General features: G+C 37.6%; 1 protein-coding gene across 1 annotated transcript; it reads right to left on the reverse strand.

Annotated features, from left to right (window-relative positions):
- Nucleotides 1-24,596: 24,596 nt before the first annotated feature.
- Nucleotides 24,597-60,041, reverse strand: VRK1 (VRK serine/threonine kinase 1). The gene is made up of 13 exons (XM_065685441.1): nucleotides 59,765-60,041; nucleotides 53,294-53,455; nucleotides 52,290-52,345; nucleotides 47,965-48,034; nucleotides 47,479-47,566; nucleotides 45,992-46,100; nucleotides 45,757-45,849; nucleotides 44,645-44,777; nucleotides 43,224-43,344; nucleotides 42,170-42,225; nucleotides 40,799-40,977; nucleotides 36,497-36,605; nucleotides 24,597-25,890 (listed from the first exon to the last, which is right to left on the reverse strand). Exons 1-13 carry the CDS (start codon nucleotides 59,973-59,975, stop codon nucleotides 25,808-25,810), a joined length of 1,470 nt encoding a protein of 489 aa, XP_065541513.1. The 5' UTR covers nucleotides 59,976-60,041; the 3' UTR covers nucleotides 24,597-25,807.
- Nucleotides 60,042-72,089: the final 12,048 nt, after the last annotated feature.

The raw sequence follows: 72,089 nt of genomic DNA on the forward strand, positions 1-72,089 counted from the left end.
TCAGTTCAGATTACAAAATTCTCTCATCTGATTGTCACATTTTGTGCTGAAGTCAAATCCTTCCACAGCAGAGTGACATGTCAAGGGTGACAGTGACAAATTGTCACTAAGTAAGGAATAACACATGACAGGGCGTTTGGCCATAATGAGATATATGCATGCCTCGAGAGCGTTTGCAGGCATGAGGCTGAAGGGCGACTGCTTCCAGCACTCATAATGTTGCTAGGTCTCATTAATACTTTACATGCACTGGAATAGATTTCTAGTGATTAAAAAAAAAAAGAAAAAAACAAAAAGATTTACGAATGAGTAAACCATGGCAGCAAGTTTTATTTTTATTCATAGTTACCTAGAAGTTTGCATGGGTTAGCAGGCTGGGGGAAAAGAAACGAGAAAGCGTCTTTTATCCCTCTTTTAAATTTTCTATTCTACTGTCCATCACGGCAATGTACATGTTCCATCCGATGAACAGCATCAGTGAAATCTTTGGCCTAATGCACTTGATGGTGTTTCATGACATGTATTCACTTGTAGCCATAAACTTTACATGGGCAAGGTGATACTGTTCAAATATATAAAGATATTATTAATGTCTCTTTTTGTTGATGTGGGTTTAGAGGTAATACAGGAGCAGGTCAAGGTTCACTGAAAGGTTTTTAACTTACCCCTTGTGATTTGATTTCTAATGACTTTTCAAACTTAGTACCTCTTAATTAATTATAAGCACAACTGCTAAATCCTGACAAGACTATCATAACATAGGTACTTTTATGAAGAAGGTCAGGCCTGTGGTCAAAGGGATGTAGGAAGTCATATATTCAGCTCAGCCAGTGTCTCTCACCACCAGGGAAGGAAGATGAGAAGATGCTCTTACAGAGTTTATTGCAGTCCTCACACTATAGATGTGTGAGAACAGCAGGTTTCAGAGCAAGATTTAGGACAGTTGTTTCTGCAGAAAAAACTTGAAGCCAGGTAAAGAGAAATGGGTAGAGCTTATGGTCCCTCACCAGCAAGAGCAGGTTGGCTGACCTTTCTATGCCTCAGGTTCCTCAACTAGGAAAGGCTGAAATGAAATTTAATTTCTTCACCGTCTGTAGAGCACACAGAACTTTTGGAGCTGAGAATAGTCCCAGTTCAGAAAGCAAAGCTTCTTGGTATTAATTTCAGTGTATGAGAAGTTTGCCACCAAAAGCAATAGTAGTCAGTGACTTTACCCCATAAAAGTGAAGAAAAAAAAAAAGCTTATAATTTTTGTCTAAAAGTGAAAGCCAAAGTCTCATCCCATTCTCCCCTCCAGAACATGTACTATATCATATTGCTTTAAAAATACCAGCAACATTATTCATGTTGTTGATCAGGTGCACCCAGAAACTGTAGTGATATTCACAGAAGATTCTACCACTGAAGAAACTTAGTTGGTGATAGTGTGTTCTATCTTTTGTCCAACACACAGAGCATTAAGAGCACCTTCTCTTAAATAGAACTCCCTCATCTCTCTGAAAGATGCAAGAAAAAACTATCATGACACACAGTAAAATAGAAGAAAGGACAGGTGCTTTGGAAAAGAGAGGAAATCAAGGACTGTCCCAGAGTCCAGAAGCTGGGACTGCGTCCCTGCTTGGATGCCTGACATGAGAGCACTTCCTTGTTAAAACAAATTTTAGAGGGAAATCATTTTATTAGCCACAGTAGTACTTAGTATTTCTATAGTAACTCTCATTTAAGAGCTTTACAGATCCTTTACAGAAGAAAACCCTCCTTCAAATTTGCTACCAGATATTCATAAGCTACAGGGAAGTTATAGGCTCAGCTCAATCTGTGACAGAGCAGAAACAGGGAAAACACATCTCCCAGACATAAGGATTTTTTCCAGCATGATATTCTTGCGGATATCCTGAACTTATTTCCCAAATCTCAATGATGCATAAAACCAGAACTGATCTTGAAAGCCTTTCTGCTTGGATTTGAAATAAAAAAAAGAATTGGTGAGTGTTACCACATTGCTAGGAATGGAGCGAATCAGAGGCACTTCCCATTATAGAAAATAGAGCCTATCATATTGGCCTGAGGCCTCAGATTCAAACCGTTATGTAAATTACTCCCACTGAGGTATTTTAATTCCTGCTAAGGAGAGCAGTTTGTGCCCTTACCTCTCATCCAGCATATCCCCAGCCATACATCCCAGACTCTAAACAGCAGTGCCAATCACCAGCCTCAGCTCTCCCATTCAAACAATAAAGTCACAGGCCTCTTGGATTAGGGAACAACCCCTATGGCTGGAGCTGACAACCTTGGATTCATCACTCTCAAGGCAATAAATGTGTTATTCAAGTACATAAATTTCAATTACTCACTGCTTTGGAAAGGGATTTCTGGATTGTATTATCGGCAGTTATATCCTTGGCAGTGTGGCCACCCAGGCATTTTTCGAACAAGAGCGACACCTGGGTTGTGGCATTCACTCAAATGGTCTGTTTTATGCTTCCAACCCTTAACTGTCCCACAGAAATATGTTTCACAGATGGGATGGTCATTGAAACAAACTAGTAAGTGAACACAATGAAGGCAGTTTTATGCATTGGCAACTTGTCTGATTTAATTTTAGACTTTCTTGATGGCTGTGTTGGCCCTTGACAGCCATGGCCTCTGGATATTGCAGCACAGGATTTATTATTTTTTTTCTTAGAAAGTACCATTTCTACTTATCATATCATAGCCCTCTACAAAGCAAGGCATTTTCTGCTGCTATTGATGGAGAAAAATGATGACAACGAGTCTAATTGTCAACTCGCACCCATGAACTCTAATCAGCTTTAGTATATTGTTGTCATTTGCTTGTGCCAGTGAAAATATAAAAGGGCCAGAGTATGGAGACATGCCCCAAAGATACATGGAAATGCCCAAGTTTTGGGGGGGTGTCCTATCCCCCTGACATGAGCACCTTGCACACCAAGGAGACAATGTCTTCCTGTGGGTCACAGGGGGCACATCAGCCTCTGTAAATTGTCCAGGCCTCTTGGGAAGTCACATGAACAGTCAGGGAGGTCTTTGGATTCAAACAAATGAAGCTGTGGTAGCCAGAGAATTTTGAAACTGAGGAAGCTGTGGATCTCTTCTCAAAGGAATGAGCAAAGAGAAAAGTGTGAGGAAAAAGCAAACTGGAGGACAACAGGAATGTGCACGGATTACCTCAAAGTGTGTATAGATTAGTGTATTTTGATACATTTGGATACCAAAATGTACTGAACAAATGCTGTTTGATTTTGATTATTGAACATTCCTTTATGTTGCAAAGTATAATGGAAGATTTCTTCGATTTTTCCTGTTCACATAGGGAATACAGAGACAAGTCTTAGTTAAGGTAAGCATTAAACACAAAGAAAGTGGGAAAGACCAATATTCCGAAATTAAAATGTTTTGCTTTTGCTGAGTGACTTTAAAACATGGCTGGAAAGTAGATCCTAGCCACTTTCAACCTGATGTCATAATTACCCATTTTTAAAGTCTATCATAATTGTATCAAGCTTATACTGAGGTGAGAAAAACCTTAAATGTTCAACAAGTTCCTAAAGCCTCTTCTCCAAAGAATAGTTCTCTAGGTGATACTGCTGTGTTCATTCCATCCTCATTCCCCGACATGGATGCAGGCTCCTGTGAAGGGTGGGTAAGGAAAAGGCCAGTCTGCATAGCTGAAGTTTACAGGAGATTTACTAGTTGTGAAACTGAAGGTTGAAGTCAAAAAAATTGTTTTGTACAAAGGAGGCGATTGGTCAAGTAGAGTGATTGCATTGTGGAGCTCTAAAAAAGAATCAGGCATGCAGAGCCATGCTATACCTTGTCCATCATCTGTGCAGTAACTATCTGCCTGCCAGATCTCACCTGTCACTCTGCCTCGTGTTTGCTAGCTCAGCACTGTGAAGCAGGCAGCAAGGGGAGAAAGAAGCATAGCAAAGGACACAGCAGACTAGATGGTGCTGCATTTGAGCTTCGAAGTTCAGCAATACTCAGGGAGCTATGGCATTCCTTGTGACAGGAGGAAGCCTGGAGGCTTTTTACAACAGTGCTTTCAGTCAAACCAAGTCCGGGAACAGGAAAAATGGCATGAAGTGACTTTCCCACCACCTCCAGCCAAGCTTAAAAATCTGTTCAAATGGGAATTAAGTCCTAAGCCTTTAGACAGAAACCTCTTTGAGCTGAGAGTAAACCAGAAACAGTTCTAGGGCTGTCTCTTTTTTTAGTTTGGATGTGTTGCTAACACAGTATAACGCTACAGTCAGCTACACATCATCCCAACTGTAAAAATTAAAAAGAGCTGTTGAATGTCAAGTGATGAAGCACTAAGTGTCACAACTTCAAAAGTCCTGTTTTTCTGGCAATATTTACTTATTCACATGACACATTAACATATGTAATAAGTACATAAAAGAACAAATGTCATATGGAGAAGAGAAGCCAATGTGTACCCATAATATAGCGAACAGTATCAGAAAATCCTTGCATAGTTTTAATTTCTTGACTCATATACCTGAAACACAACCTCTATGCTGCAATAGCGCTTTTTTCTTTGGTGACTGTCGAGGTTCACAATTATTGTTCCCTTATTTTTTGTCTCAACACACCTAAAAGAGAAGTTTCCCTTTCACTGAATTTCCTCTAGAGGAGTTTATGGAAAAAGAAAAAAAAAAAAGAAAAAAAGGAAAAAAAAATAGGTAAAGCTATAAAGAAGAGCTGTTCTCTAGGAAGATATTTTAAGCATCGTTACCTCTAACTTTGCTAGCAAAGGCTTATCCCATCAGTCCTTAACTCATACAAGCAGGGCACGTTATTAAGCCATGGAGCTGCCACAGGATTATTGTGTAAGATTATGACCAGATCTTGAAAGTTCGTTTTGTCTCGGCTTTTCAACTGGCATACACTTAACTGCTTTGCTTGCTTCCAAATTACATCTAATGTCCATTGCATGTGTCATATGGCAAACATCAGCCAGTTCTGCAAAAGCTGTTTCTAAACATGTTTGGTTAGACTTTTTTTAAGGCAAGTTCATTTCCTCTGCCAAATTTAAAGAATAGACAGCCTGACATGTATGCAGCATTTCAGCTTCACGGTCAATAGTCTTCATTCATTATTTGGGTGTGAAAATAAAGTGTAAGAAATGAAATGCTGCTACAGCCTTCCCTACATCTGATACTAGTAATTGGTTCCTCCAATGAGAATATTATGTGTTTGGTACATACACTAAGAAAATAGAAACACAAAGGGGAATGATGAAAACATATGAACCAGACACAGACAAAAATAAAATTGCATTATATTTTAGGCTAGTACATTCCAGACCTAAATTCTTTTCTTCTCCAAAAGAATAAAGATTGTATTGATATTCAGCTACTAAGAACAGATATGTGTTGCAATTTTAGACTTCTGAAGAGTGTGGAGATCTGTGGCTAAATAAATCTCCCCATTTTTAAACTAGTGGAACAGTAGCAAAGATGCTGACTATGTGCTATTCATTATATAAACTAATATATTTGACAGCTGAACTGAGACTCTCACTGTTACCTTCAAACTTGAACTTCGACTTGACCTAATCCCATATCAAATGATAACAGTTTACCATCTGTCCTTGGTCAGCCAAATGGAAGACTTCAAAGGATAGATTTAATAGCATATAGTTTGGCTTTGACATACAGACTGTATCTGTTCTTACTTAAAGAACAATAAAACCTTGTATTTAATTTCTTTTTTTTTTTTCTTCTTTTTTCTTTTTCTTTTTTTTTTTTTTTTTTTAACAGATGGAGGGCTGGTGTCTTATTCCATTCTGTCACCCCATCTGGACGCCTTAAATGTGATACTAAGGGAATCATGGGGTGAGCCCACCAAAAGCTCAGTTCAAGCTGAGATACAGTGAGAAAGGAAAAAAAATAGACTGATACCTATCTTGCTTCATGGCAAATTAAAGGCATTTAAGGCTGCCATAGGGGAGTGTGGAGAAGAAATCAGTACTTGCTTCTGAACTAAGGATGGCAGAGCATAACAATGCAGCATTGGAGTGCACTGTAAGCTCTTAAAGAAGTACAGATGCTTCATCAGTGACACCTAATTGAAAACAAACATTTTTGTCAGTCAGTTTATGCGGCACATTGCAAAGCAGCAAACCACAAGTCTAAACATCACAGGAATCACTTTCTGCTTACTGTTCCTCCTGAGATCTCACCTGGCTGAGTTTACCACAGAAAAACATTCTTTGGGGAATTCAGAGAATGTGTTTTAGTCTCACTGAAAAATTAACTGTTTTGCTCTTTTCTGAACGAACTCTTCATTATAACCAGAAGTAGTTTGTTTTCTTTTAATTCTGAGTAGTAGATTCAGTTAACGTATTAATGGATGAAAGACCACTAAATTCATTTAGTCTGAGCTATTATCTCTTTTACCATAGGGCAAATGACTGAACCCAGTAATTCCTAAACGAGAATGTATTTTCCTTACTATGAAAATACAGTTGAGTATGGTTATTACAAATATACCAGTGCATGATGATTCCTTTGTCTGTAACTGCTGTGCAGAGACTAAGGATGAGGTCTTCTCTTTTCGCATCTCTGAAGTATCTACAATATTCAGCAAATGGGTTTATTTTTAGTGGTCATTCAGAGTTTACTCTGGTCATTTACATAAGTGGACTTCAAAATGCCCTTGAATTGCAAAACAGTGAACCAAAACCTTATCAATGGTGGCATGCCTTTATATTAAGATAATGCCCCTGATCTTATAAGCAAGAGCTTCAGACCCCAGTTATCTTTAACCTAATATTTTTTCTTTTGGCATTAAGAAACTTGGGGGGAAAAATAAAGGATGGCACTCACAGGCAAATGATTAACAAATATTAGGAATCTATCCCTATCACTTCCTGGAGTCTATACACCTCTATGGATATGAAAAAGCAATGTAATTCACTTTTCTCCTACCAAAGGAATTTGAATCAGTCACCATGGACAAAAATGCATCATAATGTTGTCATGTCAATCAAAGCTTTGACAGACAATGCCAAATCCAGTGACCAAGGCTTTGTATATGAACAAGTTTCTGCTCAACAAACCTCTGCATAGATCCCCCTAATCATATTTGAGAGTATTATTTACCAGGTGAACCAAAATAAAAGAAGAAAGGGAAAAAAATTAGACTGATCCTGACCAAATATATTTTTGTGTTTTCTGTGACAAAAACCCCCACTTTTATTTTTTTTGATTGAAATGAATCATTTTTGTATTTATTTTTTTTAATGGCAGCAAAAATGCAAGTATAAATTGTTACAAAACTGCTGATGCCAACTTCCCCCGTTTTCACCTCTGACTTTTATTCACAAACTGCAATGCTTAGGTAGATCACTTGAACAGAACAGCCCTGTTTTGAGTCTCCCAGGACAGCACCCCAGCCCTGAAGCAATAAAGCTATTTGAGGTATGAATCTCTCCTATTGACACTGTTCCACTTTGGAAAATAAGCATTTCCTAGATCAAAGACTGAGACTTGAGTGGATATCTTAAACACATGACTGCATAATTACTTTATATAAAATATATCTAGCTTGAAAGCTCCAGTGTAATCTCAGCTTCAAAATGCACTCTGGCTGGGGAGTTATGCACTCTTCTGACACACAGGAAGGGCTTGATTTAAATCCCTGTCATCAGTTCCTTTCTGAGAGACCACGGGACAGCACTTCCTATGGAGAGCAGCTCCAAGAAGCCAATTTTTCAGGAAATAATAAAGGAACATGCATCTGTATATGTGCTGCAACTTCTGTGCAGTCAAGAACTGGGAAAGGAGGATTTGAACATGAAAACGTCTGTCCTCTACCAGTACCTCAGGCACTCAGCATGAGGCAGGCCAGACAGCACCAAAACACCCAAATCCCCAGTCCCCATGAGGGAATGACACCTGTAAGCATTACAAAGTGGAAATCTCCAGAAATTTGTTTGTTTGTTCGTTGTTAAGAAATGTTTCAACCTTGTTTCCTCTAATGGATATTTGTTCCATTCACAAGCATACTCTTACTGGTATTCTTGTGGAAGTAACCAAAGCAGCCTGTCTGCTTTGAGACAAAACCAGCACCAAACTGGGGCAGAAGGAAGCATTTTAAAGCCCTTTAACAAAGATCTTGGTAGGTCTCAGAGACTCAGTCTGCAGCTCTTCCAAAGGAGCCAGCCTGCGCTATCTCTTTGAAGGCTCCAATAAGGTAGCAAACCTGTTTTCTTAACAATCTGTCCTTTCTCATCTGCAGAGGGAAAGCAAGTCAAGTGTGTCCTTATAAACTACTTTAGTAAAATGGATGTGCAGTACACACTTCATTACAACCGCCATGGGGATTAAAAGTAACTTGAGCAAATGGCCCCAGCTCCTTGTAATTATCTTTTGAAGATACTCGACCACAAAAGAGAAAAAAAAAAAAAGAAACAAAAATAAAAAAACGAACCAACAAACCAGCTTAAGAGCAGCCGAGTTTGCCGAGGGACCAGAGCAGCTACCACAGGCTGTGGGCCCAGTCCCAAGAGCCTGGCTCTCCTGCACAATGTCCCAGCCTCTGGCAGGAGCCGTGGGCCGCAGGAGACAGGGAGTGCGTAAGCTCCTCAAAGAAGCCCGGGCACGGCTGTGTGCAGGACCCGACTGAAAGGCGTCCGGCTTTGTGTCTGAGCAATGCTGCCCTCCTATGGCATGTTCTCAGCCCACTCCCTTCTCCGCTGACACGCCTCTGTCTCAAATGCCCTTAATCCCACCAAAACGGCAAAAGGAGGGGGTACGTGACGATCAGTCGGTTACTCTTCCTGGCTCAGGGCCTCTGAAACATATTCCCAGATGACTGATCCAGCTGGCAGAGCCCCATACTCTGTCCAGGCCTTTGTGCTTGGCCACAGCCTTTCCCAGCCTTCAGGTCCTATTTCCTTCTGAAGTTGCTTGGCTGCGCAGCTCATTCCCCTGTTAACCCTTTCAGAGGTAATAAAACAGAGAAGCAAGAAGCTGAGAAGTTTAACCTAGAGCACAAACACTCTTTTAAAAACAAACCTTCACATCATGAGAAGTACCGGTTGTAAGAAGCTCCTGACTTACAGTCATGTACTCCCCTACTGCACTGTCCGGGGTGACTGCAGGTAAAGTCCTTAGGGTGACCCAGTAATGAGTCTTCTTCCTTGTGACTGACTTCTCCTCTTTAAGAGATTATTTTTCTTTTGAAAACAGTTTCTAGCTGCATTCTTACCTACTTACTAGCAAAGCTCCTCTTCCTTGTTGCCACAAAGTGGCTGCAAATGGCTGTGGCGTTGTCTCTGCACACCCTGCTCACAGCGGATCTCTACGGCTTTATGTGGACTCCCTTCAATATGACTCAGCACTGGCCCCATCTGAGGCTTTCACAGCTTACTAAAATGTCTTTCCACTCCATCACCAGTCGAGTCAGTAGAGGCCTCTTGCTTATTGGTGGGACCTGGCTGTAAGTCCTGAATACGTGTGAAGATTTATTCAATAAACACAACACTTGTCTGAAATGTGGCACAGGAGACTGAAAAGTCAGCGAGTAGTTCAGCAACAACAGAGGCACCCCCATCTGAAATGATTTTAAGTGAACAAAGGCCCCCAGCTACATTTTTGTGAATGGTTTTTTTTCTCTTTGTAGAGAAGGACACTTGAACCGGGGACACCTCATGGGTTTACAAGCAGCTGCAGTATATAAATGTATAAGGGAAAAAATAATATAAATTGAAGAGAATTATCATGGGAAGAGAAAATGGCAATCCATGGACTCTGCTCAGATCCAGTTGGTGCCCTGGATAACTGCGTATTTTGTGCGCTGAGGTTGGTTGCATAAAGCACTCAAGATACATGGAGCCATTTTTAGCTTATAGGGAATACGCTTCTACTTCTACCATCAAATCCCCCCAAAACCTGTGAAATCTCTTTTCCAACAAGAAATAAATCTGCCTTATACCATGCCAGCCAGCTTTCCAGATTCACTGTGGTCAGAGCTCTGTAGTTTTGCAGCAAACCTGTAGCTTTTATGTAATAAAAAAGTAACTGACTTTGTGTTTACCACATGCCTTCTCAGATGCTTCTCACATCTGGATTGCTTCCAGTGTACATATATAGTTTATATATGTTTATAACCTTATAAAGTTTTTAAAGCTTTGGCAGTCTCTCAGCCAGAGCTGTGATGTAGGTCTAATGTGTGTTTATGGGGCCTGAGCTGAGTATCAAAATACTGGAAAGTTTCAAGTACCTTTATGGACTTGCAGGTGGAGCTAAACAGAAGCTGTAACCCAAGTGAGGAGGACATCTTCTGTGTGTAAAACCCAGAGTTTTTCCTACAACAATTCCTGGCTCACTGTAATCACTTGAATCAGACAATCCCACGCAGTGTATTTCTCCCAGGGACGTGCAGAATCCTACAGCTGTCTGCATGGACACACAGGCTCTCACCTCCCAGTGGCACCCCACGTCTCACAATCCCCTGACCCACTGCTGTCCACACTGCTTTGCACATGACAACAAGCCTGAGCTACAGGTCTGGCCCGCACTCTAGCCTCCAGCGTGCCTCGTGTGCCATGGCCAAGGTCTTCCTCTGCCAGGTGGGAGGGCCCTTTGCAAGACTTTACCCTGGCGCTGCTTTGTCTGAATTGCACAGACCCCACTGAGGAGTGGGAGAAGGGAGCATCAGCAAGTGCCCATCTACTCTTGGATACAGAATTTATCTTTAGTCCCAGGCTTTGGTTCCACATCCCACCCCAAAACTTTCCCTTAGTGTCTCCTCAGTGTGTCCTCCCGCTCCAACCTTTGCTCTCTCCTTGAGCTCCGATGGTTTTATCACTCCACTATGACATGCTTTTGAAGCCTGATAAATAGCTTTTGATGGTAGGCCATAGCTGGCACCAAGCAGTGGAGATTTTGCATATAAAGCTATTAAAACACAAGGTAACATGGTCAACTTGTTTCCACACTGCTATAGCAAGCAGTGAGAAGGAAGAAACAGAACACATTTCTGTAATGAGCTAATTACACTTAATACAAAGAGCATGGGGTGTCTCGTCAGAGGCTGTATTTGATGGATCAAGGAATGCTGGACACTGTAGTCTGCATTCCGTATAATACCCGAGCATCTGTTTCAAACCATTTCCTGACAATCTAATCTCCACCTTGAAATTTCAGAAGATGTAGACACCAGTTTTGTCTCCCCTCACTACCCTCGGAAAGTGAAGCATGGCTATTTTTACTAGCGTTACAAGACATCTTCTGTTTAAACCAAACCTGTATAAAAAATTGAATACTTTTACAGCTTTTATACATTATGATGAGCATTGTTATTTCCCTTTTTGAGAAAACACCCTCTATGAATATATATTTAGAATTCTTCGCATAAGCTGATGAACTGATTGTAGTCATAGAAATACCAGAAAACTGACAAATTGTAAATAGTTATTTCAAAAGGTAAGTACTGGTCCTCTACTACTGATATACTAGCAGCTTCCTATAAAATAATAGCTATCATTTTGAAAATACCAGATCCTCAAACAAAAAGAAAATACATACCAGTTCAATGTCCCTACTGTACAAAGTGGAAGGTTTCAGGAATGTAACGGAGGAGATTGTTGCAATTAATTAAGCAACCAGAATTTGCTTTTGCATAGGGTTCTTTGTCTATGAATTGCAAAGAACTTCTGAGCAGCAGGCTATGAGTTCTCTGTTTTTCTTAAACAGAGGTAAGAAAGGCTCCAAAACAAATCCTGTTTCAGCAACAGAGACAGACAGTGAACCCAGCAGCATGTTCAGTCCCAGCACCCTACTGTAAGCATTACAAAGTTTCCCTCAGATAAGGAGGCAGAAATGTGCCAAATTCTGCCCTCCGTAACACCAGTGGAATCCTAGCATCATAATTAAGGTGACGACACAACCTAGTCAGTCAACCATTTCGTGTCTGCCCAGCTAATTATATTTTAACTGTTACAGCAGCTTGGATAATCAGTTGGCAGCCATATGAATGCTTGGTTGGTGCAGCACGTATATTTCCCATCTTAAGGTGATTAATGTAATTCCCAGCCCAGGAGATGCCAGATGATGAGTTCAGTGCAATCCCTGAGTATTTAAAAGCAACTGACAAAGAGAAATAATCCAGGGCATACCCACACTACTCCTCATTTGTGCAGGTAAAGAGTTTAGAGAAGAACCTATGTAACTTCCACTACAGACAGCTCCTCAGACCAGACTGAATGGACTGAGGCTGTTTTACTCCTGAGGGCCCCCACAGGACACTAACATTGCACCTAAACAATTTTGTTGGACAATGAATCAAGAATAAATGCTTATCAGGACTTGCATGAAGGACCAGGAGGTGAAATACCATGTGCTGGCTGGGAATTTTATATGCAGTTTAGCACCTGACTTAGTGTGTGATGCTGAGCAAGATGAACAATGTTTCTGGTCCTGTTTCCCTGTCTTTAAAATGAGGAGGGTACTTAGTTCCTAGGTATGAGCTCCTCCTACTGAGGCTGTAAGACTCAGTGTTTGTAGAATAACTTGGGATCATTGGAAGAAAGATGTACAAAATCATTATTGATCCCAAATGTTTTGTATACTCTGTTGCTGCACTCAATAAAGCAATCAAGTACAGAACATGTTTCTGCAAAGCCAACATGTAAAAAATTCTCTATTGTCTCTTTCCACTTTAGCAAGCAGCCCATGGAAATCTTTAGAATCCCTAGTCAATACTATTTAAAACATCAAGACTGATTTTACACTCCGCATTCTTTGTAATTTCTCTTTCTCTCAAATAGGTAGTATTCTTGTGGGAAGAATGTCTTCCCTTCGTAATTATTACAAACAAAGCTTCAGACATGCAAGTCTTCAAGTATCAGGTGAAGGCCTAAAATTTTGGAGCTTTCATTATCCTTTCAATACAAAAACACTTCCATGGGGATTTTCCTGCTTTTGCTTGAAGGGAAGTGTATTTTGTTTCCTTTCAGTGTTATAGTGAAAGATAATGTCATGACCACCGCATAGACTTACTGGTAATCCATTTCATGAAAAATCAAATCCACCTGTTGTATAAGCGTAACTTTATTATAATACAAGAACGCATACCGGTAGCCTAGGAGCAAATTTGTTCCCACTTGTCCCTTCCAATCATTCATCTTGCACTGCATGTCTCTGGGAGTCATAGGGCTAGCCTGTGCATCTTGACAGCCCTGGAAATTATTCTAAATCAGTTCATCGCATTCCAACCCAACACTTCTTTTGATTACAAAGTTAATACCCTGAAATGGACATTCCAGAGTGAACACTGTGAACTGCTTAATTGGTCACAAGAAGAGAAAAATGCAAGTGCCAGGCTGAGTGTGACAATGGACCACCTCACAAGCGTGTCAAGGTCCCTCTGGATGGCATCCCTTCCCTCCAGCGTATCTACCGGACCACACAGCTTGGTGTCATCGGCAAACTTGCTGAGGGTGCACTCAATCCCACTGTCCATGTCAGCGACGAAGATGTTAAACAAGATCGGTCTCAACACCGATCCCTGAGGGACACCACTCATTACTGGTCTCCAGCTGGACATTGAGCTGTTGACCACAACTCTTTGTGTGCGGCCATCCAGCCAGTTCTTTATCCACCGAGTGTTCCATCCATCAAATTGATATCTCTCCAATTTAGACACAAGGATGTTGTGTGGGACATTGACAAACGCTTTGCACAAGTACAGGTAGATGACATCAACTGCTCTACCCCTGTCCATCAGTCCTGTAGCCCCATCATAGAAGGCCACCAAATTGGTCAGGCAGGATTTCCCTTTAGTGAAGCCATGCTGGCTGTCACCAAGCACCTTGTTGTTTTTCATGTGCCTTAGCATGCCTTCCAGGAGAATGTGCTCAAAGATTTTACCAGGCACAGAGGTGAGACTGACTGGTCTGTAATTCCCCGGGTCTTCCATTTTCCCCTTCTTGAAAATGGGGGTTATGTTTCCCTTTTTCCAGTTGTTGGGAACTTCACCTGACTGCCATGATTTTTCAAATATGATGGCCAGTGGCTTAGCAACTTCATTCGCCAGCTCCTTCAGGACCCCTGGATGGATTTCATCAGGTCCCATGGACTTGTGCATGTTCAGATTTTGAAGACGGTCTTGAACCAGATCCTCTCCTACAGTGGGCCCAAGGTCTTCATTCTCACAGTCCCTGCATCTACCTTCTAAGAACTGGGTGGTGCAGTCAGAGCCTTTGCCAGTGAAGACCGAGGCAAAGAAGTCATTCAGAACCTCGGCCTTCTCCAAATCCTGTGTAGCCAGTTCTCCCGAAAGCTTCCTCAGGGGGCCTGCATTGTCCCTAGTCTGGTTTTTGTTTGCTACGTACCTGTAGAATCCCTTCCTGTTATCCTTAACATCCCCAGCCAAGTTTAATTCTAACTGGGCCTTAGCCTTCCTAACCTGGTCCCTAGCTTCCCAGACAACATCCCTGTACTCTACCCAGGCCGCCTGTCCTTGCTTCCACTTTTTACAAGCCTCTTTTTTCCTTTGAATTTTCCTCAGCAGCTCCTTATCCATCCAAGGAGGTCTCCTGGCCCTACTGCTGCACTTCCTTCTAGTTGGGATGCAGCACTCCTGAGCTTGTAGCAGGTGATCCTTGAATATCAACCAAGAGCCTTGGGCCCCCCTGCCCTCCAGGGCTATATCCCATGGAACCTTACTAAGCAGGTTCTTGATGAGGCCAAAGTCTGCTCTTTTGAAGTCCAGAGCAGTGAGCTTGCTACACGCTCTTCTCATTGTCCTGGGGAGCTCAAATTCGACCACCTCATGATCGCTGCATCCAGGGCTGCCCTAGAGCATCACATTCTCAATGAGCCCTTCCCTGTTGGTGAGCACGAGGTCAAGCATAGCACCTCTACTTGTTGGCTCCTCTATTACTTGCAGAAGGAAGTTGTCTTCCACACAATCGAGGAACCTCCTGGATTGCTTGTGCTGTGCAGTGCCATCGTTCCAATAGATGTCAGGGTGGTTGAAGTCCCCCATGAGAACAAGGGCCTGCGAGCGTGAGGCTTTTGCTATCCGTCTGTAGAGTGCTTCATCCACAGGTTCTCCTTGATCAGGCGGCCTGTAACAGATCCCCACAGTAATGTCTCCCATGGCTGTGTTCCCTTTAACCCTGACCCACACACTCTCTGTAAACTGCTCACCTGTCCCCAGACAGAGAATTATTTACATCCAGATCAGCAACAGATTACATTAAAGTACTACAGGCCATCAAAATAAACTATTTCTTAGGTAAAAATTAGATTTAAAATTTCCTTCTGAAAACAAAGAAAAAACCCCACTGTTGTTCTAACAAAAGTGTTGTACACTCTGTACGTTTAGCTACTTCATAGCAGGCTCGAATGAGCGAAAATACTGCCACATCAAAAGGGTTAGGAACACATAACTAAGGAGCAGCAAAAGGAAACAGGACTGTGCTACTGACTCCTTGTACCTATTAGATTGGCTTAGCTGTAATGTGAATCTACTCTCTGAGTGATATCTGGCCTATCTATAGAAACGTGTGAGACATGAATCAACCAAATGAGTCTCATTCTCCAAGTATAAGACTTGACAGGTCTGAATGTGGGATTTAAATGCCTGAACAAGGAAGGAAAAAGATTCTAGGGATTAGAACTTTCTGCAGAACAAAAAAATTCCAACCTGAATCCACACACTGTAAAGTATTAAGGGCATCTTTTTATCTTTGGAAATTATTTTACAGTTAACTGAATAACAACTCTGAAGATAAAGCCTCTTTTTATTCTCTCCTTGATTTGCAATGGGAAGGATTTAAAGAACTATATTTGATCCATTAGGTTGAGGAACTCACAGTACTGTACATTGGTTTAGTGTACTAAATTTAGTTGACTCCTGTCGCTTTCAATTACCCTTCTAAAAAAGACAGATGAAAAATAATGTCTCTCTTTATATCATTTGGTTTGCTGTTGATTAATTCTTCTCTTCTAGTGCTTGCTTATGTTTTGTAGGGTTGGGGACAACAGAACAGCTTAAGAGGATGAAAAGCCTTAATAAAAAGCTCTTTTTCTGAGTTTGAGATTGTAGAGTCTTCCCTTTCGTATTTATATCTCATCAATAAAATGTCAGTATTGTTGATAAGGACGTAAAAGTCAGATAGAGAATGGACTGAATCTTAACGTTGGTCAAATAGGCCAACTGTAAGCAATCCTGAATGTAAAAATAAGTTTCTACACATGCTATCCTCATCATTAATGTGAAGCAAAACTAAATACAAGTTTTACATAATTAATCCACTGATTTGTCCATTTTTGCCACAGCATAGAACTATAGAAGAGTAGCATGCCTTAATTCTTAAAAGAACTGTGTTCCGCATCAGGGGTACTCTCAGACATTTCAGAAATAGTTCAGTTCCATTTGGTATGACTTATGTGTATGCCCTCTGTAAGCTATGTACAGCTCTTAACACCTCTCAGCCACTCAAAAGGAGGTAGAAAGTAGGCATGAATTCTGGGGCGGGTCTTGAACTCAGCTACTTCTTTGCAAAGGATACATAGTGAGAGGCAAAGGGTTTCTTACTGTGATGTCTTCCAGCCATCAAATGGTAATCAAATATTTTGATGAGGACGAAGCGAAAAGATGAATAAATTTTAGTGATCTGTTTAAATTTCCAAAATAGTAATAGTTGAACTTGACTGCTCTCAAAAACCTTGTTCTGAAAACAGAAAGAAGCAGCAATGATTTAGCCTAAGTTTCTGCTGAGTCTGAATAATCAAAGATATATCAAAGTTTTATTCTTCCATCTTTTTTTTTCTTTCCGTTTTTTGACTGGGCTGATACTCCACAAAGGCCAAAAAAAAAAAAAAAAACCAAACAAACAAAAAAAAAAACAACAAACAAACAAAAAAAAAAAACAAACCAAAACCAAACCAAACAACAAGAAAACAAACAAACAACCCACACACAAAAAAAATACCCAAAAGACCAAAGCCAAAAACCCAGCCCAGGGTTCCGAAGAGAAAGGAAGTGCTCCATTCAGAAATTCACTAATTCTTTCCAACCTTCCTGTTGAAAAGGCTAGAAAATTCTCCCTTGATGGTGCTTCATTGTCAGGATTAATCTACCACTAAAATGTAATGTAAAAAACTTGGCACTAGTCACGTATGTTTCATTGATTTCTCCAGACAAACACAAAGCATGAAATCCAAATTCTGTAATAAGACCTGGAAGAACTTCTGACAGGATTGAAAAGCTTTCTCTTGCATCCTACAATAGTGCTGGTGACAGTAAACTGGGTAGTAAAGCAGTATCAAAGGCAAAGTTGATGATTAGGAAGCGTATATGGAATTGCCGGGAGTTGTGACTTCCTGGAAACAAGTGTCTGTGGAGCAGATATCCTGAAATCCCTCTTCCCTATCCATCCATCAGATGTTCCCTACCCTTTATCTTGATGAATGTCTTCTTCAGACACTGGGATGCCACCCGGAACTGGGGGAGAACAGATCACATCTGCACCATAGCTGGCACAAGCATAACTAACTGGCAATGCCTATAGATTCTGCTATCAGGCATGTAGACGTGCAAGTCTGATAGGTTTTGGTGGTCTTATGGCTTAAGTAACTTGCCAGCAGATCATATACTAGAAACATGTCACTGCTTGTGATACAACGGCAGGTGTGTTCCTACCCGTAACTGGAATGCACTTGGTAAGGCATAGTTTGAAATTTACCAGTTCAGACAAAGATATCTTCTTCAGGCTGTAACAAAGGCAACAAAAGAATGGAAATATCGTAGTAGACATTCACTATTTTCTTTATGAACAATCTATTTGATGAATGTAGTTTCACGGTTAAAGCCCCTTTATGAACAGGACTCATGACAGAATATGATGCAAATCCCTTTGCCACCAGAGATTCAGATCCCTGTTTGGCTGGTGTTCTACTAGACTGATCAACTGTTGGGCAGATAATATCCCCTGGTACTTTTCTAAAGAAGTCTTTGCAGTTAGAAATAAAACTTTCAGATTTAAGAAGTTGGACACTCTCCATTGCTTGCTGCTGACCTACATGGGCTATCCATGCATTCAGGCAGGTTTCCACAGTAAAAAAGCTCCCAGTGGAATGCAACATGATCTACAAAAATCTTTGTCTGTCTTCTAATCTAGGTACTTGAGAACTCATGAGATAATAAGGGGTTTATAATCTATGCTGTTTCTCCCTTGGGGATCATTAATACATTAGGAAACTCAGAAACTCCTGAGAAACCATACCAAGAAAACATGTATACATGAAGACTATTATGCATTACAAAGTAAAGGAATACTTTGGTGGTTGAACGTCATACATCTGCATGAAACCATTTTCCAGAAAAGTAACTTCTTTGGTACAATTTTTTTCATTCCCATCTTTCAGAAAAGCTAATACAATTTTTGAAGGCAACACGATACTGTGGAAACACAGTGAACCATAGCGTTCTCTAACGAGTCACATGCAGATGTGTCTGTAGGGGAGAAGTAGAGGGAAAATGGATGGAAGGGGGAGAACAATGTCTATACATCTTGTAATCTGAGGAGATGCTATGGTGGAAAAGAGGAATAAAAGGAGAGAATTTAGGGAGCAGAGAGCAAAGCCTTCTCCTCTATTCGTGTCCCCTTTAAAGCTCCATATAATATCACAGCCCCTGCCAAGCTGTGAAACCCAACTGACCCGCTGTGAATTAGCGGATCCCCCAGTACCCATGTAGGACTCATACTTCTGGTCCCTGGGTTTTGAACATTGCAAGCACAGCTCTGATCAGAACAGTGCATCAAATAGCAATTAACATTGCCTGCACTTAAAGGGGGAAGAAATCAGATTCAGTAGGACTGAAAGTGACAGATGAAGGAAATACCCGAGGTGGATGGCTCTGTTTTGCTTTTGCCAGGCAGATATGATGAGGAGGAAACAGCAAGCCAACCACTGGTGTAGGAAAGGACCACACCTTGAATCTTCCACCCTAAGCAAGAAGCAGAGAGCCTGTCCAGAACAACAATGCATTTCCTTAGCTGTAAGCACAATGGTCTGTTGTGCCCTGGCCTGCTCCAATGCCTAACAGTGTTTCAGGTCTGCTATTACTCCTCTCATTTTCAGTGCTTTTCAGAGCAATGTAAATTTCAATAAGGCTAATAATTAGCCTAATAAGGATAAACAATTAGTCTAATAAAACCTAATGTACTTGCTGGAATAACCCAAGAATTCACTTGGAAGGCAGAAGGAAAAAGCATATTGACATGATGTAAGCAAAGTAGCTAATAAAAGAATTCATTTTACCATAGGTACTCAACATCTCACATTCTAGGGCACTGGGTACTATGCAGATGGATAAGAAAACAACAGCCTCTTGAAAGAGATTAAAACAAAGCCAACATGCAAAAAAATGTGAAGAACACAGCAAAACCACAATACATTTCAAAACATTTGTTTCTCACTCCTGCAGTTCCTCATTACCTCTGTCACTGTACTCTTGGTAAATCAAGGAATGTCAAGTTCAGGCATAAGTTCTGTGGGCTAGCTTAACAGTTACTGTGTCGCAGTGTGTAATTTCAGTTAAGAATTACTCATTCGTCTTCTGCAATTTTGCTTCCATCAGTACTCTGAAAGGATAATTCAGCAGTGTGCTAAATAACCAGAAACATTGTTTTCCTTGTGGGCAAGGGCTACAGTTTTAGAGGAACATAAATTTGATTTTCAGATACTGGATACCTGCACCTCTTACTGGCTTCATATAATATTTTGAGCACTACCATCTTAGAAAAGTCCGAGTCTATAAATTACAGATGATCAGCTGTCAATGACAGAAGGAAATAATTGTTAGACAACATCCAGATATTTTCAGCACTCTTTTGTCTTCTAAATATGATGCTGTTTACTGTACACCTTCCACTATGGCCATCGCCAAGCATTATTAGAAGTGAGTCAGGGATTACACGCTTGCTAGCACAGATCCACCCCTCACCATTCCAAAGGAAACAGCTCCATAATGAGAGATTAGTGAGGATGCAAGAATAAAGGCTTTATATATATATATATATGTATATATATATATGTATGTATCTGTTTTCAGAAAGGAATTCAGTTTATTAGTAAAACTGGTTTTGTTCTCATTTAGCAGCAGATAGATAAAATTAGCTGGAGGGTTACTTACTTTCAAGTAGATGCAGTTTTCTACTCTTCTCCTGGCAGAAAAGGAAAGTACCTTCTGGTTTTCAAGGCACAGATCATGTATTTCTTGTGGTATGAAGTAATTTCTTTTAACATTCAGCTGTGCAATTCACCAATTCCCAGAACTGCATGTTATAGTTTGCATTCTGAATAAAGCTAAGTACCTTCCCTTCCAGGGCTCTTTTGTCTTCTAAATGCACCCTCCTTGGTTGTATTTCATGTTATTGTGTTCTCACTGCTTCGGTATAAATGAACATATTAATCCTTAATTTTCTAGGTTTCTTGCTCCATTTGCCAAGGAAGCATTTTTCTTTTCCCAGAAGCTGCAGATGCAGGTTACGACTGTGCCAGCTTCCTCCTGTTTGGAGCCGTCTGGCAAAAAGAATTAGTTCAGGAAAGTTCATGAAAATGTATGCTTTGTTTTCACTTCTACTGTACTTCACAGCTGTCTCACTATGTTCTCATCACTTTTCTTTCAAGTATACTTATGAAAACCCATCACAGCAGCTAAGGTCTGAAGGGCTGGAAAGCTGACCTTCCAAGACGAGGGGTAGAAATATGGGAGGTAATCTTTCATCAAATGACAGTTCCTCCACAACACTTTTACCCTTTGGGGTATCCCTGAGAAAATGCAAAACCTCAATTTTGGCTAGTTGCAGCACTCAGAGTGGTGAAGAAAAAGCTGTCAGGATTCACTTGTCAGCAGCTTAGGCAGTTGTAGAACTTGAGGTCCATTTACAAATACATCAGGTATTTGTACGTGGTATACCTAAACGCAAAGGCATTAAAATCTGGCATAGAAGCCTACATGGGCAGGTATGTCCAGCCTGAAAGAAGGCAGATTTTGGCTGGGATAAGATGAAACAGACAGCAAGAGCTACAAGTGCAATACTGCTGGTGATTCCATGTTTAAAAACATGGTATGTCAGTGTAGAGAAAACTAGTCTGCAGCATCCAATTAGACCTGTTGCATTTTTCTAAGTTGTCTAGGTCACTCTGCATCCAGGCAAAACTCAGATCACAGAAACAGTATATTCCCTCTTTTATATATCCTTTCAGGAGAAAGGAAAAATAATAAAAAAAAAAAAAATAATAACACACACAAAAAAAAAAAACACAAAAAAACAAACAAACAAAAACAAACCACAAAAACCACACCACAAAAACCGAGCATCTCCCCGCCCTCCAAAAAAGAACCCCACACAACCCATAACTGTTGCTACAAAGGTATCATCCACAGAGAAAAAGAAGGCCTAAAATGAAGCGGCAAAGAATTCATGGAATCACGCTTCTAAATCTTCAGCTTCTCAATCTTGAAAACACAAGGGAAGAAAACGGAAATGCATGCGAGTTAGTACACAGCTGCATAAGGCTATCCCTGAGATCCCAACTAGAACTGTAAGATTTCCAAAGACGTTGATCTTACCACACCTCCTTTGTTCCTGCCTATAAGAAAAGGACATCATGAAAATATGTTCTCAGAGAATGAAAAGTTTCCTTCTCCCTTTGAGTACGGCATCACTGCAAAGAGCCCAGCACCCCCAGCAGCACAGGAGGTGAAGGGACTGGCACTAACTACCACAGAGTTTTTACAATCAGTTTGAAATTGCAGTGCAGCTACAAGCAGCGGGATATGACTCACGTTCAGCGAGCACCAGCTCTACGTCTTGTTTAACAATGGAACTGGTCCACTGTGAAAACTCTTAGATGTCCCAGTATATATGATGTTAAAAGCATACATACACTGGTTATTCAGACAATCTGGGGTTTCCTTCACACGTCCTATAACGAAGCTACTGATACTAAGCTATCATCACCCATAAAGGGCACTGCAAACCATGAGCAACTCGTAAGCTTTCTATTAAAAGTGTAGCAGTATTAGTATTTGATGTCTTTACAACAGTAAAGATTTTTTTTTTCTTTAAAGCAGAAAAGTCTGAGAAAGCCATTATTTGTCACAGGATGATCCAAAGGCTGTTAATCTCCTGTCTACACCTTATGAAAGAGGAAAAAAATCTAATTTTAACAAATGCTACCAGGGACAAAAAAAATTCAGACTGATGCTACGTTAAAGTACTCAGGAGGCTGAAGTATCCAGCCACGGTCTTCAGTAAAAAAGAAAATTATAGGGTCTATCAATTAGAGAAGCAGTGCTCTGAGCCTATGTGCTGGCATGCTTACAGTTTTTTTAATGTCTGGCAGGATGTTTTACAAACTAAACTCAGCAAGATGACAATTCTACCAGAAGGTGCTTCAGATGGTTTTGCTAATAATTTTGATCAGCTGAAATGGAGAAAAACATCACTTCATTTATTTGGCTTTTCCAGAAGCTGTCAAATCTGTGAACTATTAACTGCCCCCTTCCGCACCCCTCATCTCTCCCACCTTCTTCCAGAAAATACACTTCACTTTTTGGTTTTGTGGTGGGCTTTTTTTTTCCTGCAAGTATTCTGCATAATCTGCCTTTGTTCCCCAAACAAACTTTGGTCATTCTTTGTGTATTTCCTTTGCTAGAAGGAAGTGCCATTTCTCGAGAATATTCATTGGAGGCTGGTACTGCTACTGCTGCAAACATCTAAGTGCTAACCACCATATATTGGCTTTTGTTTTAATAGCCTTTTAACCAACTTTGTTAATGGTCTGAACGCAATTTAGATATGGAACTTGGCTAAAATGTAGCTTCAATTGGCTATTAAAATTTAAGAGCCAACTAAGATAGCTAATTACAAAAAAGCTCCAGTGATAATGCTAAGCAGAATTAGTAATAGCAAATGACAGTCTGTCTAGTCTTATTCCCAAAGGGAAAGAAACTCTTAACTGAGAAGTCAACCAGACAACGTACAGAAAACCTAATTGCATTACTGGTATTATGGCATCCCAAATCTGGCAGCTCACTGGGACAAAACAGTGAGAAAAGTCTGTCAAACTATTCAAGAAAGCAAGTGACCCCCTTCTTAATGCTAGCTGCAACAGATAGCAGGAATTATGTTATTATTTTAGGTTAAGTGACTGGGAAATATTACTGCTAAAAATATCAAATTGGCACCATTTAAAAAATATCTTATACCCATCCTGAATTTGATTCTCTCTAGATATTTTAGATTAGGGGAAAAAAATATAAACAATCTGTCTGCAAAATGTTCAAGTACTAAAGAAGCATTCTGTGCTTCATTATCAATATTCTCATTACACCATCAGCTGAAGTGCCGACTAGTTCTCCTGTGAAGATTTATCATGTATGGTGGCCACTTTGAAACATAGGTAGCAGAGTCTTTAACATTCCCTACTCAAGTGTTTCCCTGCTGTGCCTGTAAATGTCAGTCCAGTTTTTTCACGGCTGTGCGCACAGATTAGAAACAGCAGGAGAGCTTGGGAGTATGACTACAATACCAGTAAGGACACTTGTCTTCATGGCACTGCTCAAATGATTCTTGGAATGCAGGACCCTGCTGTTTTCTAATATTTACACACAACTGGAGTCATCAAGAGCAGTAAATGCAGTCTAAAGGCAGCTTGCTTCTTTTGTGTTAGGGGCTTTACTTTCAAACAGGGATGTCAACAAAATTCGACTACATCCTGTGCCTCTTAGAAAGCGGTGCATTTCCCCATCACTGTTTTGCAAAAAAGCAAACACATATGTGTGTGCAAGCACAGACTGTGTGTAATACATACAGCAGTACTGCAGGTATTATCACAGCCATCCACTTGGATCATCCTGATTGTCCCAAACTTCAAACACCACGGCAGTCCGCAGCGAGCCAAAGGCATTCTTGCCCATGAAAACTGTAGCTTTGCAGAGTCTCCTGTGTGCAGTAACAAGACCCAAAACAACATTCAGCTAGAATGGAAAGCACCCTTTTTCTTCACAGAACACCTATCAGTACAAAGGATAGTTTTGGGGTGGGAAGAGGTAGGAGTGTCTTATGAAATCTGCACCTTAAAACATTCTTTATAAATACATGGAAATGTCTGTTGCATTTGGCTTTGGTAGCCAAATTCTTTCAAAAGAATTTTGAAATTCTTTCAAAAGAGAGTCCTTGAAAACTTGAAAAGTAAAGAAAGTAAGAAAGTTACTAAAAAAATTAGTATGTCCAACAACTGAAGTACAAAAGAACATTGAGTATGCAAGACAAGCAAAAGAATACAGTATGCTTTCCTGACAACAGTTCTCGCGAATAGTGCAACATACTGTTCGAACAGAATGATTAAATGAAATCACTAAAACGATAGTTTGATTTGAGGAGTCTTAAATATAACAGAGGCTTTAGCAGTCCTATTTTTACATCTGAAACAAAGAGAATGCCAAGCTTACAGTCGTCAGCCACACTTTGCAAATACCCAGGAAAATGAGTCTGCACAGCAGTCAGAACAGAAAAGAGGAGGCATGACACCTTTTAAGTATGTTATTCCAGTTTTATTTCAGAAGAACCGATTCCCTTGTTTTCAAAACACAGCCTCATCATTCAGTCAAGATTTTATGCTACAACATACATGTTTCAGTCAGCAGGCTACTCAAACCGTATACAAGCAAGCAAGCAGAGCACTTTACATCCACACAAATACACCACCCATTGGCTCATATGGATTCCTTTTGGTTTGCTAAACTTCATAAAACACTCTTCCTGACAAGAATGATGTTCATGCCCTAATTATGCATATTTTTGCAGTATTTAAATGAAAAGAAATGGTATCTCACTGATATTAAACACAAGTCTGAAGACTAAAAACTGAGCAAGAGAATACTTTTAAGAAAGGTTTTGGAAGATGACGTGCTTCTCAACTATTAAAAAAAGTTAAATCATTTCGTTATGAGAAGCACAAGCAAGTCAAGCTTTTATTGGAACTAGATACTTTACAAAGTTATTAATAATTATAACTTTTCTAGCCTTTTCACTAATATAAAAAGTTGAGAGGGGCATTGAGAATGGGCATTGGGTTTCTGTTGGTTCTTCTCTTTGCCCTGGGCCCTGTCTAAAATTCTGGTCTCTTTCTTTCCAGAGAAACTCTGAATAATTGGAAAGTTATATAAACAGAAATACCATGCAAAAAAAATCCATTACCTGTCCTCCAAAGAACTGTTTAAATGTGTTTTATAACAAACTAGAATGGAATGATGAGATTTTTGTCTTATGTTTTCATTTTTTAATCAAATTCAAGACAGACTTAAGAAATGTCTCTACAATTTCGGAATTCACCTCAGTGTACATCTAAGTAACCTCGAATAAGACTTTACCCAAAATCAGAAAAAATCAGATGCAATACTACTGTTCCTTCTAAAATACCTATAAGGAAACTAAGTAAGGCTTTATTTCTACATTATAAAGCAGAAAAAAAAAAAACACTTTTAGTTTGCCTTTAAGGTATTCGTGTATATAAAAAATAAAAATGCATCCTCACTTCAAAGTTGGAAAATTCAGCATTGGTATTTAACTATACATAAATTATGCAAATATTTTAATAAAACATTTATTCTTCAAAACCAGGTACAAACAGTAGTCGTGTTTTTACAGGATTCATCATTTAAAAAGGAAAGAAAAAGTCTCCAGTGCTACAGTAGCTGACAAAAGCCCAAAGGTGATTAACTTATTTATTATTCCATCTATTTACTTCTGGACTCTCTTTCTGGTTGCTGCACCTTTCTTGGACTGTGGTGAGGTCATATTCCGGGTTCTGGTAGCTACCGCATCTGCAATTCAAACAAAAAAAGAGAAGCCTTTCTATAAAAGTATCAGAAATGGATCACAAGAAAACACTTGTAGTCTTTAAGAGGATAGATCAACTCAAATCATTCATTTAGTTTTGACTGAGGGAATGGGGGACACATCACATGGACTCAGAAAAATTTGCCATAAAACCATTTGCCATGACACTAATTTCCCCTGAAAAACATATTGTACAATCCCACTTGTCAAACAGTACATTACAGACAGTTGATCCAATTTAATAGCCCACCTCCATCAAGAGATGAAGAATCTGGTACTCTTCAAAACCTAAGCTCCTCCTTCCTTCCCATGCACCAAGTATGATCCTATGATCCCTCCCAGTATGAAGCCATTTTTGGTATTCGTTGGACCTTTTCCTAAACTGAACCAGATCCATAACCAGGCAAAGAACTTTTTCTGGTCTGGTATTCACATAGTGTTAATGGGTTGCAGCATCTTAGAGCATTCTGAATGGAGCTGATACAAGAGGAGGTGGAAGGAACACAGGTAGAAGATGTCAAGCTGTTAAATCAGCTCAGCTATCAGTGCAACTTTATCTACAGATTTGAAGCTATTATTTGACTAGTTTATTACCAAAGGTAATGAACAGTGCATCTAAATAAGATTCCTAACAAATCTGGCAGACGGGTTATTCAAAGAGACCATACTTAAATGCAATAATAAGAACCTCCCCGCACTTTGATGCTTCCCTGCCCATTAGCAGGGAAGAGGAAAAAAAACCACCACAAAACAATCCACCACAGCTCATTTCTGTAACTCACATTCAACTGTAGCAACTTCAAGAAAAACATATCACATATAACAAATTTTTCTACCATTTTCATAAATGCAGTAACAATTAAATGTTTTTTATTTCGTAGTCGCGCTTTTTTTTTAAATTATTGTTATTTAATCCTAACTTCCTCCTCAAAGTCAGTATGCCTAACTACTTAAGTGATTGATTGTAAAACTGTATGTAACTGTACAGTTCCTGTCAACTTCTTAATGTATATTATTGACAAAAAAAAAAAAAAAGAGGTAAAACTGAGTTTCATGGAAGTCTATGAGAAAAAAACTGCTTGCACAAGACAACAGTCTTTGAGCAGTGTGAGTCACTGATTGTTCAAGCTCAATGAGTGAATTTTGGACAAAACAAGGAGGCAGAGAACACTGCAAAACAAACCAAATAGTCTCGAGTCTACTCAACAGCAAAACCACATCAAGAAAAACAAGAAACTATTGCAAACAGTTTTGCTTTCATGTTTGTTTAATTTTACACAAGCTAATTTGCTCAAAAACTGTTGTTTTGAAATTAAAAATATCAAAATTAACCTTGAAGAATTTTTCTATTCTTGAAAATTAAATGGAAAGTGAAAAAATACTCTTATTCCTTTTTTTTAATCCCAAAGCACTTGCTGCTTTCAACATAAAACCATGAATGGATTTTGTTGGACAATATATCTTTAATAAATCCCTTTAAAGAAATGGACAGCTTTGGTGTTAGTTTCTCATTGAGCACAGTAGCTTTATCAATGGAAGATCTGTTCTTGCAAAACACACACCCCCCAACACTTTCCACCCCCACCCCCCCAACTACTTTTTAAAATTCAAATCCACTCTGGTACCCTTACAAGTACTGGAAGCTAAAAGCTATACAAGCAGTTGCCATAAAATAAAGTAGTAACTTAACTATGTAAATTATTCCTTCTTTCAGCAAAATTCTGGTTTATGTTCAAGAACTAGTGTCTAATTTTCAAAGTCATGAAGTATTTCAGCTACTGTAATAGTGATATCAAGCAAAAGACAAGTCTTCTGAATTGTCAAATTGGACAGCCACAGTGGTATGTAGGCCAAGTTATGCTATCAACCACACGAACTGTACCAGTTTACCCCTCTCCATCCCTTCTGAGATTTTCCCCTGGAATTTTTGGATTGCAACAGAAAGCAGAAAATTAGCAGTTTTCTCTTCAAAAAAAAAAGCAGCAACCTGATCTTTTTCCCTTCCATTAATCTTCACAGGTTTTAACTGAAGTAACTGATTTTTTCTTCTCCAGTCATATACTGTATAATCAAATGCTGCAATGACCGGTAAAATTCATGCATTATTATCAGAAAGACTGTCGATATGAAAATGATCACCTTCAGTAGGAAACTACTACAGCTATTTGGTTAGGAAAAAAAAAAAACCAACAAAACAACTGAGTCACCAGATTTGCAGGTTTGTATTTCAGGAATCTAGTATTTTATGGTCATCACGGCCAATACAAGAAATTAAAGCTTACTAATTCATAGTTCAGTGAGAGTTTACCCATTTCTCATTGCCTATGCTGGAAAGCCAAAAAGGAGAAGAAATCTACACTGCCTCTGATTTTTTCCTTTATTGCATCAATGAGTTCTTTTTTAAGGTTTTTCTAAACAAACCATCATCATGAAGAATCTGTGATTCATAACAAAAAAAGGAAAAAAATCCTTGTCATGGTTCTTTTATTCATCATTTCAAACTTAAGCAGCAGAAATATTCTCTTAAACTAAGTTAATTATGTTAAACTCAGAATAACTGCTCTCAACCCATGTTTAGCTTCAAAGTTTGCAGCTATTTCAGAACTGAAGGTCCTTCTGCATTTTCAAAATTAGTTAGCCTGATAACATATACCCCATGAACTTTTCTTGTGGGAGAAATGTCAACTCCGTTTCTGAAAACAGGAGAAGTCCTGTGTGGGCAATACCAAATGAGGACACAAACAAAGCTATTACAAGCAAAGGAGAGGGTTTTTATAAAGCAGACTAAACTGAATTAGGTTGCAACAGCAATTTAAATGAAGAAGAATTATATAGGCAAAAATAAACCAGATGGTGTCACTGCACAGCTTGTTTCAAGACTGGAACAAAGTTCAGCAGAGGCATAAAGAGTCCTACAGGCTCTAGAGATATTATAAGACAAGTTAATCGTGATATCTGATCCCCTTCATGTAAACAGTATTATAAAGCAATTTTACAGAAAAAAAAAAAAAAAACAAACCAACCAGCAGCACTGTGTATAGTTTTGGGCCCTATCCTTCAAGAAAGTTTTGAGAAAAATGGGGTGGTAATCGTGATCATTTAATTTTAGCTTAACTGAAGAAAGGTAAAAATGAGGAGAGATGCGATGTGCAAAAATACATGCAATCTGCAAAAAGTTGCTGCACAAAATGAAAGCAATATTCATGTCTGCAGTGGATAGGACAACTAATAAGGTTAAGGGAAATTCGTATTATCTACTAAAAATACTCCTTTATCAAGTCCTTTTTAGTAGCAATGATAGTTAAATATAAGCGGTGTTGACCAGGGATTTTTTTAGAAGCTTAATCATCGAGATTTTAAGAGAAAATACAATGTGTATCGAGATGAACACTGATGTAAATAAGCCTGTCCATACCTATGACTGGTGTAAAGAGTCTCCCTTCCCACCTTGTTTTCCAATTCTACACACACCATTTGAGAAACATGCATAAATCTTGCAGTAAGAGAATATCATAGGCTAGAATATTTGAAAACAGAACCACATACAGATTTTAGACTGTAGGCAAGCATCAGGTCAGTGAAAAACATCTAGCAGCAGGCATGCTGGATGTTAGCAACTGCATCACTTGCATGCATTATATTTCCACCTGGCAAAGACTGAGTATATGCCAGTCCCTGTATAATGGCTGAAGAGTATTAGCAATTCTAGTCTATGCAAGCTCGTAAACTAGACCTCTAGTAATCATCATTAAAAAACACAGCTAACATATTTCACCCTCAAAAGCAGCACATGTAGTAGAGTAAGCTGATCACACCTTGAAAGGTTTCTTTTCTTAAAAAAAAAAAAAAAAATCTAATGTGTGCACACACGTGCATAATCTCTCACACACACACTGCTGTATGTTTATCTCTTTAAGAAGCAAAGGTCCTTAAAACTGGAGAACTCTCCACCATGTGGTCCAACACTCAAGGGGTTTCTGAAAAAGATATTCTCAGATTAGTCTCCACATAGATGGAACTTAATCATCATTCCTGTGTAGACACCTGTGCCACAGCAGGTTATGACACAACTGACGTTTCTTTGACACTGGCAACTTAATTCCACATATACTGAATTGCCAAAGTTAAGCCAAGAATTGATGAAGTAGGAATGAGAGGGCTACTGACCTAGCACAACTCTCCCTAGTCAACCAGATACAATCTTACACATGCCACTGTAGCAGACCTCAGTGCATTAAATTAATCCAAGAATATGTTTTGTTACTAACTATTCTATGATTCTATGAAGTAACTGGGCTTGTCATTTCCAAAGGAGACAAGTTTAGGTCTGTCAGTTCTTCAAAATTCTTTCACTGACCATAGTATGATTTTTGTCTTGCAAAATGTGCTTCAGTCATATTTCAGCTGTCTTTGACTGTATCACATAACCACATCATTTGCTGGATGGCTCCCCAGGAAACATTGCTTCAGCTGCACCTTTAAAGGGTTCCACAATAATCAAACTGGTAAAGGAAAGCAAGAGAACAGAACTGATATAATTGCTATTTACATACGGTGAACAAGGAAAAAAAAAAGCATTGGAAGCCAAAAGACTGCAGTCTGTGTCCAGCTGCAAACATAAAATGGGAACTGAAGCCAGGCTCTGCAGCATTTAATGAGAGTTAAGCATCACACTTACCTACAGTCCTCAAATCAGTTTGGGCAGTTTGAATATGGTGCAAAGGAAGAGCTACTTTTCTTTTAAGATGATGGAATAAGGAAGAGCATACAGTGTTCTGACAAGCCCTTTCTCAACTCAGCCAGGGAACACTGTACAGCTGATAACATCTTGTAGCGCAACACCTCTCAAACAACAATTTTCCAGTACTTTAAAGGCTGCTGAAGCAACTACAAGGGCAACAAACAGTAGGTTTTGTTAGTTGGCTTGTTCTCTTTTCTGTACAAAAAGAAGTATGAGTCAGAAAAAAAGACCAGAGAGACCAGAAGAATGCAAACTGGGGACAGACTTTTTAGCAGGGCCTGCTGCAATATGACAAGGGATAATGGTTTCATACTAAAAGAGGGGAGATTCAGGCTGGACGCAAGTTAAAAATTCTTTACAATGAGAGTGGTAAAATACTGGAACAAGCTGCTCAGAGAGGTAGTGGGTGCGCCATCCTTGGAGACATTCAAGGATGGGCTGGATGTGGTTCTGGGCAACCTGATCTAGTTCAAGATGCCCCTACTCATTGCAGGGGGCTCAGAACAGATGACTGTTCTGGTTTAAGCCCCTTTGGATAGTTTGGGTCAGGTGTCCCGTCTCTGCTTCCTCACGGATGCTTGTGCCCCTCCTCAATGCAAAGCATGAGACTGGAAAGTCCTTGATCAAAGTAAGCACTACTTAGCAACAACTAAAACATTGGTGTGTTACCAGTGTTGCTCTCACACTAAAGCTGAAACACAGCACTGCAACACCTACTAGCAATGAGGAAAATAACCAGTACAGCTGAACCAGTGCTAATGACCTCTGAAGGTCCCTTCCAACCCAAACTATTCTATGATTAAATACGGACTTGAATTCCAGGAAATACATGTTTGTGAGGTGGGGATGAGAGAGAAGAAAGTTAGTTTGTAGTGTTATGGGATGGGGTTTGGCTTTAAGTACTCTGTGCTTCCAAGTTGTCTGCTTCCTGCAACAAATAAAGCTGATACATTTCCATATTATCATATGGAAACACATCAGGACACAAGAATGTACTATTTGATGATTTTACGCCTGTATATTTCCCCAAGATAACATCAAATCTGTGAATGTGCTTTTAAAAGTTTTAATATAAAATTATTCCAGATAAAACTAACAGATTTATTTCTATTTGTAAAAATTGCTTTACTGAAGACATTCCAAAACACAGTTGCACATGCACATATAAATCAGTAGTCACATGCAGCGTGTGCTTAAAAATAGCCCTCCTTTCAACCACACAGTGATTTGCAGGAGCAACAAAGTTTAACTCAAATATATTACTTGCAATCTTGAAAAAGGTTAGTTCCCTGTAAAAATTTGAGTCACTGCAGTAACAATTTTTCTTTATTTCCTGTAGAAAAATTTCACTTGCAAATTTTATGAGTTTGAATTGCAACACTTGTTCAGAAAACTGCAATACATCTTCAGGTCATAGGGAAAAAAATTAAAACTAACAAAAAAAAAAACAAACCAAGAAAAAAGCAGACATCACTTTTATGCTTAAGTGATTTAGTTCTACATACGAAGTCATTATATGAAAGCTTACCACATGGAAAACTGTCTTCAAAAGGTTTCTTGCTTTGTTTTAAATTAATACTTTTTATAAGTTAATAAAAAGTAGCAGTAATAATAAAAAGAAGTGTAACGAGGAACTTAAATGTATTTACATTTTAAGTGTGTAAGTGCTAGAAGGGTTCTGAAGAGATTCTACAGAAATAAGCTTAAAATAGAAAGGGAAAATACATAGAAAACAGTGTCCAAGCAGACACAGGAGTAAACAGGAGCACTCCCATACTTTACATTTTGGACATTAATTTTGTGGTTTTATTATTACAAGTGGTACATGTTCAAGGTGCTTCTTAGTGAATGACACTTGTGAATTGTCAAAGAAAACCATTATTCAGGAAGAACCACAAAGATAGATTTGTTTAATATCCAATTTATTTTTAACATTTTTACCCATAATTTAAAGCTCTTTATACTTAAAAATCACTTCCTACCACACCTCTTCTAATTTAAATAGCTTTTGAAGGTCCTCAAACAATTCTAGGACCAGCCATAAAAAGACAGATCACTTTACATTGCGTTTGAATAAACACAATGCAAACCACAGAAGTGAGTTTGTCAACATTTCTGACAACTGAACATTTCTCTGAACTAAAACCTGAATCTTTGTGTTAGTTTCTACATAAAACATACAAGTATATGATTTTAGCTTCTAAAACCAGATAATGTACTCTCATACTAGCACATTTCATTTGCAACATTCCCGAGACAAGTAAGGGAAGACTAGCAATGGCAAAGAAAGAGCCAGATCTTTTCGTGATGAGTCACAGACAGATACACCATTTTAAGACAAATATCCACTTAGTCCTGGAGTCTGTTACAGATACTAGTCATTACCAAATGCTTCACAAGAAGGAACACATAAGTAACAGTCAACTGGAACTATTGTAAGGTACAGGTTTTGCTGAAAATACATATTTGCATTGGGATGTAAAATTAAGAGGTAAAAATCTACCTATAATGTGGGCATTAGTGTGGAGCAGCAAAACAAGTAACAAGTGGCAGCATAAACAAACTCAAAAAAAAACTATTATTTGGTTTCTCCTAAAGCTTGATGACAAGGTCAGTAATTCTCTAAATATAAAAATGAGCCTAAGTGTAGATTTAATCTAACATTAAGTAATAAATCTTGCTTGAATAAAGAAAAAAAGATTTCTAAGACAATAACCCAAATACAGATTTATGCAAAGCCATGCAATGTAAATAAACATAAAGCTAAGTACCTATTAATTGAGAAATACTATTAAACCTCCATTTTGGAAAGCCTTCTAACCAATCCATCCGTATGACTGTTTTAATATCAGAGATGTTCACACAGGTTTTTATACTGCAAGAGTACCTGAAGACCCCAGTTAAGGCCTTACCATTCTAGATACTATCCAGCAATAGACATGCACAATTCCTACCCCTGGCAGAACAGTCCATTAAAAAAAGACATTAAAAAAAAAAAAAAACAGTATTTTTATTGCCACGTCTTCTCTCTTTACACTGTCCCAATTAATAAGACTGTTTAGAAAAATATCACAACAGAAAATAAAAACGGCTGGTAAAAAAAAAAAAAAAAAAAGCAAACAACCAAACCGAATCTGTGGTAAAAAAATTCTGTATTTCTAGAACCCAATCTTCATCAATCCCAAGATTTTAAAAATTGCCAGTGGTATGGGTTTTCTCTCTACTGGCAGCTTTGAACTTAGGGTTATTTACAAATTCTATAAAACTCTTCCAGCATTTATGCCATTTCCACCACAGTTCCCTATACTGGCTGTCTATTCCATGCAAACTGATTAAAAACAAGCATATTACTCCAATTAATATTATGCAGTACACCCCTGCAGAAGCGTTGGTGGATACGTACAGTGTATGCCAAAATTTGGTATTCTGCTTTAACATCTTCACTTATAAGCCTGTATATTTTACTATCATACATGAAGGCACATAATACTGAAAATGGAGCTGTAACAGAGTGTAAAAAAAACTTTTCATTTAAAATAGAAATTGTCACTTCTGATACTATTTTCCTTGGTGGAGAGACATTAATATAATACTTCACCACCATCTATATTACCTTAAAAAGGATACCTCTTAAATTTCCACCTTTCAGGAAAGCATATGGGTTCCAGTTATCACGGGTGAAAAAAAACAAAACAAAAAAAAAAAAAAAAAACAAAAACCCATAACGAGGAAACTGGTTACAAGCTAATTTAAATAAAATACATTTTAAGAATTGCACACACTTTTGTGCATCTTATTTTGGAAGTACAACACAGCTTGTTTCTTGAGGGCTTTCTGAAATCCTGTTTCTAAAAAGAAGAGTCTAACACTCTTGCTTGACAGCTCCAGAAGCACTGATGTCTGACATGATTGAAAGAGATGGCCTTTAATGAACTCATCTGAAGTGGCTGCTCTATGCTGAGAACAACCAGGGGAAGCAGCAAGAATTTCGAGACGCCCATCCTTTCTCATCACCATTTTTTATTCCTCCTCCACTAAGCCCAGGAGCTCCAAAGCCTCTGCAGCAGTAGATTTAACTACTGGTGGAGTCCCTGTAGCCACTGTGCATACTGCTGTACTCAAAGTGCTGCAGAGAGGATCAAGAACTTTTTGGGACAACTAATTTTTTAAGAAAAACTAAAACTGCATAGTCAGATGTGGCTAATGCTGTTTAACTGAACAAGAAGAGGTAAACAAGATTCTTCATGTCACTGCTTTAAGTGCAAATATTCATAAGATGTCGTTTAAATACCTGAAGAGTAACCCAGCCAGCCATATTTCTCCCCTTTAGAAACCAATAAAATAGCACTTCAGGAACTTTTAATATGTTCCTGTATACCTAAATTTTGATTTCTACAATTAACAGGTATCAAGAAAAATATCCATTTTACTGGACAGTATACTTCAGGATATTGTTTTAGTCACAGGACTAATCATATATGAGGAAACAAGTCTACAGTAAATAAAATTAGTCAGAATTAGAAATGCAGTTTTAAGTTATTTCTAAATATCGAGTTTTTCTCAGTTTATCAAAAACATCAAAAATCATAAGATTATGAAACAGTCACCCTCTCCTTCAACACAGATTCATTAATCATGTAATAAGTGGTAAAGTTTTTAATTCCAAATTTGGAGAGAACCAAATTAGTAAGAATATGTATCACTTTTCAGCTGAAATCACTTGATACACTCCCCTCACTTAGTCTTCATTAAAATTGATAGTATAAAAAGGTGAAACTAGAACCCTTTTGCCTGTAACTCTATAAAATTTACAAGAGATGGTTTAAATTCATGTCTCTTGCTCATTTTAACCACTGGCTGTTGAATATACATATAGCCTCCCAGATACCTTTACTTAGTCTGAAAAACCTTAGCATTTACAAAAAGCTGATGCTACCACTTGGACTGCAATTCCTCGAGTTCATTTTTCATCTCCATCTATGAGAATTTTTATTTAGAATCCCAGGAAAAAAGAACTACAATGTGTAATATAAAATTAAAGTACATTCTACTCAAGTGTATCAAATCACGATCAGAAAATACTCAGCTGTATCAAATATTTTGTTATAAGGTCTTAAATGAAATCTGAGATGCTAAAACTATGAATAAATATCAGCATCATATCAAGTAATTTTATTTCCTTGAAAGAAAGTATACTCTAATTAACCCTTTTACAGACAAAAACAGACCAGAAAATTCATGAGTTTAAGTCAACAATTCAAATAGCATTCCAGTAAGACAAATAATCACCGATTTTAATGATCAGAATTCTATAACTTAAACAGCTGGAAATGAACATAGCAGTGTTACCTCCTGGAATAACGTTAGCTTAATTACTTGGACTTCATACCACCCTGTTTGAGTAAATATAGTAGCATAAATCTATAACTTACCAGTACTATCACTGTCTTTGAAATGTTATGTTTTCCCATCCTGCCATACTCCATCAAACCTTTTTTAAGCAAGCAGGTTTATTTCGGGGTAGATTCCAATGACACCACTTTATTATTTTTAGACTACTTCAACACAGACAACATCTGGTCTTTTACTCAAAAGTCTGAATTAAAAGTTCCTTAGGAAAAATATCTTTGTAATTACTTGAATCTGTTTTGCACACAACAGTAAATGGTAAACAATCTCCCCATAAGATCCTCTATTTCCCCAAAACATACCATTAGTTTGCTCATCCTATTTCCTCCTTCTGTCCCACTGAGAAGGGGAGTGAGTGGTTGCGTTAAGAGTTTCGTCCTTACCCAGGGTTAACCTGCCACACCAGTACACGTGACTGTGGAAACAACCTTTTGACTTACTAGAAGCTGTAGGTTTCTTTTTTTCTGGGCTTCCTGTAACTTCCATTTCTGCTTCAGTGTCCTCACTGGCTGCTGCTGCTGCCTTTTTTTCTGCTGCCTTTCTCTTTTTCTAAAGAAAAAAAAAAAAAAGGAGAAAAAAAAAACCCAAAATAACTGAACTCAAGAGCAGAAAAGACCACACAAAGTAGAAAATATCTCACCCTTGCAAGGTATTCCCTAATTTTAAGCATTATTTCTTCACATAATAAAATGTCTCCAGCTGTAGAGAAAATGTATTCCTATATTAATGCAACACTAGTACTAAGCAACAGAATATTTAAAAGTTCAGTTCCCCCATCTGCAGATCACATTAGGAGTTGAAATCTGAATGTATGAAAACACAAGTTTTTATGATCAAAACCCATTTTTTTATTTACATGGAACAACTGTTACAAAAGGAGCAGTCTGAAAAATCAACACAAAAAACACTTTACCCAAAGTTGATGTTAATTGCTTTTTTAAAAAAGCAATTACACCTCATTAAATTCAAGTTTATCTGGATCCTTGCTTCTTAAGGCTTTGCACAGCTTAAAAGTAGCTAACACCCACTGACAGTACATTATTATTCTTTTCTGATAGCAGCTATGGGTTCTGTTCCAAAGAGAGGTATTTGGGAAAGCTGAACTCTATTCAAGGTACATTATCTTCAAACCTCTAAATGGATAGAACTGTTATTATCTATTACAATTAATCTCACTATTGCAAAATATTCTTAAGGTAGTTATGGAAAGATTATTTTTTTAAAGCCACATGATTTTTTTGCAGAGGATGAGTTGACCTGTATCTATATCCAACATAGATGAATGCTGGAAGAGTTTACCCTTACTATTTTCTTTTTTTTTTTTTTTTTTAATTGTGTGAGACTAGAGCCTTACTAATACAGCTTTAAAAGTGGCTACAACTTCACATAGCTCATGAGAGAAGGGGAGAGTGCATTACATCCTTCCTTTCCAAAGTGTTGCTTCATGATTACCATCTAAACCCTGCTGGGCTGAACAGATTGGTTCGATAATTACATACAATAACTGCAGTGGGCAGGTAACCCTCAGCTGGCACAGGGCAGCTCCCCTGTGAGAACTTCCATATGCAAACTGCACTGATGGAGTGCATTAGGTACATCTTTCCTGCCGGTGCACAGGCCTGATTACTGCCAGCCAAGACTCCAAGGTTAGCATGTCAGCAGATTTGTGATGCATTAGGCAGGAATAAACACAGACACTTTTGTTCATTCTGACCAAAATTAAGGAGGACTATTTCAGCACTGTACTGCTTTTATAATCAGAGATAATGCATTCCTCCCAATTGTACTAAAAAAACATTTTAAATGCTCATCAAAAACAGATATCCAATACATGCTGCAGAAAAGCAAAATACATTTATCTTGTTTCCAAAGAATATTTAATAAACAGTGGTTTCTTGGTGCACGTGAATTACACAGAAGCAGAAATCAGGCAGCATTCACCTGACAAAAGCAACACCTGCACATCTGAAGCTGAACATTAGAAGGGGCCACAAATCATTAAGATCCATATTTTTGCAATTTAGTTTGCTCCTAATATTTCCCAGCAACTCTTCAGGACTAAAGGAAAGATGTGGTTCTTGTCCTAAATAATTTTATCAAGAGCTTCAACACATGGTAAGGCTAGCTTCTTGTTTTGCTAGAACTATTATAAAAACCCACACACACAAACCATGCATGTACCATATGGGGCAGGGGTGAAGGGAGAGGGAACTAAAAACCCCACAGCCTCCAGCAGAACTGTGGACTGTGTTTTATTTACTTATATGTCTGGGGAAACTTGAGTCATGATACAAGAAACAAAATGTTAACTTTCAGTATAGCAGACATCTATGCTATGCGCCAGATACAAATAGTAGAAACTGACTGAGACTCCAGAACAACCATGCCTATGTTCAACATATAATACACATCATGGCTCAATTAGCTATATACAAGCTGAAAGCGCAGGAGACTCCTACATTTTAAGAATTTATTTATGCAGAACCTAGAAATACCGTCTCCTAGCTATGAAATAACATAACCTCAGAACACCAAACAACACTGTTTTAAGAAAGTATTAGGGTGGCTCGCCCCTAAGGAATTGAAAAGTAGGTGTTTTAAGACATGTTGAGATTAAAAGATCAGTACAGCCAAAATGACATAAATACTCTATATAAGAGGTCACTGTCTTCTCAAGGGCAGATGCCAGACTGCATTTTTCTTTTCCAAATTGGATATTAAGCATGCCAAAAAGAAATTCAGTATGTGCTAGAAGATACTGGCTTTCAGAGGCAAGATGCTACTGATCAATGGTAAATTATCTTTACGGAAAGCATTTTCCAGCAGAGTTTGGAATTTGGAGCTTATTTTTAAAACAGCCATCACATTGAGCTTCCTATCACAGCTGAAAATACATAAAATTTTAACTAGTATTCTATGTTCTTCCTTTCTTCCTCTGTATATCTAAGAGTCTAGCCATTCTTAACTAGCCCAAATCATCGTCTCTCTGGGAAAAAAAACTACTATAATGTGCTCCCAAACATGTAGTCTGGGAAGGGAGATACCCTGCTTAAGAAAGACCTTCTTTCCAGTCATTCTTGAAGTGCAAAATACACACTTGAAAGATGGACTGACACCATATATTATTCTACTCTAGACTATACCACAGATGTTACAAGGCCTAGAAAATCCATTGTGGACTGAAGAGTCATCTGTCCTGGTATCTGGTCAAAATCAAGCAGGTTATGTCAACCTGATTTCAAGGAAAAAAAACTTATTCTGTTCAGACACTCTAGCAGTACATGGCATGAAGTAGTTAGCATGGTTCCTCAGAGGGTGAGGGGGTTTTCTGGTGTTTTTTTGTTGGTGATGGTTTTGGGTTTTTATTTTAAAGAAAAGAAAGAAATCCCATGTTAAAAAAAACTAAGTCCTAATTGATGCTGGTAAGCAAGAACCTGCACAAAAGTTATTATCTCACCTTTTGGGAACGGTCTTGACTAATACTGGCTATCGAAATTAGAGTTTTGAAGTTTTATTCCACTGGAAATGTGCACCAGCAATCTCTGCTCTACAAGGACATTAAAGGTCACAGATGTTGGCTCTGCAGCAGGCCAACTTATTCAGCAAAGAAACCAGTCAACCATTAAAAACAGACTGGGTTTTTTTCTCCCAGTATACAGGTCTCAAGCCATGTTGATCCATAGGAGGCACAGAAGAATGTACAGAATCATAGAATCGTTAGGGTTGGAAAGGACCTTAAGATCATCTAGTTCATTATGCTAATGAACTCTCCTTTAGGACAGATCTTTAAATCCAGTTCAGCAAAAAATATTAGTACAGAGACAATGGCTGTACGATTTTAGCCAAAGTACTATTTAATAGGGAAAAAAAAAAAAAAAAAGCTGTCATGTATTGTCAGAAGACTTTAAAATCCTACATTTTTTCTCTTGTGCTTTTTCCTTATCTTTAACGCACTGCTGATCAAATCAGTAAACAGGCAGAATTGTCATACTATTGTCCTATAATTCTCAGTTCCCTGGTTCATGCTAAAGGAACCAACAAACTGCCCACCTGTTATTAACAAATGTAAATAAACAAGTAATAAATACACTTTCGTGTACAGGATAATATTTACGGTTCCATTATTTGACCATTTGTGTTGTTATTAAACCATTTTAAAACACTTTCCTTAAGGCTTAAAAAAGTTCTTACACGGTACTCAAATGGGAGTCCAAATCTAGAGTTTAAGGCTTCTTAAATAAAAGGAATAAAATACCCCTAGACTACCAGTATAGTTCAGACTCATAAATAACCTATTGGATTACAGTGAATTCAACATGTGAATTCCACTTGGCATAAAGATGTATACTTAAAACTAAACTTTGAACTAGTCACAAAAATATGAAATGAAACCTAAACTTATTTTACCTTACATGCATTTTGATCCACCGGGGATTTTAGCAATTTAAGGAAAATAAGTAAATTAACAGAATGTTAAGCTGATCAAATGTCATTACAACTATGCATCCTGCTATCCAAGGTATTATATATTATGAAAGTACACCTATAAATATCTTTCTATATTAAGTTTTAATAACAATTAGCGAAGTTAAATTAGAGAAATCATGTGTTAAGAGTTGAACTTAAACATTTCAATATATACCTATTCTCTGCTTGATGCAGTTATTACACTTACTTCCAATACTGTAACTATTTGGCTCAAAAATGCATTAAAAGCAGACATAATTTTTTAAAGTAATAACCTTTTGCGTGGGTTTTGTTTGCAAGTCTCCATTCTCTGACAAGCCAAAGTCAAGTACTCCATCATCTTTTTGCCCAATGGCCTTAAGCCCTTGCAGAAGTATTTCTCGGAAATGCTGATAAACAGGTTTCTCTTCATAGCTCAGTAGTTTCACCTTTTCCATGTATTTGGCTATTTCATCTAAAGAAATAGTACCTCGAATTAATCTCTATTTGAAAACATTTTAATTATTCACTTTTACCACAAAAGAGTCAGAAATTATGCATGCACTACTGATGCTATTTTTTCAAATGGCTATTTAAAACTCATAATTATGACTTACTACAACATATTTCAGAAAAAAATGATACCAAGGTTCATTACCCAATCATGACAGCATCACTGTTTTTTACATGTTCATTGCAATGAAGAAAAGTCAGTTGTAAAAAATGTAACAGGCCAATCTTCACCAATTAATGATTTTTTGCATGGTATTTCTTATATCTGTATTTATAAATGCTGAAAAGGAAACTCAGTGTTGTCTCAGAACTTCATCAGTTCAAGACTGAAACAAACATTAAAAGAAAAAAAAAAAAAAAACATGAAACATTTGACCACTACAAGAAAAAAAAAAAACAGCAAAAACTCGTCTGATCTGATCACCAGGGGTAGCTGCAAGTAACTAAATATTTAAGATCCCAAGAAAGTGTATCTCTAATAGTCAAGCTTAAAAAAAAAAAAAAAAAAATCTACTCAGCAAATTGCCAATGCAAAATAGAAACAATCTATACTGTATTTCAAGTTTGCTTTACTTCATACTTTGAATCTCAAATTCCATTGTGAAAAATAAATTTACACATCTCATGTTTGCAAATACTTTATACTGTCTTTAGTAAGAAGCAACACAGTGACTGAAGTTTATGTAACTACAGCCAAGAGGAAGAGTCTAAACTTCTCTTAATCAACAATCTAATTCCTGCCACATTGTTGCTTTGATAAAAGCAGGAAGAAAAATAGGTACAAACTTAAGTAAACAAGGAGGACTTAATGAAGCAACAGATTAGAGTACAATGCCCAAGACAACCCTCTCAGGATGTGACATACTGATGACAGTATGACAACTCCTCACCTTCTGTAGCAACTGAAACGATCTGGTTTTATTTGAATGCAGAGTAGCATGGCCTTCCCTTGTACGCATTGAACATGCCTCACCTTAATACAAATTTCAGAGCTTCCAGCTACTGTCTAAAGTTGTCTACAATCTGGTGATGGGACCCAAACCAATTGATGGATTTTATTATTTTAAAGAAAAAGGACACTAAACTAAATTATTATAGAATGCTTACCACATGGTACAAAACAGAGTATTTTAATTAAAAATAGCACTTCTTACTTGGTTTGTTTTTGCCAGGAAAGCATTTGTCCATCAAAACTGAGATATCTCTACAGCTGAAAAACAAAATTATTCAAAATTAGGATTTCTTTCAAAGTTTGGATCTTGCCATATTCTGATCAACTTCCCAGGCACCTAGCTTGGGCCTGTGTCAAAGACGGGAAACACTAACAGACCAACATTTGCTATGGCTTAGTACAGCCATTTTTAGGACTGCAGTATATTTGAGACACTGATGAATGCCAGGCAGGCTATGTGAAATATGGTCAAGTTTTGCTCAACAGCTTTTGATTCTTATAAAAGGATGCAAGTAGAAGACTGAAGGAAGAGAACTGGTCTGGTTTAAAACCTCGCATACCAATGCTCCAAAATAGTAACTAGGGGGAAGTGGAGGGAGCAGAGCTGTGCTAACATTGATGGAGGCCAAAGCGTTACAAGTAGAGATAAGAAAGGCAGATACAAATACTTGTTAGAGACAAATACTGCTTTGCTGGGACAGCTTTCTTCATATTAAATATCTGACAAGAAAGACTTGAGTGGGGTTATGGGGAAAGATGAAGAAACGTAACAGCAAGGGAGAGGGACAAAAAAAATAAAATAATTAAAATTCCCACATTAATAACCATTTAGGTGAAAAGATGCTCAAAGACACTGAAGATGCACCTTTAGCTCTCATGTCTGCCACTGTCTTCAGAGTGTGGTGTTACAAAGGCTACTCATATCCCAAGCTTCTCTTTCTGTAAACTGGGACTAATGGTTACCAGCATATTTCTAAGAGTGCTTTTTGCCTTAACCATAGCAGTATCCTAAAGCAACAATACTGTGGTGGACAAATAAGTATCCTGCATGCAAAAGAAGACAGTAGAAGAGTGCAAGTAAAGTATAATTATAAGCTAAGGATATATGAGACACGATGAAGGGAAACTGGGGCTATACAAAACAACAGCCTACTCACCAAAAGGGAATATACTGCAAATACAAAACATTTCTACAGTAAGATATTTTTATTCTTATTTTTAGTTTCAAAAGAGAAAGAAAACAAGTAGCTTCTCACCCAATTTTTGAGTCTCTGACAAAATCTGGATCTTTCAAATTATCCTCCCATGGTAAATGGCCACTAATCCAATGAATCATACAGTAACCCAAGATCTCCAGATCACCACGTCTTGACGGTGCTAAATATATACACACACAGAAAAAAAAGAACCATAAGAACAGCTAATAAAGCATACACAGTTTAACAGCAGTTAAAATTTGTAATTACGTTAAGACAACAGAAAGCCAATGCTAACAATGCAACACGACTGCATCCATTACTTAGTTATTCATTTTAGCATGAAAACAAGGAAGGAAAAAATTATTGTTCCTGCATCTGGAAGGATACCTTCATTTTCAAGTCTTTTATCAATCTCTATCTTCTATTCAAGACATGACATGCTGCAGTTATCCCGATTTGGGAAGCTCTTTAAGTACTCAGATTGTGGAAAAAATAGAGCAAGTTAGTGAAGTGACTGACTTTGTTCAAAACAGTTTTTACTTTCCTTCTTCTGCAAAAAAGTAATAGTGCTGAAATGCCACCTCCTCAAAAAGGCATTCCACAATGCAGAAATATTTTATGTGACTTGAAAATTGAATAGAGGACAATAATCAATCAGATCCCTAAGCCTTACCAAAAAAAAAAAAAAAAAAAACCAAAACAAAACAACCCACATGTATATTGACTACAGACTACACCAGAAGTCTAAATCAGCAAATCAAGTCATCATTATTCATGTTCAGTTTTAAGCATAGGTGCAAGATTTCATCCTGAATAATAATTTTCAAAGACTATTATTTTTGAAGGACACATTTTTATGTTAATAAAACAAAATTTAAGAATGAAGAAAATAAAACTGGTGTTCACTACAAATCCTCAATGTTTAAATCAGACATAGGCCTGTGCTTTCCATGTTCAACCTTTTCTCACATCTTGCGTTTTGATGTTCAGTGACGACAGGTATCATTCTGAAATAATATTCCATAATTAAAGTTTCTTTTAAAAAATCTAAATATTAAGCTATAAACAAAATAAAGACTATTGTGCATCTTTGCCAAATATGAAGAAACAGTGTTTACTTTGACAACAAACTATTATCTCCTGAAAACAGGGCTTGTTTTTCTATCTGGATCTTGTAGGCACTATTGCATTCCTATTTTGTTTATAAAAAGCAATATACTAAACTTCTTAACAGTCTTGAGAAATTAAGGAACTCTATTTAAGAAAACTACATTAAAAATACAGTAAATTAATACCAGAGTAAAAGCCAGTAAATGGAAAACGAGAAAATGCCAGCATCATCCATAGAAAAGAAAAAGATATTTTTATAGATTCAGAAACCTGGTTGTTTACAAAACCCAATGAAGCAAATAGAGTCTTCTGTATTTATACAAAGTATGCACAAGTGCCTACCTTTGAGAACAGTTTTAGGCCCTTACCTACGCCCTTGTGTGCATCAATACTGGTATATTCAATAGTTCCATCATGACACCTTTTGGGATCTTCTTTATATACTTTGTGAACTCCTTCAGGACAGTATCGGTAGGCAAGTCCATAATCCACCAAGTACACCTAGTAATTTCCACAAAACTCCAAGATTAAAAAACTATAAATACAAAAAAGATTGCATATAACAAACGTAACTCCCAACCATTCTCTTAATTTCTAAAAAGTCATTAAAAATGGTGATGTTTTCAACTTTAAACCATCCTTTCTCAGTGCTTTATTGAGATTACTACGTGTGATGTTAAAACGTGTCAGGTTTTGCTGTTTTCCACATAGTCTGATCTGGAGGTCATTTTGTGCTGATGCAAAGGACAAGTACAGTAAAATAGTTACGGACAGTAAGACTAAATGTAAAAAAAAAAAAAATTAAAAAAAAAAAAGCTCAGTTATAAATACACTCACTGTCCTACTCTCTTTAAAGTCAACTGTCCCATTTGAATACTACTTCTCACTAACACCACAGTTACGTCAAGAGAACTGAGATTATTTTACTTATCTCATAAGCTTAAACATATGAGCAAGACAACATACATAATTCTGAAACTCAATATGCATTGTTTGAATAGTAAAGAGAGTTAAATATGCAGCAAAATGAGACTCCCATAAATCAAGTGGAACAATCAACACGTTAAACACCAATTTTTCCAAGTAACAGAACACTTATCTGATGGATTTCTTGAACAAAGGAATGAGGTAACAAAGCAGACAGGCAAACATAATTTACCAGTGTGCTATATAATTTTAAGCTTCCACCTGCAAATACTTATTTGTGAGTCAATTTTCTTTTAATCTTGAGAATTTCTCTAGAATATCATTTAGGCCAAACAGTCAATTTGATAACTGTCCAGCAAAAGGAATTAAAAGAAAAAAAAAAAAAAAAAACCAAAATGTGGAATATTAACTAGATATAAATGTCAAGCAGAAATAATATTACCATATACATTCTTAAAAATGAGCTTCTGCTAGATTTCACAGGTTCAAAGCACTGCCATGTGCTGTCAAATAGAAGGTTTAAAACATGAGGAATAAAATGCATTAGAAATACCTGATTAGGGTTCTTGAAACTCAGGAGAAGGTTTGAGGCCTTGATGTCTCCATGCACATACTCATGCTCATGGACATATTCCAGGATATCAAGCTAACAAAACAAGAGCCATATAAATGCAGTACCCAGCTCCACCCAGCAGAGGACCTGTACTCAGCACAAAAGTGTGATTTAACTGAAAGACTTGCACAGGGAAGACAGATTGTAAAAATAAAAATACATTTTTTAAACTTACTATTCTCAAGCCTAGCTGCAGTACAGTTTTATGGGAAAATTGCTTTCCATTCTCTTCATACATCTTCTGAAGATCTCTGCCAAATCGGTCTATTATCATAAATCGGTAACTAAATTCAAGGAGGAGGAAAAAAACCCAGCAAAGTTACTGGACTGTACTTAGCAAAGTATTTTATTTATGTGTCAATTGCACAAATTACTGATTGAAAACATACCTCTCAAAAGATAAACTGCAGGTAAACAGGAAACATATGTTGTACATCAATTCCTAACTTTTTTATATAAGCTTGTCAAAAGTTCATCTATCAAAAGAATTGTTCTTTCTTTCTGGCTAGTTATGCAATACAGTAACAAGTACCTGCAGATGAACATATCTGTATTGTAATTCACTATAGGTAAACCCAAACATTAATTACTTACAGAAATATATTTTTTTACTTTAGAAATGACTGACTTAACATGGTGACTTGAAACCTGTTGCAACCTTTTTTAAAACTATTATTAAAACCAAATATCTCTCACTTGCCAAAGGTGTTCTGATATTTGTTACTATAGCCAAATTGGTTCTATTACTGTAAGAGCTCAAAGTGGCTATATTAAAGAAACTTTTTGCATTAAACATTGCAAAGAAAAGTTTATTTGAGGGTGGGGGGATATCATATTTACTCTCGCCTCTCAAAAGTAATGTTTGTACATTAGGTGAAAGTTGAGAACCAACTGAAACAATAATACTTCTGACATACAAGGGAATACATACCAACTGCCCTATGTAGTGGTCTGCACAAGGAAGCCTGAGCTACTATAACCTATCAGAGAATTGCTTAAACTCCTTTGCAATACAGCCGTTTAGAGAAAGCCCACTAAGAAACAAGGACTGTTATATAAAAAGACATAACATACAACACTAAGCCACAAAAACCCTTCATGACACGGAACAGTAGTAAAATCTATACCTAGACTTAAAACATATTTAACATGAGACTAGCAATTATTTTAGCTCACATATTAAGTCAGAAAGACTATTATTAAGGAAAAAAAAAAAACAAACAACCCAACAGATTTAGGGAGAACACGAAGTCCTTTATATGTGTGCGGGAAAATACTCATTTAAAGAGTACACCATATTAGAAGAAAATCTTTAAAGACAGTCGTATTATTACAGGACTTATACACCAGAAGTTGACTTTAATTCAAAAATTAAAAGCTTCTAAACTATATATACATAGTACCAGTATATGACAGCAGTGCTTGAGACAAATGAAGCTAAATCACAAAGAATGTAATAGACACAAATACAAGTAACAGAACACAGATAAAACGTATCTATTCATCTATTCCTTAAACATCCCATTATAAACACAAAACTTCATCACAGAAATGAACAACATGAAGGTAGATGGAAAATACATCATATAAAGTAAATTAAGGTGAAAGGGATAGTAGTTGTGAATGAAGTAAATCCAAGTATATGCCAAAAGATGTATTCACCTGTTTCCATTTTTTTCATGCAAGCCAGAACCCCAGTATCTTGGTACACCTAAATACTGCAGTTTATGGGACTTAGTCCAGTCCTGAACTGAAAATACAAATAAAGGTAAGTTTATGAAACTGTATCAAGAGACCTGCATATAAAGGGAGTACTTGCACTGCTTACAGTTCCTGCATAAGTGTGAGCTGCTTATTTCATGGGAACTTGTATGCAAAGTGTACTGGAAAGATAATCACATATCCATTGCAGGGACAGGGACACAACTAAAGTTTCAATTTAGGCAACGCTATCAGCACAACTTTAAAGAACATCTTACCAAAAAAAAACCCTAATTTTACTATATGTCTGAATTAGATTTCAATAATTTAAAAATAATTTTTAAAACTACTTAAAATTATTCTCTTAAAACTTTGACCTTATTGCTGTGGGCACTATTTTCCTAAACGCTTGTAGTTCATTAAAAAACATTTTAATAGACTGCTTACTTTCATCTGGCTTAGCAGCTCGCATGTAGAACTTTAACTCAGTAAAAAGAGGTCCATTCTGGCTGGGTTCCTTTAAGACAATTTAAAATTAGTTAAAACCTCCTGTATTAGTGCCTAACAATTATTATAAGCTCACAAAATGCAACATTCACCCTATAAAGAAATATTCTCCCTCAAACACTCTACCCAGTACTGATAAATTCAATAAATATGTTCTTTTTATAAAAGGTTGACTCTAAAAATTATCTTTATTATAAATTGCTTAAAATTAAGGGTATCAAAGAATCCTTTCCCATAACAAAGGATTAAAGAATACAAATGAACTGAAATATATAAAAATATTACTAATAATTGGCAGCAAAAGTTTAGCAGAGAACATTAAACATTATCTCAGATTTTCCAAATTAAAGCTGTATTGCATCAGTTGCAATAGCCATTAGCAAGCCTAAAATAACACCTGAAACAATCTGATGCAAAAAATCTTGACAAAAGTTAAATTCATGCCTAAAACAAGGTCTTTTGTTCCCTTTATACACTAGCTATCAAGATAAAATTTAGAGAGGATCTCCCAATTTATCTTAAACTAAATTACAACTATACCTACTTTGACTTCAGAATCTACCTTGTCTTGAAGCTAACATAATGTATTTCAGTTCCATTTTCTAGAGACAAATCTATGGTAACCACCTATTGAAGCTAAAGTGAAATTTCTTTGAAAACAAAACACAAACCCACACAACTAATTAATTCAAACTCTTGCAAATTCTAAGTGATTGATTGTGAGATAAGCTTAAGCATTTATTTTAGTCTAATTACTCATATATGCCCAAATTAATTCTATCTCAGTGAAAATACCTGTTCTGGAATACCCTACACTTTAAAAAACTAACAAAAAAAAAAAAGTATGTGAATCCTGGCAAGGGAATGCAGAAAGAATACAATCACATGATAATAGCAAAAGTTCCAAGATACATAACATTAATCTTAAAGGGTTTTAATTATAACTTTTAAATGCAGACATCCAGGAAACTGCTAAAGGCCAGAGAGTATCACTCAGCTAATAGAGGTTTACTGCTGTCTGACATTAATGAAGCTGTGTAAAGAGATCAAAAGCATTGAGGCAGATGGACTTCAGTGTGCTCCTGACGCATTGCCTCAGAGACAGAGGAGGAAGGCTGGCCAGAATGAGAACCGATACAAGCTTAGACACCACTCCTCGGCCTGGACGCTCGATCACAAAGCTACTGCCTATCTCCACCTCACTTTCACCAGCATCAATGCCCTGATAAACAGTGGAGCAAAGACAACAGTTTTTGGCCACTCCTTGTGGGACCAACATTCAGCAGAAAAAAACCCACAACAAACAAAACAACAAGACCTATTGATCAAGGCACATGAACTTTGATTCATGCATATTTATTTTCAATTAGTTTATTCACCCACTACAGACAACAAGTTAGCCATACAGGTATTATATATACAAAGGAGAAAGGTTAAACAGCTCAGTTCTTATACTGCAGTTACCTTGAACAAATTCTCCTTTGGCCTATTCATTTCTGTGTAGCATAATCCATTAATACTATAACTTAATTTAAAAATATTTTTATTCAATTTAAGTAGTTTTGAACAATGCTATTTTCTAACTAAAATGGAGCGAAAAACTGTAGCTGCTAAGAATTCTTAAAATATTTATCTTTAAATAAATTATTCCACAAAAAATCATGTCTCAGTGCTTCTTTCTCTAGTCTGCAAATGCTGAAAATCTGGTCTCTTTTCATACTTGAGGGGATGGATAAATGATTTAGCCACAAAACAGATCTTCGTGTTGACTGTGAAGCTGTTTCTTCACAATACCATTAATTAATTCTACATACAGATAAATGCATACACTATCTTAAAAAGGATCATATAATGATGTCCAATATTTGCCATACTAGTCATCTTATAGCCAGAAAGTTTTCAAACAAATTTCTACAACTTTATGCCCAGGGTCATTCTACACAAGATTTGCAAAACTGAAATTAAAGTCTAATTAGAAAAGATATACTGAAAGAGATCATAGAGTACACATTGGAAACCCAATGAATTTCTTCTAGTAGTATTTAAAGAATTCTGATCTTTTTCAGTCAGCAATTTAATGAAGTGTTATTAAACTCTGCATCCACTCTTGAACAATGACATCTGAAAGGTCCACATGTTAAATAGCATTTATTTTTTAATAAAATCTGTGATTCATTTTGTACTGCTCAAACATCAATACTATGAGGATATGTCAAAGACTAAGCCAATTTCCATCCCACTTTAATAGCTTAATTTGAAGAACATTACTATAGAAGCACATATTTTGTTAAACACTAATAATTGTTCAAAGCTATTAGCCACTTCGCTGCAGCTGATAGATCAACTAACAATCACCCAGGCATCAGAAAATAGCCTCTTATGCGTAGCTGTGTAACACTAGACTGTAGAGGCATAATATGTTATGGGTCATTAGTGAGGACCACCTTTTAGTGCTATAAACCTCACCTTTTAGTGCCATAAAGGCAAAATTGTTTAAGACAAATTAAAAGCGAGTAGTCATCTAGGAGATCAGTAATGGAGGTATTTAGAAATTGCTGCAATAAAGTGCATATAGCATGAAAGCAACCCAAAAGTTATTGTGACTCTTCTTATATTCAGAGACCAAAGTGGAGAAGAAGAGAAGCAGATGGACAGGGTTTCAAACTCCAAGAAGGAGGAGGATAGCAATTACAGACAGCATAAAATAATGCAGAACTGATGATTTTCCAAGCAAGTCAAACTGGATTCTTCCATGAAAGCTAAATGGCACTCTGCTTCCTGATCAGTGCAAACTCAGCAGGAGCCTGTAATCAAGAGCTAGTGTCTCTCACAAGCAGGCCACTACTGATACTGGAACGTCTCTTATCTGCCTCCAAAACAGGCCACAGCTCCTGCATAATAGCCACCCCTCCACAAGCTGGACATAAAAAAACAGGTTGCCACCATGCCACGTCTGCAGGCTGGGGCTCCTGGGCTATGTGGTTCCTTCCCACAAACACCTAAAGGCAGCAGCAGTACGCTGCTGTTCAAAGTGCAGCAGTTTACCATTTGCATGGTAAATAGTGTTTTTTTCAGTGACAAAATTTCACAAAGAGGGTCATCACCAATACTACCCTGGGGTGTCTGAACAGTATCAAAACCAACACTCTAGAATTTCCTTGTAGTCAGCAGATATAAAGATTAAAGGCACATACTAACTGAAAGGTATTTTATTCTAAATTAACCTGATCTTTTTGTTTCAGGAACACATGTTAAAAGTACTAACATTTACATAAGGGCTAACTACTGTAATAAAGTGTTTCAGTACCACCATGTAGGTTAATAACTAAAAGACAGAAAAAAAAAAAAAACCACTGCAGTTCTGAACTGTGCTGAAGAATTTTTTTTATTTTTTTTTTTTTAACATTGTGAAATTCTTGTACAGTTGTCTGGTATTTGCTTTTGTCTCAGGAATAGAAGCACCACCAAGATAATGAATGGCTTGGATCTACTATAGGTATTCACATATTCCCAGGTTTTTTTACTAAGACCTTGCCAGGGAATCACATGTAATAGTAAGATCTATACAAAATAATCTAGCAAAATTTAATGAAGAATACTTTATACCTTAGGAAGAGAACATTATAGCCAGATCAAGTTAAATAAGTTTTTTTATTGTAAGATTCAAAGCATAGGAAAATTTCAACTAATAAAAGAATTTGCCAATTTTCTACAATGGGCCATCAACAACACTTTTTCTTCTCTCTAATCATTAGAGTAAAATTTTAATTGAATTAAATGCCATTTTAATTCAATCAAAATTAGAATATGTATGTGGTTTATGATAAAACATTTAAAGGACTTCATATCTGTGGGGACCTCAGGAATCAAAACTTTTGCTGTTTCTACTTCCAAGCCACCTGTCAGCTTACCAACTCCCAGCGGCAAGCAACAGTACATACAGACTCATTGCTGAATCACAGAAATTCTCTAAAAACTAGCCAGATTCCATTAATTTTGTGATGATTGGGCTATTTACAGTAAGCACCAAATGAAACAGAATCTGATACATTTCATGAACCTTTTACAACTCTGCTGATGTTCCATTATCCCCCCTCATCCATAGCAGTCTCAATTCTCAGCAGCCTTCCTCTATATCACCACATTTATTTTAAACAGCACTAAGCAATTGTATTATTTTCATTCAGAAAAGACTTTAAATTATACATGCTATTCTAGAACGAACATTTCCAAGTTGTGAAGTAAAAATTCAAATGCTCTCTTACCACTTTTGCAATGTAAGGTGCATCACTGCCAACCAGTTTTGAAGAATTAGCATCGGCTGTTAAAAAGGAAGCATTTATTAGTAGTACGAGAGGAAACTGTCACAAAACATACACTTATTTGCTATGCAGCATGGCCAAAAACCCAACAAAGCAATGAAGTACTGACATGAGCACATATCAGTACCTTAGACTTCAGTAAGAGAAATAATTCTATATGGCAAGTCTGCTCGATAGGGATATGGTCTTGTATTCTTCATTCTGTTTGCGCAGAACAGGCAGTTTATTAAATAAAGTTCATTTTTTGTTATTCAATAACTCCCCTAGTTAACAGCATTTCTATCATTTTCTAGGACTGTGATGAACATACATAATTATGGGCATAAAGACAGAGAACACATTTTCTCTCCTATTTTACTATATCACATATCCAAAAGTGACTTTCTGTTGGTACTAAGTTGTTGATATTTTTGACAGAAGACACAGGTATGAAGGACATCAAGCTGGGCAAGCACAAAGTACAGGAACAGCCAGGCGCACAGCTTTGTGCAAATGATGGGGAAGCAAACAGAGAGTAAGCTTTGTCTTTATTAAAGCAGGAATTCTTAACATTTCACAAGAAATTGACAAGGCAATCAAAATCAAAAGCAGCACCAAAGTCAAAATCAGCCAAAATACTGGCTGATCAGTAGCCTTCATAGAATATACTTCGACAGTTTCAGTTCAGAATTTGTGATAGAAGGACACTTATGCAAAAACACCTTCTTTTAACCAGACAAAAAAATCAAATTGAAATAAATACTAAACTATCCTTTCACTGCTAAAAAGTAATACATTAGAGGTTGGTTTAAAAAAAAAACCACTGTGAACCAAGTTAAGGTTCTAGTGAAAAAGATCACTTGGAGACACTCTGTGTTTCTCACTTAGGGTCAACATTTCAGTGCTTTGAGTAAGGATAAACATCTCGCTCTTCATTTCAAAGCATTATCAAATATAACTACACTTACCAAGGTATATGCGTCCAAAGCCTCCTTGCCCTATAGGGACACCTAATTTCCATTCTTTTCTTGACGTATCTGTTAGAACCTCTCCCAGACCAAACAATTCAGCAAGTTTCCTTTTTGCAGGAGCTCTTTTTCCAGCAGTCGCCTTCTTACATGGCATTTTCACTGGAGCAAGATGTGGGAAGGGAATGAAAAACAAAAAAGAAAGCATAGGTTACATGCCTACCAGGCTTAGTTTACGCAGAAATCCATTGCAAGCAAAATAAAAAGCATAAGTAGTTTAAGATTGAATTTGTTTCTACGAAGATACTTTAAAAGAAATACAGTAAGTAGTTTCATCGGCATGAATTCTAGGTGAAAACCAACTAATTTTTCCAGGAGGCATTACAAAAAGTTTTGGTAACAAAACTCTTCCCAAGAGAAACCTATTAGAAGACCCTCTGTAATATAGGCTAGAAAAATCTCTGAATGTATCATACTCAATCAATCACAACCAATCATAGATCTGAACTTGGAAAAGTAAACTAATGAAATAAAGCTTATTAGTTTTCCTGGAGGGAAATTTGCATATTCAAGAAGTGTCATATAGTCCAAGCCTCCAGTAAGAGCATGAGGAATTCCTATTTGTTCTGAAAAGTACCCAAAACATTAAGCTATTCAAATAGCTATTTTTTCCTCTTACATATCTACATGCAACAAAAACAAAAGCCTGCTTATTGTTCACAAGGCAGCATTTAGTAGATAATCATGAAACTAGTACATAACTACCTATTTTGAGACTGTCACCTCCAAACCTCAAGTCTCAGATAAGCATTATTTCCAGACTAACATAACGGCCCACTGGACCCAAACGTGCACCTTTCTGCAGAACAGGCCTCACTGCGAGCAAAGAAATGCTTTGACATTTTAGCAGAGTCATATTTTGATTCAGTAAAAGAACTTATTGAATATCCAGCCATGGTATGACAATAAGTACACTAGACCTCTTTACCTGAAAAGCCTTCCTGATTTGTTTTACAAATAATTGATCTTTCCCTCTAACTTATACAAGTCATAAAAACAGTGCCACAGTTATTTTCTAAAAGATAACGTTCTTACTGGTGGTATTTTACTATTATTATTTTATTTTGCTTGAAGAAGCAGGAAAGAATATTAATACACAATTCAGGAAGTTTCTGGATAGCAAAATCTCTTCCACATTAGTCTAGCTACTCAATACAATAACCCTAAGATAAATGCAGTTACTTAACATCAGTTCTCTTCTTTTAGTTATAATGTTCCTCTAAGACTTTTTTTTATTTTCCAGATAGAAAACCAATTAAGTATGACAGCTGTTTCAAAACTGCTCCCCCCTCTACAAGCCTCTTTTCTGACTTGGTAGCATTTTTGGGAAATTTTCTTCCCCAAATAATATCTGTCACCGAACATCTGAAGAGAGCAGTCCACACCCATTTCTCTATTTACTAAATGCAAGAAGAACTGTCAAGTTTCCTGAAAATTATATTCTGTCCACTAATATTCATATCTGCAGCTATGACTGACTAAACCCCTAGGGGTGGAACGTGACTGAATAACATCTGACTTGTTGAAGATTGGCAGTGGTAATGTGCCCGAGAAGCTCATTTAACCTCAACAAAGGGGACTATGCAGTGGAGCACAGTTCTGTGGATCAGATGGTGGTGTAAATGTCTCCCTGAGTTAGGCAGGCCAGCGCCGGAGAGTGAATACAAGGTTCAGCTCAACTTAAGAGTATAAAACCTAAACAACTAGCAGAATTGCAAAAAAAGCAATGCGCTTGAGCTCGTTTCAACCTGGGTATTCCTTCATAATGACTGATGATGCCAACATCGTGACAGTGAGCATATTACAGAAACAAGTAATGGGAATCACATTGGTATTGTGACCAATCGGGGTACTGCGATTGTTGTGCTTTGCAAAGTGTAACTTAACATTTGTTTCAGTATATTTTGTATCACCCTCCAAAATCAGAAATCCCATATAGCATTAACTGTCTCCAAGTACATAATTTTTATATTAAATATTACGCTCTTGTCCTGAGCTCTGCCAAGATTACTTTCCCTATCATTAGTAGTAGTTGTAGTAGTTTTATATTATATTTCAGTTATTCCACCATGGGATTTACATTCTTTTGATTCTCCTCCCCACTGCACCCAGAGCAGGGGAGAAGAAGGGTGGAGAGCGAGTGAGCAGCTGTGTGGTTCTGAGTTACCAGCTGGGTTTAAACCACGACAGCTCTCCATACAAGGAGGATCTAAATGAACCTGATCAGAGAGTACTAGGCTGCAGCAGCAAGCAGTATGCAGACACCAGTCATTCAATATAGGAATAAAAGCAGAAGAGAAGCTACATGATTCCATGCCAAATAAAAGTTCTACTTTTTCAGAGTAAGAAGTATCTCTGTGTCATAGAACCACATCTGAATACCTACTGTGGTTAAATAAATAACTTCACCACCACAGGAAGAGACTGCTATGCATCAACATACACGGCACAAGCTTTCTTATTATCACAAAGCAGGATGTTTTAATCCTGCATTACTTTCCCATATTTCCACTTCTACACAGTAACATTCTTCCCTATAACCAAGATACAATTTTTATATTTTATGCTTCCCAAAACTTCAAGAAATTTCTCTCTCCACACCTCTGCAGCTTTTGGGGTTTTTTTGTTTGGTTAGTTGGTTGGTTAGGGGGTTTTCTTGCTAGTTTGTTTGTTCATCTGGGTTATTTTTAATCTTCAAGGTAATACATGCTGTAATCTCTTAAGAGGAAGGTTCTTCCTCCAGATCTTCTACAGGAGAAACGTAAGACTTCAAAGCACTAAATGTAATTCCAGATAGCTCAACCAAGACCATACCAGTGAGAACGTAATGGTGTCAAAGCACCAGAAAGAACAAGTGTTAGGAATAGCTACCTGTGTTGGTATCACTTACAAGAGCAGGCCAAAATGATCACAGCAGACCTTTAAGCAGCTTCTCAGGATGCCCTGATCAGGAAAAGGATTAAAACAAAGGACAGACTGAAAACAGTTGAAGTAGTAATGGGGAAATAGACCAGAAGCCTGGATCCCCAAGACAGACTCAGAAGAAAGCACAAAATTCAGAAGCGTTGCCTAATGACTCAAACCTAAGACAAGATCACACTCACTGTCATCTGTACATACGTACAAAAAATAAGTATACTGTCTTCAAGCTATGAGCAATATAAGAGACATGAAGAGGGCTTGAAGGACTGCATCCCTTGACCTCTGAGTTATTACAAACAATTCCAGGAAGACTTGGTCAGATGCACTTAGGTCCTTGAATGCTGGACAGACTGCTGCCCAGTAAAAGCAAAATTTGTAGCCTCTTTTTCAATAAAGCCAGCAAGCCAGCGGAATAAAACTATGGATATGCTTCACATCTTTGACATTCATAGTGAGTCTCTTGATAGCAGCCTCACTTAAAAGGGAATTAAGTTTACTTAACATAGCTCCTCAAGAGTACTGAAGGAGAAGCTAGGGTTCCCTTCCCCCCCCCCTTCCTTTTTTGTTTAATGTGCTCTATGCCTGAAGGCATTTAGAAAAAAAAATAAATTAATGACAACTTCCCTTTATCCATAAAAGCAAAAATTTTAAATGGACATAAGTTTGAACGTCCCCAGCTGGGAACCCTGCCCTTAACAAATACACGAGATACACATACATGGTTTCTTGGCTGTCTATATTCATATCCATCTGTTAAGATGGCACCATGCCTACTTACAAGTTGGTCAAACTATCAGTAGGCCATAGGTGCCAAACACTGATCGCTTTCAATGGGCAGCAAGCACAATACTAAGCACTCACTCTCTTGCAAAAAAGCTGTCATCCATGGAAATATTTAAGCAATGGCTGCACATGCTTTCACATTTATTTGGATAAATCAATTCAAGGTTCTTCTATTAACTGAAACCCGAATTACTTGAGACTGCAAAAATTCCTACATGAAAATTCTAGAACTAGGCGGGAAAAAAAAGAAAAAAGAAAATAACATTTTAGTGCAAATTCTATCATTCTATGTGCTTTTCAACTTGCAATACTGCAAACATCCATGGTTTGTCAGAAAACTTATGAACCAGCAAACATGATGTAGAGCTGCCTACTGTACATTGAACAACTGCAATAGAGTCATCTACTTCTCCCTAAAATCACCTTTAAAAATTCACAAAAACAGATACACACAAAAATAAATCACCTTTAACTTTCCTGCATCTCAATTAGCTCTCCCTGTGAGTAAAGGGAAATATTTTCTATCCTACAGGTATTGTGAAGCTTAATTCATTAGTACCTGCGAGCATGCTGAAGTCCTTGGAAACAGAGTGCCATAGATGTCAAGTATTGTACTACCATTCAAGTATCAAACAGACCTGACCCTACTTAGCTAAGGTATCTGACAAGAACAATTTTCAAGGTGCGTGCTTGTAAACAGCAGCATTTTATGTGGCTATAATATGCTCAAAACAAAGATTTTCCTACTAACAAGTATGAATATTCCAAGTCTATTTGTCTAAACTCTCCAAAAGCCTCTTAAATACCACAAAAGCTATTTCTTCTGCTTCTCCCTAATAAAACATCTTGGAAGAAAGTGAATACAGTGTACTTGAGATATGCAGACAAATCTGCATCAGCAGTGCTATTACTGGTGTTATCTTTACCAATGCAATGATTGCTGCTCTAGAGATACTTAACTCTTAGAATACATATGAATAGCCACTTCTCAATTTTTGTTCGCATTCAATCTCAATAAACTCTGAAATTAATAAGGAAGTATTTCTGCTGTGTGGCAAGTCAAGCTGGTCTATTCCCTATCCTCAAGTTTTATTCTCTGGAAACTGTCATTTTTATGGTTGTTTATCTAACTAGGGCCTGTTTCCGTACTCAACACAGAGAAGGCATGCTGGTGACCTGTGCTCCTCTACACGAATAGTTAGTCTCAGCTAGACATGAAATCTACATGTCATTAATACTGTTCATCAGTCATAGCAAGACATCTAAGTCTGCCTGAAAACAAGCAGAAAATAAAACTTTTTGCTCAAGGAGTTGGAGGAAAATAACACGACACTAAAACTTCTAAATATTGCGGTGCCTCCTTTGAAACAGTTCTACCAAAAAAAAAAAAGTATCTGAAGCATCAGTTCGTACAATACCAAGTGAGGGAGGTTGTGAACAAAGACTTTTTTGCATACATTGGATATTCTGTGATTTTGCGACTGGTCCATCGCTGTGTTACATTTTTGAGTACCGCTGTAATCTCACTTCCTGGTGATTAAGACATCTGACAAACAATGGTACTTATGAAAGAAGAGGCATAAAATTCTTTTCCAAGAAATACGAAAACACCTTTTTAGACAAAATGAATAAATGTACACTGGTGGACCACAGTTAATGAGAAGCATTTCATCACAATAGTGCCATACGGGACAAAGTGAATGCTTTTATAAATACACTGAGATGACTTTTTAAGAATTCAGAATGTAGCTTGTTCAGAGATTGGGAACAGAGGAATTATGGTGTTACTAACTTTAAAATGCTTTCTCAAGAAAGCATTTTCTTCTTCTGAGCAGTATTTCAGGTTCCCCTGAAAATCCTGAGCACCACTCAGATAATTATGCGATAAAGAACACAGTAAGCTTCATAAAGTACCAAATCAGCTGTCATCTCAAATCACCTCACCACCAAGCCAAGAGCAAGTACCCATGCAAGTGAGACATGTCTGGCTTTTTTGATAATTTGACACACTATAAAAATCAACACCTCTGAAATTCATTAGGAATCCTATCTCATTTGGGGATTATCCCCACAAATTAGGAGGACAGCTTATTCCTACTGAGGAAGGCACAAGTCTTTTTACACAGTAATAGGTACAGGAAGCTTCACAACAGCTTTTACATTTTTGTTAATGCCAATGGATTCTGTATGAATTAATAAAAGCCTTTAGCACAATTTGAAAAACAAAGAAAACACCGGCACTCATCCTGCCTGCAGCTGCTTAAGTCTTAAACAAGGAAGGCAAATGGCGAGATACAGTAAGTGGAGAAGACCCACAACCACTGACAGACAGAAATCAGCTTAGCCCAGATCTTGCACAACAGGCCTGTTCTGATCCTAAAATTTGAAGTTTCTGTTTGTGATTTGTAGGGTTTTATTTAAGGGGAAAAAAAAAAAAAAAAATTTACTTTTAAGGCAAAACTCAGGAATACCTCCCAGATGAAGGGATATAACGTTTGTCAGCCAACACCGGGATGTTTCTGAAGGAGACAGACCTGAAAGCGGCTCTGAGCTTAGCCTTGACCCCACCTCCCTCACCTCGCCGTAGCGCTTCAAAAAAAAAAAAAAAAAAAAAAAAAAAGGCAGTTTTAGAGCCATCAGCCCGTGAAGGAGGGGGAGAGTGTGTGTAGCAGTCCCCATGATGAAACTGAGGGAGCTCTGACCCACCTGCCGCCATTCTCTCTCTCCCTGCCGCACAGGCAGCTGCCCCTCGTGCCACGGGCTGAGAGGGAGAAAGAGCAGGGAAGGTACCTTCCGTACCCCGGTAGTAGACGAGAGGGAAGAACAAGGCCGAGCGGGCCACGGCGGTATCAACGGCTTCCTCAGCGAGAGCAGCGTGAAAAACCTGCCGAACCCGCCTGAAGGGCCGGAGACGCATGGCACGCCGAAGGCGAGGCAAAACAGCGCCCCAAAACTTGCCTCCTAAAAACCAAAACCTACACCCAAAAGGCAGACGCCAGCTTCAAGTACCTCCTCCGTGCAAAACCCGACCGCCGCTCCTTCCGCCCCGTCCGAAATTCCCGCACTGCGAAAAACCCCGAGGCCGCCCGCCTGCCCCGGCGCTCACCTCCCACCATCGCCCGCGCCCATTGGGCCCCAGCGCCACAGCCGCCCGCTCTCGTCCCGCCTTACGCGCGGTGCCTGGTGGGAAGTGTAGTCCCTGACTTCCCACGGTACCGTCTACCCCGGTGCTCGAGATGGCCCAAGACCTGAAGTAATTTACAGGGGAGCTGCAAGAAATCTCGGTGTTTTAAGCCGAAATAAGTTTGGCAAAGCCTTAATCTGGCTGATGCTATGTGGTGATAGCCCCTGTTTGAGAGACAGGGCAAGACACAGGCTGCCAAATTCCAGAGGGATGCAGGGGTTCTCCATCTTGTGTAACTGATGGCCCAGGCCAAAATCAAGCACTCCAGCCACCCCAGCACCAGAGCCTGCGGTTGCACACTGAATCATTGCATACTAGTACATACTTCATGAGTTTACCTTCCTACCTACCTACCTGTCAGAATCCTTCTGATTTTATCTACTAGTCTTGGAACAGTTGTTCACTGGAGCTTTTCCCTACTCCAGAGAAGCTTATCTACACTTTGACAAAATCTGTATATAGCCCTGGCATTTTTCAGTAGGTTCTGTAATACTTAAATTGTTTTGAGTGCTTTTCAAAAATAATAATTGCAAAGTTTTATGAAAAAGAACCCATGCCTTTGAAGGCTCTGAGCACAGTGTGTGAGGTGTGGCCTAACCAGCGCTGAGTACCAGGGGATGACCAAAAGCACAGGATGGGTTACTCATCCTCATCCTTTACTATAATGCGTAGTAAGAACATTCCTGGAATGTGCTGACTACAACTTTAAAGTACACTTTAAGAATTACTTTAATATAACATAAATATGTTTATGTATATGTTTAAACATAACATAAATATGTTTAATTCTTCTGCAAAGAAAGGACTTCATATCTTTCCTTAAAAGATCACTGATCTTAAATGAAATGGGAATCAAATCCATATATGTCCTACAGATACAGCTCTTAAGAAGAGTTCAAGTGCTACTTTTTAATAGCAGTAAATAAGCAGTAGATACTGTACTATAGTATATATGTAGTTAGATACTTCTAATTTATCAATGGGTCAAAAAGTATGACATCTAGAATGTGGCTTGAAAAAAATATCTGAAGGTATAGTGATCAAACTACAGTATAAATTCTACTAACCAGCATCTCATCAGATTACCCAGATTAATCTTGAAAATTTTCAGAAGACTGGTGAACATCCAGAGCAAATGGAGAATAGCCATTTTTCAGGAGAGCTATGTGTAATCATCAGTTCCAGAAGACATAGACTCATAGAATCATAGAATAGTGTTGGAAAGGACCTTAAGATCATCTAGTTTCAACCCCCCTGCCATGGGCAGGGACACCTCACAGTAAACTATGTCACTCAAGGCTCTGTCCAACCCAGCCTTGAACACTGCCAGGGAGGGAGCATTCACATCTTCCTTGGGCAACCCATTCCAGTGCCTCGCCACCCTTACAGTAAAGAACTTCTTCCTTATATCCAATCTAAACTTCCCCTGTTTAAGTTTTAACCCGTTACCCCTTGTCGTGTCACTACAGTCCCTGACGAAGTGTCCCTCCCCAGCATCCCTGTAGCCCCCCTTCAGATACTGGAAGGCTGCTATGAGGTCTCCACACAGCCTTCTCTTCTCCAGGCTGAACAGCCCCAACTTCCTCAGCCTGTCTTCATATGGGAGATGCTCAAGCCCCCTGATCATCCTCATGGCCCTCCTCTGGACTTGTTCCAACAGTTCCATGTCCTTTTTATGTTGAGGACACCAGAACTGCACACAATACTCCAAGCGAGGTCTCACGAGAGCAGAGTAGAGGGGAGGATCACCTCCTTCGACCTGCTGGTCACGCTCCTTTTGATGCAGCCCAGGATACGGTTGGCTTTCTGGGCTGCGAGCGCACACTGCCGGCTCATATTCATTTTCTCATCGACCAACACCCCCAAGTCCGTCTCCATAGGGCTGCTCTGAATCTCTTCTCTGCCCAACCTGTAGCTGTGCCTGTTATTGTTCCGACCCATGCAAGCTACATCCTCATTACTAGGAGAATATAAAGAATGTTCCTCAAAAGACTCAAAATAGCACAAAGAACATTTGAATCCTCCTACCTCCCTCTCACAAAAAAAAAAAAAAAAAGAAAAAGAAAAAAGAGAAAAATAAAAAGGTGAAATGTTCCAAATGATTTAGCCTCACAATTTCATTCTACAGTAAGAAAAAACTCAAGGTCTTCAGGAATTATTATGCAAGGTCAGAAATGTAACCAAAATTACTCGAGTGGGTTCAGTGCTTTCTCACAAGGCTGGGTAGACTGAAATACAGGAGTGCATGAATGTGAGGGTTCCAGTAAAAATATTAAATAAGAAAATGCCAAATGTCAGCAGGTAGTGAGATAGTGTGTTATACTTGTTAGGCTCATTTCTGCTTTAGCTTAGTTTTTTCAGTCTGTGATTTGTGGACTAAAGGTCTGCAAGATATCAGAAGGGAGTATTTGAGCAAAAGATGCACACATACTTTTCCACTTACAGGAGCAAGTAAGCAAGCTTCAGTCTAGAAATATAGAAGTTTGGATTTCAAAAGTTACTAAATGACACAGTGGTATTTTTACATAATGTTCTTCACATTTCTACTTTTCCAAAAATTATAGAATTGAATATCTCAGAACACCGGCATGTATTCCATTCCTGCAGTCTATTTTTTCTACTCTGCAAAATAAGAAAAGTCCTTACACATTTCAAAATGTTTTTTCTTTGACATACTCCACACAATGCTTTTAAAAGCAACTATTAAAAAAAAATAAAAATCAACAATTACAAAATTAATGGGGAGACTGGGCCACCACAGATGCTTGATAGAAGTGTACATATGTGCTACACTTGGCTGTCCTAACTGGGGTTAGGACCACTGGTTTGAGGACCACAAATGGGAGTAGAGATTAGAGTTTACTTTTCCTAAAAATATTCACGACATTTGCTTCAAATTCCTGTCTTCTTGAAGTGCTAAACCAAAAAAAAAAAAAAAAAACCCAAAAAAAAAACTTTGTTACAAACCTGGTGGTTGCAATTCACAAATAGTTTGAGAAAGAACAGTGGTATGATCATGTGCCAAGATGCAGTTCTTGACTCAGTAGCCTTGCATTAGCATCCACCTGCAGTGTACTTGCTGTGGTGTACTAAGACTTATGCTTAGCATCATATCTATGGATTATCCTGCAGTGTAAGTATACTGACACTAGGGAGAAAATGTGGTTACTGCAAACTTTTTTTTTCCCTCTCATTCACATTTCACACTATTTTCCTCAGTGGAAAGATGTGTATAAATTAAATGAAGGTTGTGGGATTTCCCTCTAATATACTTTTAAACTTTAAAAGGGTAATCACTGTTCTCTAAGAATAGCAATATGGCACTCTGGAGTTGTCTTTGTTTGTCCTTTAATATACAGTCTAAGAGTATTTAAAATGATCTGCCCAGTAACCTCACAACTTGTGTGTATTTTAGAAGGCCAGCATAAAATCCCAGCTGAGTGCTGTTAAGAGGTAGCTAGAATCAAAATTGGTTTTGCCATGTGTTTAAAATCTTTCCAGGTGTCTTTACAAGATAGACTAATTTTTGCATGTTCTAGTTAGGAATTTAAACTTTTGTTTATTAACTCCATTAGCATGCAGTGAATAAGAAACCAGAGAGAATCAACTATTATTTTGAATATTCTGTCTATTTGATGAGACTGGTTTTTTGCTCGGTACAGTTATTACACATCTCTTTAAAAATACTACACATGAGATAAGTTTTCCTCACCAAAGGAAGGTATAATATTGTTTCATGATAAGATCAGGTTCTTAAAGAACATAATAAAGAACCAGCATTATTCAGCAATTAAATATTTTCCCCTTATTACAGATGAAGAATCAGACACAGAGATGCTGAGTGAAACTTGTTTAGCTTGAAATGACAAAGGAAATTTGTACTAAATGTCAAAATAAGACCTGGATTTCTTGATTCCCAATTCTATATTCTGAATTTTAAAAAGCATTATTAATTGCACTATTCAAAACACATTAAATTCAAAATTAAGATGCCAAAACATGTCTTTCTAAATCTTGCAGCTCTTTACGAATATCCTCTGTATTCATTCCCCAAGTTAAGCACTTAAATAGTTAAATAAAGGAGTGAAAAATGAGGAAGAAAAGGTCCAAACTCCACAGAGTACCGAATAATTTAATGGAAAGGGGATGGAATATTGGAAGAACTAATGAAAATACTGTGGAAGAAAAGCTAGTGTCAAATCTATTGAAAGTTTCACTTTTTTTTTCTGGAAGTTTTGTGATGCTGACAGACACGTGATTGGAAGCTGCTGAAGGGAATCATTTTAAATAACTTGAAGCTTCTAAGACTAGAGTTTCTTTGAAGTGCATTAAATTAATTCAAGTTAAAGGACTTTCATGAGTTTCTAAAGGGTTTGTATGTTTTCTTTGGTGAAGGTCCAAACTCATATGCCTGGGCAGTTTTTTCTGCTTAAAAATAAATGACTGGACTGTTTTGAACATGAAGTGTCTTCACCCATCTTAGTTAGAAGCTGTATTTATAGGTATGCACGCATTTTATCTGGGAGCCCTGTATATCTTTTGCTGTAGATACATTCATATGCACACCAACAACAGTACATGGAATCTGACTATAATGATACAGAGAAGTTCTGCTTATCATCAAACATTTCATATATCCCATTACGTGTGAAAGAATTATTATCTGTCCTGTTGCAGTGCAATGCTTTTTCCTATAATGTAATTTTACTCTGCAAATTTATTTTGGTATTAAAAGGTTCCACTTTATAATGTCTATGGTTCAATCAGTGATCTAAAAGGTATTTAAATACTTTGAACAAGATACATAAAATGCTTTTATTGCAAAGCTTTGCTGTATCTACCAATTTTACCATTGATCTCTTTCCACATACGGCAGTTCTGGAAGGTGCCCATGCTGTATAAAATCACATGGTGGCTTTTGATCTCCAGCTGGTGATTAAAGCACATTATGGAGGTTTGAAATTTTCTTGTGGTCATTAGCATACCTCCAAACACTTCTCTGCCAAATAGTACTGGCTATCTCACTGCACATTGTTAAAGTAAGAAACCAGAATTCTATAAACTTGTTATTTACTGTCATTTGTGGCTCAGAGGATATGGATACCTGGAATGAGGTGAGCTCACCCTTAGCAGTAGAATTAGTGATCAAATAGTGATTTCTTACGGTGATTAGGGTCTAACAAAATGCAATGAAGAATGAGTTTATGTATTTGTAAACCCTCTTTTGAAGCTTGTATTGTTGCTCCCTATCTACAGTTCTGTATTTCTCGCTGCTTAAAGACTTCACTATGACTTCCAAGATCGCCAGGCTGTTACAGGTTTTCACAGTGGATTTTTAAACAATGCCACCTTAACTCTGTTGCTTGAAAGTAGCAAAAATAGCATCTTTCCCTTGCTTTTTTGAAAATGTATTTGTGTGGTGTGAAAAATAAAGAACTACCATGTATTTGTTACTTGTGCTAGGAATCTCTTTGAGATCTCCTTTCACAGAAAATTAAGATTATTCCAGCTTTATGTATTTGTATTTCACATTATTATAGTACATTGGATTTTGTTTATGTATTTTGCCATCTCCAAAGTTTACTGAATGTTACCCAGATACAGAGGAAAACATAACATTTGTTGAAAGATATTAGTCAGTAAATACCAAATAAATTCCAGAGGTTTCTGTTAGTTGCTCTACCTTGTCCCCTCACTCCCCAAAACAGAATGAATATAGGTAACCTGGTTTCTCACAAGTCAGCGGTTACAAGATTTTAAAAAGGAATAAAATCTGGGTCGAGAGAAGATTATTGGCCTGGACTGGATGTTCCAGTTGTACAGAGGGTATTTGAGAGGACAGTAGAACTTCTGGAAAGATGGGCAGACCAGTGAGGGATCACAGTTTTGAATCTATTATACTGTGTGGCAAAGCATCTTGAATTATTTGAATCTAGGAAATAACAGTTTCCCATCTCTGCTTAGCACCTTGAATTATTTGAATCTAGGAAATAACAGTTTCCTATCTCTGCTTTTATCCAGAAGTTTGACTAATGGTTGGAGGAAGAGCAGAATCACAGAGAGAGTAAGCACTGAAATTTTATCATTTAGGTTACATTTTTCTTTTATTTACAACACCACCTTAAAATACCCAAGATCTTTTGTAAGATTGAGCATAGCTGGTTTTGTCCAGGGAGCTTATTTTTCAGAGAAAAAAAAACAACCCACAATTAATGAAAATCAGTGCACATTGTATTCTTTTTCACATCAAAAGCTAATCCATATTCATACAAATAGGTATTTGGTGGATTAATTGTCTCATGCAAACTTTCTTTGAGGAAGTAGAAGGGGCAGAAGTCATTGGCTGTTTCCTTGGAAGGAAGCATCATACAGTGAAAATTAAAAATAAACCACTGCATTTCATTATAAGCCACACTTTTCTGTCTCACAGCAAGCTTTATTATCCAGAACTAGCTGTCTGGAGAAGAAATACTTACTGCTGCTCTTCTGTACTGCAGCATAGCACAGAATCCTTCCCATCATGCTGCTGTATGGCATAGTCTTGGTGTTCATGACCGTGCTAATTTACATAAAATTTACATGACATGTAACAAAATATATGATTTACATAAGAACTGGTTTTCTTCGAGTCCCCAAATGGCACTGAGGAGCTCTAAAAAAATGCTACCACTAGGTGTCTCATCGGTTTCAATATACTCCAACCGAAGAGCAAGAAATGCTTAACAAAATTTAACAAAAATACAGCTAATTACCACTGACATTCCCTCCTTCGTTACACCAGCACACCCTGAATTTAATCACATGCATTATTGTAATCAAGCTGTCAATCAGATTTTGAAATATTTCATTTTTTGACATAATTACAGCAGAATCCCTACAGCCCGTCTAGAACATGGATATGGCAAGATTGATACTGTGTTACAAAATGTGATCTGACAAAAAAAAATTGATGCTTCTGTGCAAAAATTAAAGAAACATTGAACTGCTAATGCATTTACCCTGCAAATGTGTTGCATCGGGTAGAATGTCAGGGGTTAATATATTAACTGCCTGCCCATTCACTGAATAATATACTTGTTCTTGTCATGCTTAAAATGTTTAAACATTGTCCATGTCATTTTTTTGTTTGTTTGTTTAAAATTCTGTAGCCTTAATTTGCTTAATTGGAACAAACTGTATGGAGGACTTTTTTTCCTTTTAGGCTTACAGCAAAAGATTTAGAGAAACAATCAGTGTAGAAATAGTATGCCAAGAAGAGAGTTGGGCTCCTACTGAAACTCCTCTGAGCTGCTCCCATCTATGGAAAGCTACAAAATTAGTGAGCCATTTGATTAATGTTTGCAAACAACTCAAGATAAAAAAACATCTTTAATACATAGTGATATCTTTGTCCTGCTTTTTGGTGTATGGTATTTTTAATGTTAATACTTCAAAACATGCGAGTAATTTTTCTTTTAATCAAGAAGATAGTTTTTAGCATCTGATAGCTACTTCATGGCCTCTGTGAACGAGTTTGCAAACCTCAGTCTGACTACGTAGACACATGTCCCCCTTCACAAAAACAACTGTTTTGATTAATTTGATTAATTTTTGCAAACAACTCAAGATAAAAAAACATCCTTAATACATAGTGATATCTTTGTCCTGCTTTTTGGTGTATGGTATTTTTAATGTTAATACTTCAAAACATGCGAGTAATTTTTCTTTTAATCAAGAAGATAGTTTTTAGCATCTGATAGCTACTTCATGGCCTCTGTGAACGAGTTTGCAAACCTCAGTCTGACTACGTAGACACATGTCCCCCTTCACAAAAACAACTGTCACAATTGGCAACAGTTATCACATGTGCTGGCAGCAGCATGGGCTCCGGATGGACAGGAGGTAGGAGAGTGTCCTCCTTGCTATGAGGAGATAGGTGAAGATAGGGGATGTTTGCAATGCCTCTGACAGTGCTGCATTTTTAGCGTGCATTATCATTAATGCAGGCATCTTTATGTGACCGGTGATCTTTGTTTTAAAAGCCTTGTTTGGGTATTTGTAGACAGGTATTTCACTAGAAGAATATCTTGATCTAAATGCTTTTGGATAACTTAAGACAATTTCTTGTCTGATAGCAAATTAATAAGTAATTTCTTCCTTTCTTATGGCAGGTGAAGAGAACTGCAGAAATATTTTTCACTAGAGAAATATGCAAGGCTTTTAAGAACTTGCAGAAACACACAATCCTAGCACTTTTTCCACCCTCGACTTAAGAAGACACACTGTAATATGCTCCTTCTCTCCATCTTCATTCTGTCCTCGGGGCCTCATTTGCTTATTTCCCGTATCGCTGGCACTGGCCCTGTTATTCAGAGAACTACTGTTTTACTTGAGTAGTATCTCAGCTCCTAAGACCTCTGATGATAAGATCTGTTTTTTCTAATTGAGTTGCTGTATTTTCATGCAGACATCTGCTGAAAGCACTGAATTAATTAATGTAGTAGTAGCAACTAAGAAAACATGATTAATCAGCTTTGTCCCCTGCCACAGTGAACTTACCAGGGCACTGAAAGAAGATGTATAGAATCTGATGGGCTCTCATTTTATGATTTGTTCTTGGGGAATAGGTTAAATTTCTTTCTTTTCATTCAACTCTCCACCTCCTTCTTTCCCTTCACACACTTGAACCTGGCTCCATTTGCACGTATGAAAGATGAGCTTGCATATCTCATGGCAGAGTAGAGAAGTTCTGCATTCCCTACAGACTGGCTGCTCTTTGATAGGAGATGACAAGCTCTGTCCTCCCCAGCTGCCTATAGCTTATATTCAATTGAAAAATGCTAGAAGGAAAGTGTTTACAATCTATTGCTGAAAGAGCTGATATTTTCAGTAAAGAAAGTCTTCGAAGATATTTAAATGGCATTAAAGCTACCTCAATAGTATAAATAAAGAAGCAAGTTCAGCAGTTTTTATAGCACCCTATACTGACAATATTCTAAACTGTCCACTAAACATTTTTCATTCTCCATGGAATATCATGAAATACTGACCGCAATATTTCTATTGGTGTTCTTTTACTTGCTAATAATGAAATTGCAGCGATCAACCTTTTCATTTAGAACTACTTGCTCCAAAAAGTAAGTGCAGCCATTTGAAACAATTTTGTAGCTATCTCAGATGGAATGTAAGTTTTAAATTGTTGAATTGTAAGACTGCCAGCTCGTAAACATATTATAATGTATATTGGTCTGTTTTGGTGAACAGCTGAATAACAATGTACTTTAAAAACAGTTTGAAATGCATCTTCTAAGATATGAAGCAGAGAGGATGACTAATATGAGAATATGGCATTTCACAGCAATCCTAATGAAAGCTTGTGAAAACTACAGTATCTCATCACCACACTGGCTACATTGGCTGCAATACAGTCAATACTATATTGACTACTAGAAGGGTTATAAGCGTAAAGAATTCCATCTCTCCTGATGAAAGTAACTGTGCTGTGCCAAATGGGTAAAAGAGTAAATCTTCCAGTTCCATGAATTTTTTATAACTTATTCTTGAATATTTCTTAGAGTTGTGTCCTGTCTCCTTGACCAATGTAAAGTTTGCTTTTCCTTTGTTTTCAAAGAGTCTTTTGAAAACTGTCATTAAAGTAATAACATATTTTTAATACATAATTTATCTGCACAGCCCCAAAATAAAGCCTGCTTTGGCTGTGTTTCTAGTTCAGAAAACTCAAGAGGGTACAACTACTTTTAAAAGGATTAGATTCCCTGATCAGGTGTTTACCCTTTTCATTAAATTATTTCTTTAAAGTTGAAAATGTTTCTTATTCATTTGCTGTTTACTTGGATTTGCATTGTTTGTGCATGAGACAGGCTTCTAATAGGGATGGGTCTGCCTGACTCAGGCATGAAGTCATTAGTCCCATTTGCTCAACCCTGCATGCAGAGAGACCTGAACTAGCGCAGAGTGCACACGCCATTTCTCTCTTCTGCTCAAACAGACTGTTGTTCAAGTATTTGTTCTAAGATGAAAAGCTCCTTCCCTGTAGTCAGCTATCACTATGTGCCTATTCAACATAGATGCTACATTGCCTTTAACTCTGAATCAAGATTCCATGGCGTTGCACTCAGCACAGAGGACCAGCACTCAACCCAGGCCCCGAAAAACAAACACACCTGTTCCTGAAAAAATAATAATAAAAAACCTCTAATATGAAAATGCGTTCTATATAACCAGTGAAAGGTAATGCTTTTCTCCAGTTCAGTAGTGATATCTTTGTGCCGTAGCTTGGATTAAGTTCACAATGCAATTGTTTAGTGACCACTTTATGTCTCAGATGAAAGAGGGAAGGCTACATTTGGGAATGCTCAGAATGAGGTGCAAGAAAATTTTCCTATTATAAAAAGAAGGAAAAGGGAATTCAGATGCACGGGAGTTTGTAATTTCTATATGTAATTGGTCAAATAAGATACATAACCTTTTCCTGCAGATGTTGTTGGTCACACCACCAGAATGCCAGAGCATCTGCTGGAAATATTAAATCTGCTGTATCATCCTTGAATGAGTAAAGTGGGTGGAAGAAGTATGCACATGTAGGTGTGTATCTTCCCAGGGATATCCTGAACAACGTTTGTATCTGGTCTTTCAAACAAGCCATAAGTTGTGAACAATTAATTCACCTAAGAAGCAGGATATACTTGGTTAGAAATATTTGAAGTTTTATTAGTTATCAAGATACTAATTTATTAGGTAAAATAATCTTTAGTTACCAAAACCTCAAAAGATGGAAAGCATAAAAGAAAGCAAGGATGCATGGATAATTTTCTTAGTAGAATGACATCTTTAACTCACAGCCTCAAGGTTGTTGGTTTGTTTTTCTCCCAGTGGAAAGCCAAGCATAAGATAAGGGACGTAGGTTATTATAAAACATCTGAAAAGTTACTTGCAAAACACCAACTTGAGATGATTTTTTTTCAAATTAACAACATAGCATAATAAAAATCAACGTGTCTGCTCTTATGTGGTCATTTTTACCAAGGCAATGTGAGCCTGGAGTGAATATCAATCATTGAAGGCATAGTCCAATAGTGTTTTATTCACCTTTCATTCATTGTGAATTTATATCTCATATCAATAATAAGCTGCAAAAACTTCCAGGATAGTAATAAACACAGTAAGTGAACACTAAAATTGCCTTGCTTCCTACTATATACCAACAGAGTTAACACCAAAAAAATGAAAACCTTCACAGAAAAATATATAGACAGATGCATTCACAAAACGCATAGAAGATGTTCCAAGAAAGAACCAGAAGGGACATTTGCCTAGTAATCAAGGAAGCCTGGGGATTTAACAGATGAGTGACAGAGATGACAACAGGCAGGAGTGGGCAGCTGAGGGGTTTGGTCTGGTGGCAGGGAGAAAAGGATTGCACCTGGTGTTTCTGGGCACAAAAGTTGTTGGGAAACAGGTAAAGCAGAAAGAGGCCAGAGAGTCCAGACAGGACAGGGGAAGGAGAACTGAGATGGACTTACTGGATAGAAGACTGGCCAGCTGGAAAGCCTTTTCAAATCAGCACACTGATTAGAAAATAAAAGGATAAGCTAGGGCTGGAGGAGAAGGGAAAAAAAGACCTATCTGTTGCACTGCTCTCCTCTACTCTAGAAAGTAAGCGTTTTCCAGCTGAGAAGAGAGGGAAACTGAAGCAGACAAGACAGCAGGTAGAAGATGCTTGGCAACTTCAAGTTCCCAGCCAAGTTTGTTTAGCATGGCCCCACATGCTACACTTGGCAAATGCCAAGTTGACCATTTGTAATGGTTCAGAATTTTACTTGTTCCCTTTTCACAGCACAAAATGAT

This window comes from Lathamus discolor, chromosome 6 (genome assembly GCF_037157495.1).
Source record: "Lathamus discolor isolate bLatDis1 chromosome 6, bLatDis1.hap1, whole genome shotgun sequence".
In the NCBI taxonomy this organism is placed as follows: domain Eukaryota; kingdom Metazoa; phylum Chordata; class Aves; order Psittaciformes; family Psittacidae; genus Lathamus; species Lathamus discolor.

Bases quoted from the DNA above. Each gene is read 5' to 3' on its own strand.
- VRK1 (XM_065685441.1), bottom strand. From the start codon at position 59,975: ATGCGTCTCCGGCCCTTCAGGCGGGTTCGGCAGGTTTTTCACGCTGCT. The intron at 46,101-47,478 runs GTGAATACATCT...CCTTGAATTTAG, and splicing joins CATGAAAAAAATGGAAACAG to TTACCGATTTATGATAATAG. The intron at 42,226-43,223 runs GTGAGAAGCTAC...TTTGTTTTTCAG, and splicing joins GTCAGAGACTCAAAAATTGG to CTGTAGAGATATCTCAGTTT.